Source organism: Danio aesculapii, chromosome 15, assembly GCF_903798145.1.
Source record: "Danio aesculapii chromosome 15, fDanAes4.1, whole genome shotgun sequence".
Taxonomy (NCBI): Eukaryota; Metazoa; Chordata; class Actinopteri; order Cypriniformes; family Danionidae; genus Danio; species Danio aesculapii.
The window spans coordinates 21256737-21328825 of NC_079449.1; the positions used below are offsets into that span (position 1 = coordinate 21256737).

At 35.2% G+C, this 72089-nt stretch overlaps 3 protein-coding genes across 6 annotated transcripts in view; all 3 read right to left on the bottom strand.

Annotated features, from left to right (window-relative positions):
• Positions 1 to 7331: 7331 nt before the first annotated feature.
• On the bottom strand, positions 7332 to 30724 carry tbx4 (T-box transcription factor 4). The gene is made up of 9 exons (XM_056473783.1): positions 30383 to 30724; positions 25840 to 25985; positions 25605 to 25699; positions 18183 to 18302; positions 16719 to 16866; positions 10948 to 11100; positions 10754 to 10842; positions 10443 to 10678; positions 7332 to 8269 (listed from the first exon to the last, which is right to left on the bottom strand). Exons 2-9 carry the CDS (start codon positions 25981 to 25983, stop codon positions 7623 to 7625), a joined length of 1632 nt encoding a protein of 543 aa, XP_056329758.1. The 5' UTR covers positions 25984 to 25985; positions 30383 to 30724; the 3' UTR covers positions 7332 to 7622.
• Positions 30725 to 45097: 14373 nt separating this feature from the next.
• On the bottom strand, positions 45098 to 53052 carry tbx2b (T-box transcription factor 2b). The gene is made up of 7 exons (XM_056473280.1): positions 52126 to 53052; positions 51002 to 51269; positions 49741 to 49887; positions 48630 to 48706; positions 48260 to 48426; positions 46938 to 47545; positions 45098 to 46529 (listed from the first exon to the last, which is right to left on the bottom strand). The coding sequence occupies exons 1-7, from the start codon at positions 52485 to 52487 to the stop codon at positions 46095 to 46097; spliced, it is 2064 nt and encodes a 687-aa protein (XP_056329255.1). The 5' UTR covers positions 52488 to 53052; the 3' UTR covers positions 45098 to 46094.
• A 9487-nt stretch (positions 53053 to 62539) lies between these two features.
• Positions 62540 to 72089, bottom strand: part of bcas3 (BCAS3 microtubule associated cell migration factor) — a 386382-nt gene continuing 376832 nt past the window's right edge. The window contains exon 25 of one of the 4 annotated variants that reach the window (XM_056473462.1): positions 62540 to 65041. In XM_056473462.1, coding sequence (XP_056329437.1) covers positions 64893 to 65041 — 149 coding nt within the window. In that variant the 3' untranslated portion in view covers positions 62540 to 64892. Of the gene's footprint in view, positions 65045 to 72089 lie in introns of all 4 variants that reach the window. The other 3 variants (XM_056473465.1, XM_056473461.1, XM_056473463.1) reach the window with 3 other exon arrangements.

A 72089-nucleotide genomic window follows, 5' to 3' on the forward strand; every position in this document is an offset into this window, starting at 1 on the left:
TCCTATTACGCTATTGGTACTTTATGGGATTTATTCTTGGACTGTGCATCGCCTATGTAAATCAAAATGTGTTTGTAGTATTTCAAAGAGCAAGAATCTGATGTTCTCTTTTCCTCCCTCTTAGGTCTGCTTGGTTTCATCAGCAGCCCAGTTATTCTCTAATCAACACCCTGGGACCCATTCAGAGGAATCAACTTGAATTCCCATTTGTCTTTTAATGTCACTTTATATTTGATCATAAGAAGGTAATGTTTTTTTTTTTTTGTATTTACTTTGTTTCCCTGGATCCTGAGAAACTTTCATACAACTGATTTTTTTACTTGTTTGTAGTTAAATAAACTGACAAAAATCACATCACCTAGCACTTCTGCTTATCAATGAATTATAAATGTACATGAAAGTAGTTTAGCAGTTATTAGCTTATCCAAAGTGGCTTTAGCACTAGATACCCAGCAAACAATTTTGTGTTTTATAGACGTCTAAAAGACATCTGAACGTAGACAGCTTGGTTAAAACAAGGCTAAACTTGGGCTGTCAGTGAAAATCTAATAGAATAACCCAAAACTAGACTAGTCGTCAGCAAAACTAAACAGACTTCATATGTGTAGTCATTCATTTCTGTTTATTTGATGACTAGTCTAGTTTGGGCCTGTTCTATTAGATTTTCACTGACAGCCCAAGTTTAGCCTTGTTTTAGCCAAGAAGACTATGTTTAGATGTCTATTAGACATCTTTTAGATATCTTTTAAAAACAAAAAATGCTTGCTGGGTAGTTATAGGAACTAGCCACCAGGGGCTATTTTAACACTGAAATGAGAGAAACGCTGGGTTTTCCGTTTCAAAATGGCAGGTTTGTCAAACCCGAGAAAGCAGGGTAAGTCAAACCTGTTTCTGAAAGAGAGATAACTTTAACTCAGAGTCAGTTACCATGGTAACTTACTCTGTGAACCTAACCTGGTCAGGAGCAGGTTTTATTCTCTAAACTCTGAGTTTCTGTCATTCTCCTCCCCTTTTTTAAAGACGAAGTGGCATTTCTCGCCTTAGCCTTACATTTCCACCCACCTATTTTAATGCTCATTTTTCATATGCACATAAAAAAATTGATGGAAACGTCATGATGCACATAACTTTTGAAAATACGCATAAAAAACATATGCGCATAACTGAGTTGGCTAAACTTTTATTCGTTAAGAAAAGTTGCGCATAAACTGCGATGGAAACACTTTTGCTGAAGAAATTCCAGTATGCGCATTGAAAATAGTTTGTTACAAGAGATCATATGATGATGAAAATGTGTCTGAATGGACAATCCAGCAGGCTGAGCGCACTGTAAAACATCTCAAATGTTGTTTTGGTCATTCTAAAATGCCTTAACCGTTTCAGTAATAATGTATATTATTAATTACCTCCAGAGCGTCTGGAGCATGTCAAGAGCATCTGTTCTCCACATCTCATGGCTTCAAACGCCCCCACAATTTCATTATGTGTCAACATTTTCTTCTGAGGCACAAGTACGTTTATTAAATAAAGATACGATTGACGCAGCTTCTTCTACTGCAGTAAATTCTGATTTTACTGTTGATATTTGGCGGCAGTTAATCAGGAAGTGAGGATTTTGTTCTCTTTGTTTCATTGGATGGAAACACTGCTTTCTCCTTGCATCTTTTATGCGATATTCCAGTTTTGCACATAAATTTTATTAATATTTTTGGATGGAAACGAAACTATTGCCTACATTTCAGTCACACAAAGAACAAAGTCACGTATGAAAATGATTTGTCCTTTTTTTAATGAATAATTATCTTCAATTCACAGACCTTCAACATGTACTGTAACTAGATTAATGGGATTATTACTCGTTCTAAAAACTATTTTTTAGTTCTGCTTACATTCTAAATGTCATATCAACCTCCACAACTTGGCAGTGGTGGATGCAGACACACAAGTGCACTTTTAAATCTATTAAAACTGATCAACGTGTGTAAAAGTGGGAACCTTAAATTAACATTTCCACTGAACATTAAGTTAAGGTTATATGCATTCTTGTTTTTTCAGATTTGTAGTAGAAACTATGCAGTACCCAATTTTATGTAATTTAATGCAATTACATCTAAAATAGCTTCAAAGCTACAGCCAATTCCCCACTTTTTCCAAGTAAAAATTTAATGAAGTCACACAGTACATTACCTATTTTTTTGTTATACTTGAATATTTAAATACTTTAAATGTAAAATTCCGCATTAACTTGAGCAGCTATGTTTTCCCACGCTGTCTCTGTTTCACTAATGCAGTGGTGTTGCTTTTATAAATATATGCTTAAATTTACTATAACTTTGCATGAGCACATCAAGCTCAGCTGGAGAAAGAAATGCTGATCTCTTTTTTATGGTGACTTTTAATATCTGCGCTCCATTGAGAATGCCTTTTTATAGTTGTGGTGTGCGTGCTTAACTCTGAGTTGGTCTTCTCGAAGTTGATTGACCTAACTCAGATCAGCTATTCTGAAAAATTTGATTTTTTAATCTCTCAGTAAATCAACTCAGAGTTCAAGTTAGACTCCGAGTTGGTTGAACCTCCTTACTGAAACAGGCCCCAGGACTGGTTCACCCTAAACTATTTTCCCTTTTTCTGGTTTAGTCTGGATTTGGCCTTCACACCATCATTACTAGGAACTCTGAAGTAACATAAACCAGCCAACAGCTAAAATTAAGTGCTGCATTCAACTAGATCAACATCTTGAGGGTGGAGGAGACTGTGTTGTCATTGTGTATTGTACGTTTCATGATAATAGAGGTGAAACATAAACTGATTGAAATGGCCGAAAGGGAGGATTATATACTTACTTGTAGTGCTACACAGTATCATAGTGGCTGAGAAAAAAACAACAGCAGAGAAAGGTAACTGTTAATGGTGCTAGCATTAGCTTTAGTTTGTCTTGTAGTATTTTTTTATATTGTAATGCGGTTTTATATGTCATGGATTCACAAATTCGGTGAACACTTACACTCACTGGCCACTTTAATAATTACACCTGTTTAACTGCTCGTTAAAGAACAATTCTAATCAGTCAATCACATGGTAGCAACTCAATGTATTTAAGCATGAAGACATGGTCAAGATGATCTGCTGCAGTTCAAACAGAGCATCAGAATGGGGAAGAAAGGTGATCTAAATGACTTTGAACGTTGCATGGTTGTTGGTGCCAGACGGGCTTATCTGAGTATTTCAGAAACTGCTGATCTATAGGGATTTTCACACACAACCATCTCTAGGGTTTACAGAGAATGGTAAATATGAAAAAAATGAAAATATTCAGTGAGCAGCAGTTCTGTGCGCAAAAATGCCTGGTTGACGTGAGAGGTCAGAGGAGAATTGCCAATCTGGTTCCAGCTGATAGAAAAGCAATAGTAACTCAAATAACCACTCATTACAACTGAGGTATGCAGAAGAGCATCTCTGAAAGCACAACAATTCGAACCTTGAGGCAAATGGGCTACAGCAGCAGAAGACCACAATGGGTGCCACTCCTGTCAGCAAAGAACAGAAAACTGAGGCTACAGTTTGCACAGACTCACCAAAATTGGGCAATAGAAGATAGCATGGATCCATCCTGCCTTGTATCAACAGTTCAGGCTGGTGGTGGTGTAATGGTGTAGTGGATATTTTCTTGGCCTACTTTGGGCCCATTAGCACCAATTGAGCATCATGTCAACGCCACAGTCTAACTGAGTATTGTTTCTGACCATGTTCATCCCTTTATGACCACAGTGTACTCATCTTCTGATGGCTACTTCCAGCAAGATAACTCGCCATGTCATAAAGTGCAAATTATATAAGTTTTTTTACTGGTTTCTTGAGCGTGACAATGAGTTCACTGTACTGAAATGGCCTCCACAGTCACCAGAACTCAATCCAATAAAGCATCTTTGGGGATGGATGTGGTGGAATGGGAGATTTGCATCATGGATGTGCAGCCGACAAATCTGAAGCAACTGCATGATGCTATCATGTCAATATGGACCAAAATCTCTGAGGAACATTTCCCGTACCTTGTTGAATCTATGATCCACAAAGGATTAAGGCAGTTCTGAAGACAAAAGGGGGTCCAACCCGGTACTAGTAAGGTGTACCTAATAAAGTGGCCGGTGAGTGGATGTCTCTATTGTTTTTATTGTGCTGGGTTAGACCCTGTTCTGATGTAGAGACTAATTTAGTTACCGCCAAATGGTGTTCCTGGAACTAAAATTATTTATTTTGTGGGTAATCTTTTATTTAAGAAAAAAATCTTAAACAATAGATAATGTTTGTGAGATGTTTATACTGTAAGTAACGGCATGGCAACGAAGCAAACTCCACGATCAAAAATCCCAACACATCTGGAATTTTACAACACCCTCAGGTGGGTCAAAATTTTGATTGTTGCTTTTAGAGCATTATTTTAATTTGTTTGTTTGTTGTAATTAAACATTTTGTTTTTTGTTCTCTACCAAATCAGTGTGACTGAATTCATCAAGAAACAACAAAAAATGTACAGTTCATTTAATTTGTGCAAACAACTTGAAACTCATATGGAAGCTATTAGTTATGTTGTATCGTCGCTCTTTTTTTGTGTGAGATTTTTCAGCTTAAGTCATATAGTGTGAGTAAATTCACGTCTCTCGTTTTTCCTTCATTAGGACCACTGGGGTTAGCAGTGATATCCCCATCCACTTTGAATTTGACTTGTGGCTGCCTGCCCGCAGAAGCTGTTTCACATTCAGTCGACCTCTTAAGGATTTTTCAACTCAGCCAGTTTACTTTTGGTTCTCTGTTCTCTTAATGATCATTCTTAAAGCTCCATCTGGTTGACAGGAAACGTTTCTGATGTCGCGCTATACTAATTGAACAGATTTGGACAGTGATTTGTGCCAGACCCACATCTCAAACTTATCTTCCAGCTCATACATTTTGTTGACCCGACATTTCAAAAATGGACGAAAAGGAAAGCGTTCAGGTATTTGATCATTTGAGTAGTAAATCCGGTCCATTATTATTTGATTTATTGTTTTAGTATTCATTAGCTTCATAGTTTTTATGCAAATTGGAAATTGCACAGCATCAGTACATTGGAATTTCTAGACAGATTTAATTTTCTAAAAAAGAAAAAAGAACAGGAGAACATTGTTTGTTTTAAACTTTATTGCATTGATAGGAAATTATAAGGATCTCTTAATAACATCCAGCAAATGACTCCAACCAATCTTTGGGCTTGGCACAAGTTTTGCACATACTAACATTTCAAGAGGAAAAAGGCAGCCTCTATAACTAGTCACTAGTGTTTAGGTTAACTAATAACACTATTTTTTTAATTCATTAAACACTCAATGTCTCCCAAGTGTAGCATACATTTATTTGGCACACATATTTTGTGCCGCTTACAAATTTGGCACTGAATAAAACATCTTAAAGGGACAGTTCACCCAAAAATTAAAAATCTGTCATTATTTATTCACCAACAAAAAGTGTCAGAATTGGGTGGCTTGTTGTTCTCTACACAAGACAATGGGTCTCATTAAATCATAAATCAAAATCTGCCAGGATCATTTACTACACACATTTGCGTTATTTACACATTTTTTTTCCAAATTCATAAGTGCATTTTTTTTAAGCTTATTTTAATGTTAATAAATTTTAAGGTTTCTAAATTAACAATCTTGAAGTCATTTGCTAATATAAAAATATAAAATTTATTTGTAACTATATATTATTTATATATAATAAATTATATATTACTAAAATCACATTAAATTTAGACATTGTTTGTAAAACAAAACCACTGATTACATGTGTGAAGTTTCATATACTGTCGTTGTAGTAGTTGTATCACTGTTTGTGTAGTTTTTCACAAATTTAAAATACTTTTTGAAGTTACTGAATAATTTGCATTTGTTTTTCAAAACATTTTAAATGCAGATTGAATATACAAATATGCATGAACATGCTAAGTGTATGAGACCCAATTTTTGTAAAATGTTTTTTTAAAATGTTATTTTTATTTACTTGTGTACAGTGAAAGTCAGTGGGGTCCAGTACTGTAAGAATGAAGATAACCCTGGCTCATTGGGGGGAAAAAGTCTCTTTCAACAAAAAGCTGTGAAAAAGCTTCAGATTTTAAACTTCAAAACACAAAAGGCAAAATGAAAATTGTCCAGGGTTTCCGCAGGGTCTTATAAAGTCTTAAAATGTCTTAAATCCCAAAATCAAAATTTTAGGGTTAAAAAATCTTAAATTTACTGAAATATTGTGTTGTAGGTTTTAAATCTTTTTTTAAACAAGTCTTAATTTTCCTTTGTTCTTGTATTGCTACTCAGTCTGGTCAAACCCCATTCAATCACCAACACTCCCAATCTTAATAAAACTATACACTTTTTATTTAAAATGGTCATTTTTAACTCAATTTATCATAATGGTTTACTTACTTTCCTTACAATAATATTTGTTTAAACGTGCTCCGTGTATTTACTGCTGAGGACAACAGATTGTTGTGCTTAGATTTAATTTATTATAGTTTTTAAAAATGTTAAAACATTTATTTTAAAGAAAGTTTATGTTGAAAAAAGTGTATGGATACAAGTAGAGCTTGCTTGTTTTTGCACAATATTTAAAATATTTTGCTAAGAATATCTAAAGTATTTGTAAAAAAAATATTATTTTCTTATTGTATTATTAAATGTTTTAAATTTATATATATATAGTTTTATTTTTATTTTTTTTTCTTAGTTTTTTTTTTCTTTATTTTTTTCTTTTTTCTTTATTTTTTTTTATTTATTTATTTATTTATTTATTTTTTGAAAGGGCAAATAAAAATCTTTTCCATCTTTAGCCCATTATGAGTCTAAAATTTAATTCATAATGGTGTTAAAAATATCTTAAAAAGTCTTAAATTTAACTTGGTAAAACCTGCAGAAACCCTGGTATCAGTTATAACACTTTTACCGTTATTTGAAAACATACATTTTAATTTTACAATACATATCTTTTAGTCATACGTATAGCATACAGCAAATGTATTTTTATTACATATTTTTCTTCAATACTGTCTGTTGAGTTTTTGTGCCGCTCATCTGCCTTTTGATTTCCAAACTGCTGTGCCATACAACCAACATAATACAATGTTAAAACAGTCATGTTTCTCTGTTTATGAGGAAACTGGATACTTTTTAATGCTACTCATTAGACATCTCACTTTGAAATCGCAAAAAGCAAATAAATGTCTACAAAAAATGTTGCAATAGACTTTCTTTTTTTTTTTTTTTTTTTTTTTTTTTTTATTAGAGCCATAGTTAAGCCTGGTTTAAGAAAAACACAAAAGTGAGACTTTTATTTTTGAATGAACTATCCCTTTTCTGCTAACAACAGTGCATTATGTATGCTGTTTGTGCTTTGCTTGACCACCTGCGCATGAACTGCAGCTCAAATTCAAATAAATACACAGTGCCACACATTCCTATACTAGGCTAAATAGAATTATGGCTTTTCTTTACAATTTAACTTCATGGCTGTAAAGGTTAAAGATAATCTCATTGCAGTTGTTGCTCTGAGAGAGTTAGTTGAAGAGGATTATAGTTGTGGATGAACTGTTTTTAACTGTCAGTCCAGTGTGGCCCAACACTGCTCAGACCTGTTTGGTACTGATAGGCTGGTTCTCGTGTTGATGTAGGACTGTGGGTTGAATAGCCAGCGAAATCCCTTTGTGAACGTAATGGAGACCCGGGTTTTCTATGAAACAGTGAGGAATGTGCTCTGTCGTGGTGAGCAGAACCCGACGGGGAGGTGGAAGCTGAAGATGGTGTAGGTGGTAGTACCCGCTGTGTGGTAAATGTGACCAGGTCAGGTGGTGTTGGATGTGGACGCTGCATGGACGGTGAGTGATGGGAAACCATCGATGCTGCAGAGGCTGTGCTGTTGAAGTGGGCTGTGAAAGGCTGGTATTGCATGGCCTCTACTGTTTGCATGCCGTAGCGAGGGTACGACTGCACTGATGCCCACATATTGCAGTTCAGGGATGGAGCCGGGAGGTCATCCGTACCCCCTGCACCCCCTCCTTCTCCCTCTAAGCCTCCGTACATGCATGCCTCTCTAGACCCTAAAGCCTCGTTGCAGTATGGATGGGACAGCAGAGGGGAATCATAGGAAGGAGGAGAGCGGAAGTAGTGCTCCTCTGGAACCGCAGATGATGTTGTGTCAAGATAGGGTCGTTTGCATCCCAGCTCCAAATGTCTTGGGTTATCTAATGAAAGAGTATTTAAATATTGGAAATACATCAGATTTTGTTACTTGAACTTGAATTAAAAAAGCTACATAATATATTAACAAATACTGAAAACTGTAGTGTAATGGTATTTATCATATATACACACACACACATATATATATACACATACATGCACACATATTTATATATATATATATATAAATGTGTGTGTGTGTGTTCACGCATACATACATACAGTTAGGTCCATATATATTTGGAAATTGACACAATTCTAACATTTATGGCTCTATACACCAACACACTAAATTTGAAATTAAATGAACTTGATGTGTTTTAACTGCAGACGGTCAGCTTTAATTTGAGGGTATTTACATCCAAATCAGGTGAATAGTGTAGGAATTACAACAGTTTGCATATGTGCCTCCCACTTGTTAAGGGTCCAAAAGTAGTTGAACAAATGGCTTCTAAGCTGTTCCATGGCCAGATGTGTGTTACTCCCTCATTATCCCAATTACAATGAGCAGATAAAAGGTCCAGAGTTCATTTCAAGTGTGCTATTTGCATTTGGAATCTGTTACTGTCAACTCTCAAGATGAGATCCAAAGAGCTGTCACTATCAGTCAAGCAAGCCATCATTAGGATGAAAACCAAAACAAACCCATCAGAGAGATAGCTAAAACATTAGCATGGCCAAAACAACTGTTTGGAACACTTTAAAAAAGAAAGAACACAACAGTGAGCTCAAAAACACCAAAAGACCCGGAAGACCACAGAAATAACTGTGGCGGATGACCAAAGAATTCTTTCCCTGGTGAAGAAAACATCATTCACAACAGTTGGCCATATCATGAACACTCTCCAGGAGGTAGGTGTTTGTGCATCAAGAGAAGACTACACCAGAGTAAATACAGAGGGTTCACCACAAGATGTAAACCATTGGGGAGCCTCAAAATCAGGAAGGCCACATTAGAGTTCTAAAAAGCCTTCACAGTGCTGGAACAACATCCTATGAACAGACGAGATCAAGATCAACTTGTACCAGAGTAACGGGAAGAGAAGAGCATGGAGAAGGAAAGGAACTGCTCTTGATCCCAAGCAGTGGTAGTAGTGACATGGCATGGGCATGTATGGCTGTCAACAGAATTGGTTCTTTTGTATTTATTGATGATGTGACTGCTGACAAAAGCAGCAGGATGAATACTGAAGTGTTTCAGGCAATATTGTCTGCTCATATTAAGCCAAATACTTTAGCACTCATTGGACGGCGCTTCACAGTGCAGCTGGAGAATAACACAAAGCATACTGCAAGAGCAACCAAAGAGTTTTTGAAGGAAAAGAAGTGGAATGTTATGCAATGGCCAAGTCAATCAACTGAGCCGAATCTGGTTGAGCTTGCATTTCATTTGCTGAAGGGAAAATGCCCCAAGAACAAACAAGAACTGAAGACAGTTCCTATAGAGGCCTGGCAGAGCACCACCAGGAATGAAACCCAGCATCTGGTGATGTCTATGCATTCCAGACTTCAGGCTGTAATTGACTGCAAAGCATTTGCAATCAAGTTTTAAAATGTGAAAGTTTGATTTATAATCATTATTCTGTCCAACTACTTTTGGACCCTTAACAAGTGGGAGGCACATATGCAAACTGTTGTAATTCCTACAGCGTCCACCTGATTTGGATGTAAATAACCTCAAATTAAAGCTGACAGACTGTAGTTAAAGCACATCTTGTTCATTTAATTTCCAATCGATTGTTTTGGTATATATATATATATATATATATATATATATATATATATATATATATATATATATATATATATATATATATATATATATATATATGATATAATAATTCCTAAAGTAAATTCATTGTATTTTTTTGATCATTTTACATCCTACAGAGAAAATGTATCAAATGTTACTTTCTAGTATTTGTATTATATTATCAAAAAAAAAAAAGTACTAAAAAAAAAGTACAAAAAAAAAAGTACTAAAGGCAAAAAAGTACATTGGTCATTCCGAAGATAATCAAAATGTTAAAAAAATATCGGAAATGAGTACAGCTGACATCAAATATAAAACTGTCTAATACTGATACAAATAACCAATAATCTCCATGGTACCAATGTTGGGCATGCATATTCAGAAGTGTTTGGCAAAAAAATGTATTTGCCGCAGCCCTGTACCTCTGTGCTTGAAGCAATGGTAAAGAAGGCTGGGTTCCCGGCTAGATGTGAAGGAGTTGGAAAGGGCTTCCTGGGAATCTGAGTTTGGCAGGGGGATACCACTGTCATACTGATAATGAGAAAGCACCTGCGGGTGGCTACTCAGCACACCTGCACTCAGTTTTCCTGACAGATGGCCATGTGAGGAGATAAGCCGCTGCCGGACCATGTTCTTAGAAATCACTGGGTAATCTTTCCTAGGAAAGGGGGCACTTGATGAGTAAGATGTATATTTGGTACTTTATGCTGAATATTTTTAATGATAATCTTACCCTTGAAGTCTAGACACACGCAAATCACCCTCATCACTGCCACGAAAACCTTTGGCAAAAGGATTGTTCTCAATTTTTAATTGTGTGATCTATAAAGAAACAAAACAAGTTAGCAATTACAGTGTATTTGGAAACTTCGCAAACGGATCGTGAATGTTATACAATATTGTGTTATGAGGATGTTTTGTTGGTACCTTATGGTTCTGATAGGATGTAACCGAGATGAAAGCGGTCTCGTGAAAAACATGAGTGCAGTAGGCCGTGTTCTTGGAACCAAAAGCATTGTTCTCATCAGCTTTCACAATGTGTAACCTGGGCTGATATTTGTGCATCGAGTTCAAGATAATCTGTGAACAAAAACCCAAGCCTGCATTAGAATATCGAAATCAAACTGTAATCAGGCTCAGAAAAAAAATGTCAAGATTTGTATTTATCTATTTATTAGTATTGGACAACATTTCCATTTTGGCGCATAGCTGGTAATAATATCTGTTTATTCCTAAAGTAACATATGAACATTTTAATACAATTTATATTGACAGTACACCGATTGACAGCATTTTACCTAACCGTTCAGAAGATCTGTAAAATGTTTTAGTTTAATTTGCAGATACCATCCTTTCAGAGTTATTTATTACTTATTATTTTACTATTTATAACATTTACTGAATTTAATATATATATTTTTAGATATTCCTTCGTGCTATGATCAATGACGATGAGAACAGCTAGATTCAAAAATATTTGCGCAGCTCTCCATAAATAAATAAATACATGTATGCGTGATCTTGCCAGCACAGGCATTTTTCAACAAATATTTAATCATAAAAACTGTACGTCAAACACTAATGAGGTTTTTGACGTACAAAATATATTAATGTGACAGGATTAATAAGTATGTCAAGAGGTTATATTCTGCCTTGCATGCAACTAATCCAATTGGATGCTTTGTGTATGTGTGTTTGATCATAGTGTTCCAGCACCAGTCTGCTCGGTGTGTCCATGTGTTCTCTGTTCAGTGAAGCGTTTGGCTAGGGTCATCCCCAACACAGTTCTGTCAGGGCCGATGAGCATCAAGGCCTTCCGCTTTGTTGTGTGGACTCGCAGACAGAAAATGAAGCAGCTCTGTACTTTTTTTTAACACTAGAACCACCAGGGGTTTTTGTAGAACTAAAACCGTCAGCGGGTAAAATTTACCCATGCAAATAACTACTGTTTTGACGGGACATATTATGGTTCTGAATTATGCTACTATCTTAATAATGTAATGTCTGGAGTTATAAAATTATTATTTTTTTGCCATCAGCTATGATGCTGAGCCGACCTATGTCTAGGCATGGGATGATAACCGTTTTCAAGGTATACCTTGGTTTGGAAAACATTTTCTGCTATACCGTTCCTAAGATATGTGTACGATTTTTTTTTTTGTTTGTTTTTAGGACAATAGTATCTCCAGCAGAAAAGATATCCTAAGATGCTGTTTTAAATTGTAAAAAAAAAAAATCTGTGTTTTTGAAACTAATGAAGTCAATGACTCATTTGAATTATTTAGCCTGACATGTTTACAGTTCCAAAATATTATAAATGTTTCTCAAAATAACATATATTGAGCTCTATTTTGACGATCCATGCACAAAGTGCAAAGCGCAGGGCTCCAGACGCATTAAGGGCGTGTCAGAATCCACTTTTGCTAATATAAAAACAGAAAAATCCGCTTTGCGCCATGGCGCATGATCTAAAAGGGTTATTAAGAGCTTATTCTCTTGATGAGTTATAGGTGTGTTTTAAGTATAAACCAATCAGAGTCTCACCTCCCATTCCCTTTAGGAGTCAGTTGCATCGCGCCATAGCGCATTTGCTATTTGCATGACAGACTTTGTAAGTGTAAAAACTGAACCCTTCACTAGAGAGAAAACAGTTAAATAGAGCATCTACAGCGCGAGAGAGAGATGAGCCTCCTGATTGTTTACTTTCACTTTCACTCTCATGGATATGGAAACTTCTTATACGAACAGACATCCATTAGCCTATAAATAATTAATTTTGTTTGTTAAGCGAAAAGATTTGTTTCAAAACTATTTCTAAATTCAGTTCTAATTTCCAGCAAACAAATAAATGAACAATAATAACGAAGTGTGTTAAAAAACTGAGTTATATCCTTATTTACATGCTGCGCCCCATATGGTCTAAAACCTGACAGCTGGGCAAATCTAAGCTTGTTTTTAATAAAACAAATATAAATATGCATATAATAAATAATGCTGCTAATAATGACATTATACAAAAGCAAATTGTTATGAATGAACTGAAAAAGCCCCCCGAGATGAAGAAGGCATGAAAGTATGTTTTTTTTATTTATGTAGGCTAGAAAATAATATGTTTTGTAATATTTTAATCCTTTATATTTATGTCCTATATATATCCTTAATATTTTAATTCTTTTTTATATGTAAAGATATTTGCATTTTGCTGTACATCCTGTTGTATTAAGCAATGTGTAAGCGAGGCGCATAACTAATGCGCTCTGCGCTGGACAATAGACCGGCTTTGTTCTGGTCTATAGAACAGTCTATTAAAGTTTCTCAAAATAGCAATGCACCTTAACATGCCTTCTTTTTTAGATCAGAACGTATATGGGCACACATATAAGTGCAAATGCATTTGCTATTTAAACAGCGTTGCGCAAAATGTCAAAACGACTCTTGCACCAAGCTGAAACTAGCAAACAACAATTGCGTTGCGCCTTGCGCCACATTGCACCGGGTGTATGATAGGGCCCATTGTGTTTAAAGGGGAAAAAGGTTTTGTTTTTTACCCAGACATTTTAAAAAGAATATATTTTAGAGCAGTAATTACAATACCATGATTTATTTATTCAAGGTTATCATATCTTCAGAATCTTATACCAGCCCATGCCTACCCAGGACCCAACACTCATCCATGATATCAACCCACTATCCCACTTACTGTGACTTATGATATTCAGTGGTTTTGTGGTTGAAACTGATTTCCAGTATCTCAATGGGTGAAAGGAGTTGCTTAAACATAATTGGTGAAAAACTGAAAGCATGGAAATAAAGACATGGGCTGTGTCTGAAAGTTGGAAAATGCTGCCTAGGATGCACAAGTTACATACGAATCTTAATTGAGCTTCGATTCTAGTGTGCATTCCATTTCTAAAACAATAAAGATGACAAGCGCACTTCCACATTGAAGAGTAAGGTCAATACTGTGAAGTAATTTAAAATTACTGAAATTGTTTGGCGTAGTGATATGGAACTGTAATGCAGTCAAGACCTTACTAGAACTGCTTTGGCCGTGCGTTTATCTGAAAATGTGACCCCGTAGTAGTTCTAGTGTCAGGAGAAATAAGCAACACTAGTGCACAGAGGCAACCCCAGGTCAATCCCCCGTCCCAGACACAGACAGAAGACCCAGCCAAATGAATGGTTTGAGCGCTTCATTGGGTGAGTGCAGACACATGTGACCTTTGGCTGGTTGGCTGGCTGTTGTCTTGAGGTAATACCATGTGATACGAGCTGGACTGATGCTTCAGATACAGGGATGTGTGCTGTCTGACTATATTAATCAAGCAACTTTGTCAGATCAATGCTGACTCTCAGGTTGGCCCTCTCCTTTCATCTCCCTGTTTTCTTTTAATCTAAGATCTGTTTGGGGGGTTAGAAGTTGTGTCATGTGAATTTAAATCTATAGATGGCCCTGCATTAAGAGAGAAAACTCTTGTGCGTTTAGTTTACGAAGAACCTACAAATAATATCTGGGTGTTTAGTGTCTTCATGGACAGTCGCCTAAAAGAAATCAAAGTTTGTCTGTGTCATTGATGGATCAATAAATAAATCAGAGTTTTTAAACTAAAATAATTTGATTTTTAAAAAAAAAAAACATTTATTAAAACATTAATTGAAATAATAATACTAAAAATTACTAAACATCTTAATTTGCCATTAAATAATTTAAGGCCATAAAAAGGTGCACTGTAAAAGTTAGTTCCAAATTTAAAGGGATAGTTTGACAAAAAAAAGAAACTCTATTTACTCACCCTTAAATGCTTACAAATCATTAAGCATTTCATTCTTCTGTTGAACAGAAAAGAAGAACCTGAAACCTGAATCCATTGACTTAAATATAAATAAATAAATAAATAAATAAATAAATACTATGGAAGTCAATGGTTACATTTTTCTTATTTTCTGTTTAACAGAAGAATGAAACTCATAAAGTGAGTAAATGATGACATAATTTCCAACTTCACATATAGTTTACCCTGTCTCTTTTATCCTTTTTTTTTTGCCAAAATGAGTAAAAATAAATTAAAAAGTCATTGAAATCAATGCAAATAAGTGTTCTGAGGCTTTATAGTGTTGCTAATACGTACATCTCTCATTCAAATTTATATTCAGAAAACATGTTGATGAATAGTATATCTTTCAGTTTATTCATAAAATTGCCTTTATTTGCTGCCTAGCTGTGGTGTGTGTTTTGACTGACTTGTGTGGTTTACTCTTGCATGGCTACAGTAGGTCTGTGTCGGGCTCCCGTCCAGCCATGGTGTCCCTGCTGTTGTGGGCGTCAGTAGAGCTTAGCAGCCTCTTTCTGGGCTCATTACTCGCCCTTATCACTTCATAGGCATTCAACTAGTCCTGACAGGCCAACTTTGTGTCGTTCTGACAGGTTATGAACCTAATGAGCTTGGTTCTGATGTTATTGCAACAGACAAGTCTCCTTTGGGAAGCACTGCCACGGTCAGACTCCTCACCTCTGCTCCACTCTGTTCTCTTACTTTCTCAAGATGACCCTCAACACTGCTCTCACATGAGGTGTGTTCATTCTCAACCAAAGGGGATGCAGATTGCTATTCAAACTGAATTAAATGCAATATAACTAAATTTTGTCAAGATGAATTTGCATTTGTTACCCTGCCAACTTTGCTCGAAGATTCAAAGTGGATGTACACTGGAAAAAGTGTTGCATGCAAAGCTGTTGCATACAATTTATTTGTGTTGAATTTAAACAAACAAATTAAATTTAATAATGTTCAACTTAATTTGTTTGTTTAAATTCAGCCCAAATAAATTGTTTACAACCATTTAACGTAAAAAAATTGAGTAAATCCAAGGAATCATCTTTGAATATTTTCAGTGTAGGGTGAAAAACAACTTAATTTCCCAGAATTTATGAATTGTTGAATTTCAGTTTAGTGTAAACACTCTTCTTTTCGCTTTAATTTCAAGCTATTCCGCATTTTCCTAACACGGCTTCAGAACAAAAAGGCATTTTATTTTCTTAATAGCACATTATTTATTTCTAGTGAGGATCATTCAGTCTAATGTCTTTAAATAAAATTGCCATGATTTGGAAATTAATTTATTTTCTGAATATATTCCATATTCTAATCAAAATAATATTGTTATTGACGTAACACTTTAGTTTAGTTTGTTTTTATTCTACATTGTGACATCTTGTTTTGATTTTGTTTAGATGCCTTTGGTGCGTGTTAAATTCATAGTTCTGTTAAACCCAAAAAATGTTCAAAAATTGATTGAAACCCCCTTTTTCTGCGGTGTCTGTCTATGTTTTTGGTGTGCACCAATTTTTGGACAGCAATGTTCACAATTTTTCAAATGGACAGCACTAACAGAGCAATCACCAAACCAAACCACAAATTTTCTCATCACAATTTTATGGTGCACCACATTTATTTTTTTCCCCTAGTGATTTCCAATAGGAATCTATGTGATTGGGATATCCGTAAGAACCAGGACATTTCCCAAGATTTGCTTATTGTTCTGAATGAATTCATTGTGCTAAATAACAGAAAATCTGTTGTTTGAACGTTTTTGCACACAATTTTTTGCACACCTTTAATGTCAAAGCTCAAATTTTGAACATGATTTAGACATGCTGAATTTTCCATTTGAAGAAAATTATGACTTTGTCTACTTACATGTCCAAAAGGATCAAGGTGGTTGTTTGTGAGCTTGAGCTTCTGAAATGAGACCAATTGTCTCATCCAATGGGCGCCTGTTGCAGGAGAGTCTGGGTGGACATAGAGTCTTCCAGGCATGGCAGGTTCTGCTTTTCCTGCCACCATCCTATGGAAAAGAAAAACATTTTTTAGTTCTTTAATGATGCAAAAGATCAACAGCAACACTTGCAATTCTTGGTTGTTGGTTTCTTGCAGTGATTTAGTCTCAATCCCTCAAAGTTTATCCTCTGGTATTAAAGCTTTCCAGCAGCTCTGACATCATCCTGCAGTAAAACCGTTTTTCAGTATCGTGCAAATTCTATAGGATAAAGCAGAAAAAGCTTTATGCAGAACATCTGTACATTAATGACAGGTTCGGAGCATGTTTGGTTATGTCCATCATATTTTGGGAGTAATTCCCGAAGGTCTGGGGTGGCTGCTTTGACCATAACATCACTGCTAATTGTGCGCCTCAAAGGTGTCGCTGAAGATCTCCAGAACCGAGGCTGGCAAATGCTGAAATTCCAGTCTATCCCGCAGATTTTGAAAAATGGTCATAAAATACTCATTCTCATGACAAAATGTGCAATTGATTGAGATTTGCGTGCCATCGTTATTTTGTTTTCTCCAAGCTGGATACAAGCTGATTTGACTTATTAGTGCAGCCAGTTGTTGCATGGGTGGATAGTGCCCATATCTAGTGGCGTTGCCAGAACCACAGGGTCACAAAGAGGACAGCATGCACAATCCAGCTGTTTTAAGCCCATTGGTTTTGACAGACTGCCTGCTGTTGGCCTGCAGTAATTAACTGTGTGCTAATGACAATCCACAGCCAGAACTAGCATTGCATAGATAAACTGATGTAGACTGCATGTTGTTTGCTCTAAAACATGCCTGTGATTTCAGTTTCCTTTAGTGATGTCCTTTTAGAAAAGCATTCTATTGGATGAATTTTCTCAAGACCAAAGATGTAGGTATTGACAACATTATATTTACTATTGCAGAGTATCAAGGTAAAGATATTAACAATTATTCAGTAATAAAAAGATATTAGCTTTCTTCAAGCCTTCTTCGGAATATCTTATTTTGCGTTAAACAGAAGAAACGCACAAAGGTTTAGAGCCACTTGCTTGTCTGTAAATGATGACAGAATTTTTAGTTTTTAATAACTGTCCCTTTAAAAACTACTACGAAGATTGTATGAATTTGTCCTCTCAAATTAAAAACTTAGAAATACAGACTGGAGTAGACAGCCAAATATAAAACATGCAAATTTTTGTAATCTGTATGAGTGTTTGTCCAGATGCTTCAAGGCACTACTCATGTCTAATCCAGTCACATTTGTAAATGCGCATTCAAGCTGAATTTTTCCGAGAGCTTTCGAGAATGTCTTCCCGTGGAGAAACCTTAAAGATAGACTGAGGGATATTAAACTTAACTTACCACTTGTTGTCACAGAACTTGTACCGATGGTCATCAGCTGGAACAATGTCCGTTAATAGGATGTATTTGGTCTTGGGGTTCATTCCTGTAACTTTAACTTTGTAGCTTGGAAACATCCGCCTAAAGAGAGTGTAAAAATTATAATTAGGGTTAAAAATGGCGTAAATAAAGTCAGAACTACTGTTTCATGATGAGAATTAATTAATCAATGTACAAAAATACTTAAACTCTCAGTTTCTGGAATCTTATGATTATGTGTAAAATATAATTTTCATTCATTCAATCATTTTTTTTGGCTTAGTCCCTTTATTAATCTGGGGTTGCCACAGCGGAATGAACCACCAACTTATCCAGCATATGTTTTACGCAGTAGATGCCCAATTCACCTGTGCCGCATGTCTTTGGACTGGTGGGGGAAACACACACATACACTACGCACAATTTAGCTTACCCATTTCACCTATAGAACATGTCTTTGGATGTGTGGGCCAAACCCACACAAACACGGGGAGAACATGCAAACTCCACACAAAAATGCCAACTGACCCAGCCGAGGCTCGAACTAGTGAACTTCTTGCTGTGAGGCGATCATGCTACTCACTTTGCCACTATGATGCCCCTTAAATGTAATTTTATGAACTCTTTTTATTTTAGAAACTACTAATGACAGGCATATCTGAAACAAACTTGGATGAAAATGGAATTGAAAATACCAAACTTAGAAAAGTTTTTGTATTTGGTCGAATAATCCTGACTTTTTTATTCTTAAAAATTCTCAGATCTAAATGACAGATTTCACATTAAATGGGAAGGAATATAGAATACGAAAAATATTACAATAAAACTACTATTATAAAATAAAACAAATATTAACATACTCAAACTCGTATGCAATCAGTCCAGTAAACTTTTTTTGTTTTTCAGATTTGGCGGTTTTGAATTAGATTGTGCCATAGGCGGGTTGACAAAATTTGGGCGGTTTTGAAATGTAACTTTTATATGCAACTTATTTAACAAAGTGTGCTCCTACTCCATTCAGTAGTAGTGACCAGTGCACTACCACACGGGCCAACCTGCAATGGAGGTGAAGGAAAGTTGTATTAATTTGATTCCCCAAACAAATCTGACTCCCCTTCGCGTGAACACGCAGCGCCTGCAGTTAAACTCACAGCGGTTTATCATGACACTATTATCGATCATTTTTTGTCCACAATTGACAGCAAGAACAAACATAGAATCAATGTCTGATTGACAAGCAGTATCTAATTATGTTCAAAAGAATTTTAAACTCCAAATGGGATGAATTTATACCCAATTTCAAAACTAAAACATACTCTAACATTAAGTGCAGTGTGTGGGTGGGACGGGGGGCAGTGTTTCGATGAGACCTGCTTATGTTGTGATTTTGTCACTGCTGTTGTTGGTTGCTGTATGGTTAAAAATTATGACAGTTACAGTGACTAGGTTAATTTAGATTTAAATAAATTTAAATAAAATATTAATCTAATATTTTGGGGATTTTTGGTGGGTTTTAAACAGCTTTTGGACCGGAAAAAGTCAGCAATATCTGGCAACACTGCTAGTAAATCTGGAACAAAAATTTAATTTACATAAATTTACACACCAACCCCCCACTAATCTACAATAATAATGATTATTATAATTTTTTTAATTAGATTAGACAAGTTCTCACAGCCATTGATCAGAAGATATATGGGTTAAATTAGTTTAATTTAATTTTTTATTGTGATTATTAACTCAATTTTATTTACATACTACTTTGGTTTTGTCCTTAAATGTCATTTAGATCTAACTAAAACTTGGTGTTAATGCGCTTTTGGGCTCACAAAGGTCATTCTCCTTCAATCGCATCTACGCAGTCTTATCCCATTTGTGTCATTCAGGTATCTCAGTGCAGTCTTTATTTCTCATTACAGGAACAGCTTTTTCCTTCAAGAGACTTAGATCCGGGGTGCGTGTGCAACAGCTGAGCACTGACAGTAAGCATGGATGAGACTGTCTTATCAGCTCTTTTGAGGGTTTTAACGGGCCTTAAGTGCAAGAGAATCACGGCAAGTGTTGGTTTTGGATGGATGAGTACACGATTAGTGATCAGATAACAGCTTAACCTGTTTTTAGGACAGATTAGTTGTTTAAGAAGCACAAAAGGTCACTGGAGTCTCAAAGAAGGCTGCATGCTCTAGCATCTGAGAAAATCCTCTACAAAACATCTCACACAAATGGCTCTACTATAAAAGGATATGCTTCAAAAAAAATCATAAAACCAAAAGCATAAAATGTTATCCTCGACAACCCCATATAAGGAGGAACGATCTGTACCTGGTACTGATTTGCTTTCACGAAGATAAATTTTCAGGGATTGACTCTGATTTGAAAGAGCCGCTCTATAAAATGTGGGATCTTCATTTTGTTCAGATACAGGAGAAGCCGAGATGACAGACAGAATATGCTAATATAGCAGACTCAGTCGTAAAACATATCAATAGAGCTGCCTTCGGTGACCTTTTCATGTGAATGATACCAAAACTGTCTTTCTTTTATCTCATCTGCAAAGCTGCAAAAAGATCGAGATCCCTTATAAACTCTGAGTGCTTTTTTAATGGCAGGTCTTTTAAACAGGGGGCAGCTAAACAGCCCCCTTCCACCCCACTTCTCCAAAAAAAAGTTCCACTGGAGTTTTTTTAGGCTTTCTAAAGGGTTCCACCAGGAGTCATACATTTATTATGCGTTAAAAAAAAGTGCCGTGAGCTGAATCGTTTCATTGCATTTGCTAATGCGGAGCTGCTCGGGCCTGCACTATGTAAAAAGTGGCCCTGAAAGCACTAGCTCTAATACCCAGAGGAAGAGCTCAGAGAAAGGTAAAGCTCCATGTCTGGCCCAGTCTTGCAATCCAATCAATGTAAATCACTCTGGGCAAAAGACTCCTGTAGAGGTGCTTTAAACCATCAGGAACATCTTAAACAAACCTGTCCTCCAGACTATGTTCTGGTGAGGTGCAGTTTTGCTGTCTTTCTGTTAATAACTACAAAAACTGACCGCCTTTTGGAACCATAAATTTTAGAGAATTGTATGCTGTTGGTTTGTTGTGTTATTATACAGTAACAACATCCGTTTTAGTCTTATATTATATTTCATTACATTACATTACATTACATTACATTACGTAAAACACATTTATTAGTGTAAAGATAATTCCAGTATCTCCTTATCTATTACTAAAAATAAACTTAGCTTACATGACATTCAGGTATTTTTATTAACTATTTTACAGTGTCTTTGTAACACATACTGTACATATTGTTGTAATAATGGTAGCAACTCAGTCCTGATTCACGTTTATATATCATAGTAATTACATAAACTGGGTATTAATATGGTACTATTCTTCAACCTACTCCTGAACCTAACCTTAACCAATTTAGTTACCTCATATAACCCAGTACTTTCTAGTACACTGTAAGAACACATTAGGTACATGTATAGTACTGAAAAATATACTGTAAAACAAAATGCAGAGTTATGAGTAATTACAATCAAATAACCTATAGGCCAAATCTTTTTACCTAACTCCAACTCTATAGTTTGGTAAATTGGTTAATTAATATGCTCTGTACTTAAATGTATAATACAGTATTCATTTACTTTTTTCTTACTGTGGATGTCAGTGTCCACTGGTTTACCACATTCTTCAAAATATATTCTTTTGTGTCTAACAGAAAAAAGAAACTCATAAAGAGTCATAATGATCTTTCCTATCACCTTTATGATACCTACAGTTGAAGTCAGAATTATTAGCCCCCCGTTGATTTTTGTTTTTCTTTTTTAAATATTTCCCAAGTTATGTTTAAGAGAGCAGGGAAATTTTCACAGTATGTCTGATAATATGTTTACTTCTGGAGAAAGTCCTATTTGTTTTATTTCGGCTTGAATAAAATCAGTTGTTAATTTAAAAAAAAACATTTTTACGGTCAAAATTATTAGCCTCTTTAAGCCATATATTTGTTTGCTAGTCTACAGAACAAACCATCAACTCACAATAACTTGCCTAATTACCTAGTATCTAGTAAAATATTATTTACTGTCATCATGGCAAAAATAAAAATTAACCAGTTATTAGAAATGAGTTATTAAACTATTATGTTTAGAAATGTGTTAAAAAGGAAAAAATAAATAAACAGGGGGGCTGTAAAAATTCAAGCAGGCTAATAATTCTGTCTTCAACTGTATTTCATGAACTAAATAGAAACCTAAATACAACCTAACTGTTACCTTAGTATTATATTAAGCATTACAAGTATGTGTACTTTTATGTGAACATTCATTTTCAAAATATTCAAATCTATCTAAAATGAATTATTCATGTTAAGAAAATAAAGTTAGGAAAAAATGACTTCAGCATGTACAGTACTAACAGTGAGGATGTAATAACTCTTGAGTAAAACTCATTTACTCAAGACTCAGATGTAAACACTTGAGGGATATGTAATGCTCTTTCCATTTATGCAACACTTTTGACATACGTAATGGCTGCCACAGTAGATCACATGGCATGTCTGAAGGGGCTGTACAGTAGCTCTGCTACAGTACTCTGGTGCTGTAGGCAGTTATAATGGAATGTCATCCTAGTGAAAATTAGTCAATTGGAACAACAGGAGGGTGTGGACAAATGACATATTTTGGTATATAATACATATCAGGTTTGTTGATAGCATACAGTGCTCAGCATATATATGTACACCCCTCACAAATTGTTCTTTTAAATTCATATTTTTAATAGGAAGCTATACAATCATTATATGTGTGCATATACATTAGATTAGTCAGTATTGAAGCCAAATCTAGAGCTTATCTAACAAAAAAACTTACGTTAACGATCCAAAAACTACACCCACATTAATACAAAAATATTAAATACAAATTTAAAAAGAGGAAATATTTTGCAATATTTTGTTTAAATTTAATTGTTTTATCTTTCAATTTCTAAATATGTTTGGTGACTAAAGTATTATTTTAATAAATATATCTGTTTAATAATTTTGCTTTGTTTAAATGCACCAAAATACATTGATTATATTCACTGAGAAATGGATACAAATATTCATTTTCAAAATGGCGTGTGCTCATATATGCTGAGCACTGTCTGACAGTGAGGTCCAGTGATATCTGGACATTGGCTTTCTGTTATTATTCTACAGAAGAATAATTTATACATGTTTGGAATGACATGAAGCTACAGTTTAGGTGTTTTTTGTATTTTTCATATGATGTCAATATTGTAAATTAAAACAAGTCAATTGGGTGCAATATTACTTGGACTTTCCTCTAGCAATCTCCTGTGTTTTTTTGCAGTGGAAAGTCATACATGTTTACAGTATGACATTATTTTGTTATTTATAACATGTCAAGTTTCTTTAGATACCATGACAATATGTATGGGAGTGAAATTTCTTTCATGAAGACGTGATTAATTTTCTCAGTTATCTCCGTAAAAGCACCGTTTATATGTGTGTATATATGTGAGGGTGACAGTGAGAAACTATTAAAGGATGATAAGGGTGTCAGCATTTGCGTTATTCCAGCTGTTCCTTTTAGAGCTCTCGCACGTCTGCTCTTTCCGTGATTCATGCTAACTAAGAGAGCCGACAGAGCGCTTGGATCAAAAGAAGCTCGATGATGAAGCAAAAGGGGTCCTTTAGGGCCTGGAAGACGCGATCGAACGGGCCTCTGTGTTTTTCTCATGAGCCTCACTGATGCTTGCTTTTTGACGGGCTGTGTACAAGTAACACCAGCCGGCAGCTTTCAATAGTCATGCTTAGTGCTTAGAACTGAGTTCAGTTTTTTTTTCTAGTTCAGTTTGATCACTTTTTGTTTAAAGGAATATTTTCGAAAATCCTTTACATTGGTAAAATGTAAAGGATTTAACAGCAGAAATATAAAGTAAATTTAATTAATCTACTCCATTTTTCTGTTAACTTGAGCTGTAAAGCTGTTTAAATGATCACTTTTATATTAAGGTTATTTTGTCCTGACAACAAAGTTCTTAAATTGAATGTAATTTTACATGGAAAAGGGGAATGAGCTTTCTTTTTCAAACACATTGCAGAGTATATATTTTGTTGTAAAACCATTAAAACAAAGTATTTTAATCTTCATGAAATGGACATGCATTCTATAACCATTGTTTTCTTAATTTGTGTGTTAGTCAGTGTTATGCCACAAATGCTGCTGAGCTTAACTTGTACTGAAGTCAGAATAATTCTTTAGCACTGTGTATGACCCACTTTCTCTGCATGGAAAGTAGAGCTTGTTGCAAAACTAGGGGATTGTTTTGCATTTTATGCTAATCTGAACTGATTTAAATTTAGTGTTCAGTTCTTATACATTTAAAATGTCAATTTATGTTCTTTCATGTAGTTTTTTTATGGATTCACAGAAGCAAACTGCAGTCATAAACAATATAGCACGCAATTAACTTCATCTAAATGCTGTGTTCCTCTTTTATGAGTGTATTCTTCTTCAGCGAAAACCTACACTGTCAAACGGCATATACCGTGCAGACTTGGCTCAATCCCGCTGCGTAACACAAAACCACGATGAGAATCATTGCATGAAATTGGCCTCAATTTTATGTAATGGGAGCCATGGTGAAGAAACCTGGCAAGTTTTCTCAAGATTTACAGTTCAGTGAATGGCTGTCTAATGCCCTACAAGTCAAATCCCTCCCCAAAAAGAAAATGAAACGGTGAAAAGCTCTTCCTGCTTCATGGCTCGATTGACATATTGAGCATCTTTAACAGAGCCCGGTGTCCATTATACACTAAAGTATGTAAAATGAAATGAGCCCATCTGTTGTTGGGACTGTGTGGAAGTACAGTCTCCTGGTCTGCGCGCAGCTGTCTGACTGAACAGTGCTTGGCTCTTCAAAGGGTTTTAGGATTCTTGGAGCACTTTATCAGTTGGACAGGGGGAAGCCCATCCCTCACAATGTTACAGCATTAAAGAAAAATTGTGGTGACCTTTTGCATTTTCCGCAGAGAAACGCTGAGAAACTGCTGCCTAAGACTGGCAGAGAGCATTGACTCATTCTCTGCTTAATATCCAGGGTCCTGCTCTTAATCCACAGGGCACATTAAATCTAACACACCGGGCAGCCGTTTGTGTTTTCAATTAGATATTTTGTAGGCACAGGAATTCAGCTTTGCTTTACCCCAGTCGCATAATATTTTATAAACATTCCATGAGAAGCGATTTAGCATTTCATGCGACTGAGGCTTTTGGTAAAACAAGGTTTCACATTTGCATTTCTTACTGGAAGCGAGATGGCCTAGTTATGTTTGCACTACCATTTTCTTTGTGTGTGTCTCTAAGCGAATAAGTGGATGAAAATGGCGCTCTTCTTGCCTGCCTGCTTTGGTGATGATCATCTCAGTTCCAGCCTCGTGAAACTTCTTCCATAACTCCCTGTCATGAAGAACCACTTTGATATTTTCAATGCTCTGAAGGTGCACACAGACAAAAAAGAAAAGTCATAAGGAATTATTGTCAGAGAAAATAATCAAACTTAATGTAATTTAACATCTATTCACAGATTCCCTACAAGGCAGGAGCCATTAAAAGCATGCTACTGATTGCCTACCTGGTCAGGCTCATTGTTCTGGGGATTGCTGGGAGTTGTAGGCAGGCCCAGATGTGAGGAATCGCTGGCCAGCTCAGAACGGCCACCCGACTGGGCCACGGTCATTCCTTCATCAGCCACAACTGAGGCCTTCTCCTGAAGCATTTCTGTAAGTTTATACTAATATTAGTTCAAAAAGGCATTCACAGTTTTATTTTTTAAAGATTGGGATTTCCATTTTCCTTAGGGTGTCTATGCATCATCTCAATTAAATTTTTCATGGAAATACAATTCATTTAAATAATTACTTCAAGATTATGATTTTAAGGAAAATAAAACAGATTGAATAATAAATGCATTCAAAAAGTCAAATTAATTTGAATATACAGTGCTCAGCATAATTGAGTACACCCCATTTTGAAAATGAATATTTTTTTTTATACTCAATATTTTTTTTCTCCGTGAATAATGTATTTTAGTGTTTTCAAACAAAACAGATTTATTAACAGATATATTTATTAAAATAATATTTAGGTCACCAAACATTTAGAAACTGAAAGATAATACTATTAAATTCAAGCAAAATATTGCAAAAAAATAAAATTACAACTAACAAAATTTCAACTAAATTTTTCAATCATTTTTCTTCTCTTGATAAATTTGTATTTAATATTTTTCTATGACATATAAAGTTTTTGGACAGTTATTGTAATTTATTTTGTTAGATAAGCTCTAGATTTGGCTTCAGTACTGACTAATCTAATGTGTATGCACAAATATAATATTGTATAGCTTCCTATTCAAAATATTAATTTAAACGATAGATTTGTGAGGGGTGTACTTATATATATATATATATATACTAAGCACATATGTCCAGAAACTTGCAGATTTTTTTAAATAACAAATATCTTATACTAATTTGACACTCTATATAAAGGACATTTCACAAAATCATTTTCCCCATGGTTTTATTTACTTTACGTCTACATGTATTAATTTAGCAGATGCTTTTATCGAAAACAACTGTTACCAAATAAGTAACAATAGTTTATAGACGAAAAATGATAATAATTGATGGCATATTAAAATATTTCGCGATATTCATGGTGCAATATTATTTGTCATAATAAATGACATTTGCCAATTTCTGGTAACAATTTTAATAATTTAAAATAAAATATTTTTATATAACTTATGGTTTTATATATATTAATATATATAATATATATTTATATATATTAATATGGTTTATATATATTAATAATTGTTGAATGACAATGGAGCACTATTTCACCCATTATTTATATTTTAACATTAACATAAGGTTATAACATTAAAGTAGACATTTTACTTGCATATTGAATACTTTCTATGTATATAAAATTAAATTTAATCAAATTTAACTGGATGTGGATTCCAAAATGGGACAACTCGACTTTGACCCAAATAATTTTGCTTTGATTTAAACTCATTCAGGTACATTACCATGAAATTAAAGTTCAAAAGTGAAAGAAACCAATGGTGAAGTTCTATCACAAGCTTAAAAAGTGCCTAATGATATACATGTATAATGAAAATACCGCACATGCCACAGTTCCTCTTTGTTCTCCCATAGTCCGCTGTAATTGATTATACACAGCCAGACAAGACATTGGCTACAAAATTTGAGAAATAGCATGCATTAACATTTACATTTTGTGAGGGGAAAGTCTGTCCTCATAACACAGCCCGGCCTATTCATTTCAAGGAAAAGGGGTCGAGATCCGTTTGTTCTGAAGTATCGCAAGATTAAATATTTACACTTCTAGCATTCGGGCACCTCGGTTTTATGGAAGCATGCTAAACACTGCTGATTCCATTAAGGGAGGTCACAAACTTAGCCCCGCTCTCACGCCCCTTCTCAGACATCACACCAAAGGTATGTCTCATTACTGTACTCCAACACGAAGCTGCCTATCTGCACAGCGGACACCAAAAAACGCTCTCATGGTGAAAGCCACCTCCTCCCACCCTCTCCTAATCTCACGCATGTAAACAATGTGAGTGTGCGCCCTTCAGATAAAAGGAGAAGAGCGGGATTCCGTGTAAACTCGGCCAGGCATTCGCCAAAGCTAATAAAGATAAAGTCTGACAGGCACCGTGAGGCTACAGCAAGTCAACCCTGGACTTTTCCAGTCCAAAATGTGCCTTTCACTTACACTGTTTAACTAAGCCCAGTGAGCGAGAGCTCTGTTTACATCTCTGTCACCCCAGACATATAATCCGCTAAACTATTCCTGGCAGATACTGCTCTGTGCACACTGGGGTTGGCTGGCTATTTACAGAGCATGTTGTCCAAAATGTTCAACAACCAAAACTTCTTATGGAATGAAATATTACATATACAGTTGTTTGAGGATGAACTGCACTGTGTTGGCCATGGTTTCGTGGTCAGAATGAATTTAAATAACTTTTGGAAAACTTGAAAACACTTTCAGGTAGTTTTCAGAGGGGATCCATCATAGATCTGGTTTTGTTATACAGTTATGATGCTTGTTGTAGCAGCGGCCTAATATCTTTTGGTCTTCCATTTTGTTTAAGAACAGAGTGGATGCTGTGTGAGATAGAGACAGGCCCGTTCACTGCAAAGACAGTCGGACTCGGTTTTCCTCTCTATGTGATTACATTAAGTTTGGTAAAGTAAACTCTTCTTATCAAAAACTTTGTGTAGGTCTTGTTGTATATAGGCCTTATTTGGAGCATATTATGTTTGGTAAAGTAAACTCTTATCAAAAACTGTGTGTAGGTCCTCTTGTATATAGGCCTTATTTACAGCACATTATGTTTTGTAAAGTAAACTCGTCCCTTAAAAAACTGTATTTTAGGCTAATTTCTTTCCTCTGATTAAAATACCCTTAATATTTTATTAGGTTACTTAGATTAATGAATTGTTTTGGGGCTCTTTACTGCACCAGTACTTAAATAGTTTTCTAAACCCAACATCGTCATGCAATTTGTTATGAGCCACTAGACCATTTTGTACTCTAATCATAATGTATTATAATTTTTTCTCGCACAATCTGAACAAGAAAGAACATATATATAATTGGGGCAATTTGTAATTAAATGGACTCATTTGATTGAATGTTATGTTTAAGAAATTATTTGGTGCAAAAAAAATGTATGTATACTCTTAAAAACCGGTCACATAAGGGTGTTTTGGTGCAATGCCAGAGAAGAGTCAATTTGCGTTCCAAAAAACCCATTTCAGTTCTTTATAAGCTTGGAATGAAAAACAATTTAAAATGAAAATATCAAGAACAAATTTTCTGCAACAAAAACCTTGAATTGAATGTTTCATGAATATTAAAGGTTATTGTGGAACCACATGCCAACAATGAATGTTGTTTATTAAGCGATTTGACTGACAAAATAATTATTGCTGTACACTAAAAATGGTTCATTGCAAATTGTTGCAACAATAAGCTAATAAAAAACTAATTAAGTTGAACATTATATCTAATTTCTTTGTTTTAAATTCAACCCATATAAATTGTTTACAACCACTTACCTTAAAACAAATGAGTAATGTATTTGTCAATGTCTTTATTTATTTTTTATGTAGCTACATCGAATTTTCGTTGTGATATTGAAAAGTGCAACAAATAGAAAATTAATTATTAATTGTAGATGTTGTTGTTTATTGAATTATTCAATTTGTGTAGTGATGTGTACTTTAAAATGATTTATTCATGGGGAAAATAAATTAATGTTTTCCTCCGGCCTAAAAATAAGGAACTAAAAAACGTTTATTTAAACAAACTAATGTTTAAAATGCAAAGTTGTGCCTATTACTTTTGCACGCCACTCTTTTGTTTGATTATCAATATGTACTTCGTTTGCACATTAGCGTCTAAAACATTAAGTTGTTTGTTCGCTTATTGTTTACCAAACATTGTGCTGTTGCCATCCGAACGAATCAAGCTCATGCTTTGAGGCCTTAGACGTACTGTACCTCATCCCTCCATACATAGCGGCAAAAGGGATGACACGAACATGATCAGAAGTAACTATATTCTGCTAAAATTAAATATAGTCTTCTAACAACTCATTAAAAAATAAATTAGCAAAAAACTCATATACAGGCCGCAGTGCTTTCTGTTGGTACAGCCTGGTCCAGATTTACACACAGCAGCGATAAATTTTTGGCTTAAACAGCAAATCTTACACAAGATCATATTTACAAGGAATTTTGACAATGCAAAATCATTACAACTGTAATCATTACAACTGCTCTTATAAATAGTGAACTTAAAGAAATTAGACTGCCTAGTCTACTATTTTTCCGCTCTGTTTACTTTACTACGATCTTAAGACAATGTTAAAGAAAAGTATAGCCAAGGTTTTATTTATGAAGGACTGACGCCTTCTCGTTAATCACTTAATTTGATAAAGAAGGATAGATCAACTGCGTCTAATCGCATTACCGCCCTCCAAGCACACATATAAGTGTGGGTTCAGTCCGGTACAAGGATTTCAAGGCAGCATGATATGACCTACTGAGAACAAATTGTAATGTTACCTCATAAAATATTATGCACTGAAATCCTCCATATCATTCCAAAACGCAGTAATCAGTCCACTTCGGCATTACAGCAGGAAGTTACGTCCCGGTGTGGCGTTGAGTCCAGTGCACTGGTAGCTGCTCAGCATCCCCTGTATCTGATCATGAGCAAACAGAGCTGTCTCTTCCCAAGAGTCTTGCTTCTGTTCAAATAGCGCCGCGAGCCCCGTGCTTACAACGGTGAGTGTTCGTCTCAGAGGCAAATGGCCACTACGTGATGTTTTCTTGGAAACGGGGTATCCGTTGAACAGCTTGAATTGTTAAAACACTGGGGTGAATATCTTGGCTCATTCACTCAATTCCCTCCTTCCCCCCAGCGCCTCATCGCTGACGTTGCTTCAATAACACCAAACCCGAAACAACCCGATGCTCAGAGTTCACTCACACGCCTCCAAACGAGCGCTCCTCTCACGAGAAAAGCAAGTCTGTTCATCGTAAAACATGAGTTGTAGCCTTTTTCTCGACCCCACATTGATAGTTTAAAATGTAGGTAAATTCCTCGATTGTTAGGTTAAAAAAAAGATGAATTAAGTACATTTGAACTTGTGATTTTATTTAGTACGGCGAGAAATTAAGTTTCCTGCACCTTAGAGCTTTAAAATTATTATCTTTTAATATATTTAGCTATTTTTTAAATCGGATTCTACATTTTATGATATTCCTCATCCAGGTTTAGTCTAACTTTTAGGTTATTAGCCTGTTAAGTATTTGCATTTCCCCCCAAAAAAGCATTTATTGGTGCAGTTTGGATTTTTTTTTTTTTTTTATTATCTGTCTTTCATATATCTGTCATTACCATCACGTCAAACATTTTAGACAACCGTTTCGTTTTTCCAAATAAATGAAAAGGCAAATTTCCATTTTAATTAGCTCTTAATGAAAATTAATGAAAATAACACCAGCTCTATGAGAGTTTGATGATGTAAAATATTTACTCCTAAGATTTTTACGTCATGATCTGCAGAAGTTTAATTTGTCATCACTTTGCTTTACCATTTATTAAGAATTGGAATCATGTAATGATATTTTTCTCTCTTTCTCTACTGATTGTAGGAAGTGCAATATATATATATATATATATATATATATATATATATATATATATATATATATATATATATATATATATATATATATATATATATATATATATATATATATATATACAAATAGTATAATTGTTTTCAAACAAACATAATTATCATCACACAAGATATAGAATCACTATACCAAAATCCCCCTGAGGGTTGGATCAAGGCCATCATTAGATCTCTTTTTATGTGACAAATATTTTAAGACATTAATCGTAGTTTCAAATTAGACAATTAGATTAGACAATTAGATTGAAAATCACGTTTTAGACACAAACCGGTTGAACGTCAGTGGTGCAGTTGTTTTGCCTTTATTTCACGATATGTCTATCAATTTCACTGTTTAAAGAGGTTAAATTTTTTCTCTTATTTGTCCCCCTTGTATAGGCCAATGTTCGCATGTTTAAATTTTGAAATCTGCTGAGGATTTCGTTCAAACGTCTTTGTATTTCCAGTGAAATATGGTCGCGGTTTTAGAGTAAATGGGTCGAAGCACGAGGCTGAAAGATCAATAAATCACCTGGAGGAGTTCGAGGGCCGTGGGAGCCTTGACTTATATCTACTGATGACATGACCAAATGAATGGCAGCAGCCAGAATAGCCTATGTCCTTTTCAGACCCGTTTGTCATTCCCGCCAATGTAGTTCTCCAAACAGGTCATGTTATCATATAAGAATAAACAGGAATATGGAAAGACGGTTTTCTGTTTTATTTTATCATAATTGAAAATTTAATAATATACATTTTTTTGTACATATGCCTTAGTCATAGGTGTAATGACGTACATTCGGTTTGTTTGTTTTACCATTTTATTGACTAAATTGAAAGCAATTAGGGAAGAACGCAGTAGCCTAGCCTGTGTTCTTTGTCTATAGCCTAAATATATATGCTATATTTTAAAATATATTAAATGTATTGTAGACGTGTTTGCTTAGATTTAAGTTAACAAAACATTTAAAGCAGAACACTATTAAATCACATTATTAGTTAAGCATTTCAACCAGACGCTTTTTTTTCTTTCTGTGGCGAGTAAACTAATATTGTGGGCTAGCTAATCATTCAGATGTGTGAAATATATTATCTAGCAATAATAGCATCAAATAATAATAGCATCAAAATAATAATAATAATAATAATAATAATAATAATAACGGACATTTCCACCCTTGAATCTATTTTCGGTATATTTAGCCTAGATGTTGCTGTGTTCTCTTTAATGTTTTCTGTCAAATACAGGCAATGGGTCGTCTTTCTATAAAATACGTTTAAAAAGACAAAAGACACACACAAAAAAATAAGAAAGAAAACAGAAAATGCAAAAAGTTTAAGCCACAAAAAATAATTATGTGATGCTAACCAAGTCTCAAAATGTCGGCTAATATTTACGTGAAGGCCAACCTGATTTATTTATATCTGACTAAAATAAGTCAAACAACACTTTTTTTGATGTTGTTGTTGTTAATGGACTATACCGAAATTAGCTATATAATTAGCATATAACATTTATATAAAAAAAGCATCTCGACTACAACCAGACCACATTAATTGTTCAGTACAATCTAATAAAATGTAGCCTATTTCTTGAACTTTTCTTAACGGCTCTGTAATTATTCGACTTATCCCGACAACCTGTCATAGAGTAGGCTAGAAACAAAATAAAGTGCTTAATGTTTGTCATTTTCCACAGATAATGCCGACTAAGGCCTAATTCTGGAAACACCATTCTCAGGAGTAATACTAATTTTAGGCAAGAATAATTTGTTGAAACCCTCGTGTATCCACCGTTATCACACGTGATTGAAAATAATTGGTCTTACCTCCACCTCACTGATCTCGGTACACCTTCTGTGTGTGAACCTCAGGATGAGACTCGCTTTCTTGGGGATCCTCAAGCAGGCACGTTATACCTTAGCGTGCTATATAAGATGTCGCTATAAAAGGGATGATTTTTTATAGGGGATGAATTGAGCTGCCTTTCTGAAAGGGAATTTAAACTTCACTCACTCCCACCGTCACGTGGTCTTGAAATTAGGAACAGCAGTAGGGTTAGTTTATGTACTGAGGGCAGGGTGTTACCGAATGGACACTGAGCGATGCTCTCAAAACTTACACGCCGTACAGTTGACGACTCTCCGCCAGACCTCTTGCTTTTAGTTTTCTCTGCCTCACTGTAAATGTTGCCCGTCTAATTAGGACGAAAGCGTGTTGTAAATGCTATTAGAAAATCAGTCATGTCGTTGAATAATTAATACAAATGAGATGCTTATTCAAGGAATCATTGAGTATGAAATGAAAAATATTTGAGCGTCGTTTAATGTTTTTGTTTTGTCTCGCGGGTTTACATCTTAAAACAGCCTTTTAAAATGGGACGTTTTCATGTTTAATCGAATTTAGAATTGGATATTCAACATCAAAACTAAAGCTATGCAATTATCCATCTTGTACTAATTAATCTAGACTTTAAACGGACACAATTGCCAATATTTATCTCTGTATAAAAGAGCAGTTTCACTATGCTTTCATATGGAAAGAGAGAAAAGTAGTGCTATCACGAAGTTATTATCCCGAATTAACCCTCTACGGTTCTAATAAACATCTCTAGAATTTAATATATACACTTATAATTTAGTATAATATACACACAGCCATGGAAAAACTAAAGAGACCTTTTGAAAATTCTCACTTTCACTGGATATATTATGTATGGGTTTTAATGAAAGGTTACTATTTCTTTTATTGTATTCTATATTCAGTAAAAGTTAGATTTATTTCTAATATAATAAAATAATAAAAATAATATTATTAATACAAATAATATAATTTAGACACCCCTTCTCAAGAAAATGACATTTGAAAACCAAGGATATTCCACCAAAGAGTTGATTTTTTAGCTCTTTACAACTTAAAACATTTGTATTGTGTTGTCAAAAAATGAATCTAAATGTTTTTCTGAATTTATGCTAACATGCTTTAAATGGAAACATTTTTAATGCAAATAAATCTCTTCAGCAGTTTACAGAATCAAGCAAATATTCTATTTTACTCAAATGTCTATTTTTATTATTAGTCAGAACTATGCTTCTTAATACTTTCTAATTATTATTTATTTTTGCATGCAACCTAACATTAAAATGGCTTGGCTAAATATTTTGCATCTGATTTTGAGAATACTGTATTTCTGTCAGCTGAATGAGTATCCCCGTGAAAGCATCAGTGAGTGATTAATGTGTATGGGAGTACAGGCTCTTTTTCCTTAGAAAAACATTTGCTTGTATAATTGGTCATGGGCAAGAGGGGTGTCTGCTAATAAACAACAAAGACTAGAGGAGGTTGATGGGGAGCCAAAACTCCCCCCTCGTCCTACATTTCTCTCTTGCTTTCCCTCTCATACCTGAAATTGTCTCAAATATTTCCACAATCCTCCTAATATCTGCTTATCCTCCACAGAGCCTATCTTTTCACACTGGTTATACTGTGGTAATACAGCGCCTTGTATAGTAAATTTGGCATGAAATTATCGGGTGAGGATGCTCTCATCTCCTGTTGGCTTGCTGTATTTCTCAGAAGAGCATTATGTGCAGTTGGTTCTACACTAGGGCATTGTCTGCACCCGGCGGCAGATAGTCAGTGACATCACAATGGCTTCATAGTAAAACCTCCGACCGACCCGCCACCCTGGAACCAGCATAACCCCATACTGCCACAGTCATTAGCTCAGATGTCTGTGTGCAGTCAGAGTGTTTAGCATGCATGCTGTGTCTTTTCTTCCAGCATTAGCCCTCTTTTCATAAGCGTTGAGTAGAGGAATGAATGCTTGGGAAGATTTTCACAGCTGGCCAGAGTGCAAAATTGGTTTTGCTGTTTTTAGGGCTTTTAAACAGTGATATGAAAAACAGAATTAATGCTTGCTTTAATGTACAGTGCTCAGCATATATGACTACACCCCTCCACAAATCTCGCATTTAAATTCATATTTTATATAGGATGCTTTACAATATTATATTTGTGCATATACATTAGTTTAGTCTGTACTGAAGCCAAATCTAGAGCTTATCTAACAAAATAAATTACAATAACTGTCCAAAAACTTTATATGTCATAGAAAAATAGTTCTACAGTTCTCTAATAGTTCAAAAATTAGCAGCTCAAATTTATATGTTAGGGAAAAATATAAAATAAAAATGTAAAAAATAGCAAAAATCTACAGAAACAAAAAATATATACAATTTTGTTGAAATGTTGTAGTTTGTGTTTTTTTGCAATATTTTGTATGAATTTAAATGTATTACCTTTCCATTTCTAAAGATGTTATGTGACTAAAATATCATTTTAATAAATATAGCTGTTTAATAAATCTGTTTTGTTCAAATGGACCAATATATGCCCATATTCACTGAGAAATTGATAAAAAAATATTCATTTTCAAAATGGGGTGTACTCAGTTATGCTGAGCACTGTATGTTTAAATTTAAAAAGCCATGTGTTTTGAATTAGACGCCAATGTATTCAATCTCATCACAATTTAATAAGCTTATGTATTTAAATATGGTGTTCAAATGTGTTTGTTTAACTGCTGTATTAATCTTACCATTATTTAATGTAAGCCGATGAGTTGTGCCATGAATTATCAAATATTTATTAACTCTGCACTGTGATGTGAACCATCTTGATAAATCTTTTTATTAATGACTTGCAGAATTAGTGTTGTAAAGCCTGAAAAATATACAATTCACTATAGTTTTGGAGGCTTGAAACTTTAACTTCAGATTTTAACAAACATTAGAATAATGCAATTAGGATAATTATATTCAGTGTATGTTTTATTAATATGGCTCGTTAGTTTTTTATGACATCATGACCACCATCATGAAATATTAATATGGCAATCACAAGCATCCCATGTTCCGTTAAAATCTAGATAAATTGCCTCCCCGCCATTAGCCTAATGCAGCACTGATCAGTGGGATAAACCATCTAACCGCAGATGGTTTGGTTTTGCCTTTGACAAAAAGTATGGTCTACAAATATATTTATACAGTCCTGAAAATTTTTTTAAACAGCTCTTTTATTTAACATGCAAAAAAAAACTGAAAGTCCAATTAAGGAAATGAGATTGTGTCTGATTAAGTTAGAGAGACTTGGGTTTAATTCTTTTGCATTTGTGATAGCACATTGTGGTATTTAATATAACTGGAAACAGCTGAAAAATGGTCAGGTTGCACTTCTTTTATCAGGTTATTCCATGTATATACTGTTATAAGTCAATGGTGAAAAGGTCAGTATCCATTTATCTCAATGATGTTCTTCGATTGAAATATTTAACCCGTATTTTACCTAAATTTGGGTTAAAGTAACCCAGATTGTACAGTCACACAATGGCATTTCATCATGCATCAAAAAAGGTTCGTTTAGACACAGGATTTGGTGTAGTTGATAGCTAACAAAACATTGACCCAAAGCTGTCATCGAGTAAAAGTGCTGTAGTACAAATCTTCGCAAAAACCGAATGGTTTATTTAGCCTCACACTCACGTCAAACTCAGTGGTCACAGGCGCTACCTATCTGTACATTGATAGATCTTACAACTCGATGATCTCATGTATGCAATATGATGTAGCACAGGTGGTTACATGGCAACTTTGCGATTTAGGAAAACTAAACACTGAACTTTTGAAGTTTGTTGCCACATAAACACAGTTTTGTGTAGGTGTGTTTGTGTTAGCATGTCGATTACAGCACTTTAAACAATTAAAAACATTAAATCTCTTCTATTTTTACATGTAGCTGCATGCTTTTTGATGCAAAATATTGGCACTCACATTAAAAATAAAGGTTCCAAATGATGTTCTTTACACAAATGTCATAAAGGAACCATTTCTTTGCACAAACAGTTCTTAAAATAATAATTGTGTGTGTGTGTGTGTGTGTGTGTGTGCGTGTACGTGTGTGTGACTTAATAATCTAAAAACCTTTTAACTTTAAAAAAGGATGTTAAAAGTTATTTTGGAAACCACAAATACCAATAAAAATCCTTCATTTTCATTCATTCATTAATTTTCTTTTCGGCTTAGTCCTTTTATCCTTCATTTTAAAGAGTATAAATGTATAAAATAATTTCCCTTCTGCTCTCCTCTTACTGTATTTCTACTTCTCCATTCCTTATGTGGCCTGCACAGGTGTCGTTCTCAAATGTTTCAGCACCTGTCAGCTTCAGACAGAGTAATTTATCTTCTGCTTGTGTATTTGAATACAGCCTTAAGGAAAAGCCTGCACATGGCCCATAAGCACCGTTGCTTTCAAACAACAAACATTTGTATATTGCTGCAGTATTGATTTGCAAAGTGGAAATGATGAATAGGGAAAGTTGGGAAGGGCGTCACTCTAAAGGCTCAACACGTGTGGTGTCATGGGTCATCAGGTTCCTGTAGTTTGACATATTTGAATTGTCTGTTAGTGTCGCAATGTGACTTAAACCTTCAACAGTAAAAACAAATGAGTTCTGTCTAATGTTTTTGTCCAATTGCAGAAATTGCATAATTGAGTACACCCCATTTTGAAAATATTTTGATCCATTTCTCAGTGAATATAGGCAATGTATTTTGGTGCATTTAAACAAAACAGATTTATTAAACAGAAATATTTATTCCAATAATATTTTAGTCACCAAACATACTTAGAAATTGAAAGATAATACAATTAAATTCAAGCAAAATTTTGCAAAAAAAATTACAACCTACAAAATTTTTCAATTATTTTGCTTCTCTTGATTTTTCCTGTTTTTAAATTTGCATTTAATATTTTTATATAACATATATTTTGTTAGATAAGCTCCAGATTTGACTTCAGTACTGACTAATCTAATGTATATACACAAATATAATATTGTATAGCTATTAAAAATATGAATTTAAAAGATATATATGTGAGGGGTGTACTAATATATGCTGAGCACTCTATCTATTTGTATGTGTGTGTTGAAATAACGTAATAAAGTTCAAAAGTGTAGCCATTATCATTATGTGTTTAAATGAACTCATTTCAGCTGTTTATTATGCCTGTCATTGCGAATCAGTTGTTTAGTCATTTAGTGTCTTTATCATTTAAGCTATTAGACATCACATGGCTCATTGGCGGTCATGCTTCATGCTAATCACAGACATCACTGCTGCTCCCTGACCTCAGATCACGTGACACGGTGCACGGGACTATGCTTAACAGCACCTCAACTGCAGTAATAAATGTGGTCTTAGTCCTAGTGATTGTCATTTCAGTGATGTAGGTTACAAGGGTGTGTTTGGTTACAATGGTGTGTATGAATAAATCCTCAATATCAGATACTGATTATTCAGTTTAATACTGAGGATTTACCAAAAGTAACTAGTTTATATTTTTAGGTGCCTATTTATATCGCCTTGTTATGTATTTTTTATTTAACTTTTCTATGTAAATCTATCTTAAATCTAAAATGAAAACTAGTTATCAAAATATTCATATAATATTACATATTATTACACTGTACAATAAGTTATAACTGCCTGTAAATCACTATTAAAATACGCTCTTAGTCCAGTGGCCCTGTTGTTTTTTAATCAGGTTATGTGTAAATGTTTACCAGAGATACCTTAAATGTAAGCATTTTATAATAAGTGATATATTTAAGTCGAATGGTTATTTTTATTGTCATTCTGGTGTAGGTCTAACCATTAGGGTTCATAATATCACTTGCAAACAGTCATATTAGAGGGTTTAATCTTAAATACCCAGAGACCCTTAAAATGACCCTTGACATTGACCTCTGAGATTTTGTTCCAGCACCATTAAACCTGATTCTCTCAAACGTGTTCTTTGCACAAGTCTTTAATTATATTTTTGAAAAGTGTTTAAATTAATAAATGAATTAAATGGGGGTAACAGACAAAAAAACTATGATGTAAACTAGGTTGCACTACTTCCGGTTCAGATGTTTTGTATGTGCGTAGGAACGGTTGGATTCAAGCTGCCTTCAACTAAGCAAAGAAACGTGAGCTAACAGATTTTTATCATATAGAGAGACTGATAGCAAAACAGTTTCTTTTCACTAATAGTTGAATTTTAAGACCGAATACAATGGGAACAATAAAAATAATTGGCTAGGTTTTCTCAAAAGGCCTAACGTTACCATTAAACGCCCCAGATATATCGTTGTCATTTAGTTTTACTACATATTCAACCAAAACAAACATAATTCGAGTAGCTATGGTAACCACAAACTCACTATGGTTTCCTGCAGTACAGTTGTTTAACTATGGTATCTGAAGTAAAAATGTGGTTATACAGTATTACAAATGTTAATCAATCTGTTAAAAAGAGGGGAAAACATGGTTACTACACTTTTAAAATAATACAACTATGGCTAATATTCATAGAACTTTTTTCTCCAACAATAAAACAACGAGTTCTATTTAATCGACGAATTTACAAAATTAGTAATAGCTTAATAGACTAAAACAACTGAGAATCTTGGGCGCTTGATAGTATGTAACTTAGTATATAGTGAGAGAACTGTATGTTTTGAGAAAGTCTGGCTAGTTTAGTCTCGAAGCCCCCTTGCCTTGACGCTTCATTCATCATGATCAACTGTTAGTCTTCAGTAATCTCTTGTGTTCATCTCTGTGGCAGGATCTGAGCTGGTGTAGACGAGTCTAGGTCAGACACACCAATCCCTCTTTAACTTCATCTATTGTGGTGGGATTCTGGAGACGCCTGTTGCCTGAGCCGCTCTGGTGACTTGGAGGTGATATTCATTTGTCTTTTTTGTTACCTGCAACATTGAATTAAAGTAGGCCTGTATTTGCAGTGCAGTTCGACAACAGTGAGCTTTAAAACTAATCTGTTGCTCCGATGTCTGTCTTGTAACGAAAAGTATTTACTATAGTTTACCTAAGAAGTTACATTTGGTGCTGTTCTGCTTCCACTATCCTAATTTTGTTGGCTGAATGACTTTGTTTATTCTTATGGCCAGTCAAAAAAAGAAAATCACAAATCGCCAGTATATAAAATATGTGCGGTTGTGGGTAATAACTTGTTTTTAGAAATTTATTTTGAGACAGAATCGTTTGATTTGCACAAAAAATTAACGTAAATATTAGAAGGTTGTTGCGACACCCAGTGGTTATTTTCTGTAGTGCAGAAATGTGAGCTTTTTTTTGGTTACATGGTTAAAGCCAACTGGATACACATGTAAAGCATTCTGTTTGTGTTCATTGAATATGTAACTTCACATATATTTAATGTTTGCAAGAATAGAAAAAAGTTTAATATGAAAGCTAGTTTGACAATATAAAGAGTCACCATTAGGTTATTATACATTTACTTTTAACAGGCACTAATTAGCACCCGACTGCTTTCCTTGACCAGTATAAAATATACATATAGAAAAGTAGCGAGAGAGGTTTTTACATGGAAATATGTTATCAAGTATACGTTGTACTGTCATCCTGTTGGTTATTTTGACTTTTGACAGACTCAAAAATATTATTTGAATTATTTTATACTTTGCTTATTTGCTCATTTCTTACTCATTTATCCCGTTTTTGACAGTATGCCATCATAAGTTGTGAAAATTATAGATAGAACAAGGCTTTAAGACAAATTAAATGTTTTATTATAATTTTAATTAAGTGGCCAAATTCTGACTGAGGAAAGTTTATTGAGCTGGCCATTTTTTTTGCCCATAGGCTACAGTTTTTATTTTTAAACAAGTGTTATCAGATTACATTTTTTTAAAATGATGGATGATAATAAATTTGTATTTTAAAAAATAAGTATTTCATATTTCTTCATTCATTTTTTAAAAACTAATCTCATAACAATATTTATAAAATGGATTAATTTACAGTTTATATCCAAGTTTGTAAATAAATACTTCCTAGTAAAACAGTATGGTGGTGTCACGGTAGCACAATCACCTCACAGCAAGAAGGTCGCTGGTTCGAGCCCCAGCTGGGGTCAGTTGGCTTTTCTGTGTGAAGATTGCATGGAGTTCTACCCGTGTTCTCGTGGGTTTCTTCCGGGTGCTTCAGTTTCCCCCACAGTCCAAAGACATGCTCTATAGGTGAATTGAATAAGCTATCTTGGCTGTAGTGTATGTGGTGTATGTGTGTGTATGTAAGAGTGTATGGGTGTTTCCTAGGGTTGGGTTGTGGCTGGAAGGGCATCCGCTGCGTAAAACATATGCTGGATAAGTTGGCGGTTCATTCCACTGTGGCGACCACTGATTAATAAAGGGACTAAGCCGAAAAGATAATGAATGAATGAAAATAGTAAGCACTTTAACAAAATTGTAAGAAATATTTTTGGTGCAATAAAAAAGTGTGGTTATGATCACCATTCGACAATCCAGCAAAGATTAGTGTCACTAAAATGGCACTAAAAATACAGAGTTTAATAGAAAATGAGGCATCCCTTTCAATAGGCTGGCTATGGGTCTGAATTACTATATAAGAAAGTATTCACCAATAACATTAAGACATTGATGATGATTTTTCATTAATATGTCCAGAAGGTGGCGATGGATCACTGGATTCAGATATTTATTTTTTTCAGATTGACCAAAAAGTGTGTGTGTGTGTGTGTGTGTGTGTGTGTGTGTGTGTGTGTGTGTGTGTGTGTGTGTGTGTGTGTGTGTGTGTGTGTGTGTGTGTGTGTGTGTGTGTGTTAAGAGAATCCCTTTGACATATGCTGAAAAAAAATACTTGAAACTCGCCATCAAATGCACAACCTGTGAGCGAATGAGGCTCCTCTCTAGGATCTATACAGATTCTGACAGCTTCACTCAAGCTTGAAAGCTTCAACAAGGAGGTGTGAGCAAAATTACATTTGTCCTGTGCACTGTAATATTTTACAATTCCCTTCAAATCATTTTGTCTTACTAAGCACATTAAATAAGAGCAACTACCTCACATTGAGAAAAACAAATAACTTTACAGGTTGTCAGGATTGGGCTAGTAGTCATACTCCCTGTGTTAATATTTATAGGTTTATTGTTAGTCATCTTGCCTATAGAAATGCATAGTGCTGTCACACTTTACGTGATGTCACAGTTACCAGGCCATAACAGCCTAATACAGGCTTTTCAGTAACTCAGATGGTGAAGATGCACAAAACAATTTAGCAATACACGTGATTATATTAGATAATATTAGACCACTGTTTTGAGGGGCGTTGTAAACACTGAAAAGTGAAACATTTCAAATTTGCTGTCTTGGCCTGACATGTAAGAAAACGGTTCCACCTAATTCTAAAGAACAATTTTAATGTATGTAAAATAAGTATTAGTTGGTGTTGGATCGATTTTAAATATAATTTGTATTTAAGACAAGTTAAATTTTGTGTTTAACCTACCAACTAGTAGTATATAAGTAAACAAAAATGCCCCCGTGGACAAGAGTAAAAGACCAGTATATTAATCAAGTGTAAGCCAGTTGTATTTTTGATGTGGCACTGCTATTCTTTTAAACTGTAGAGGCTCGCTCTCCTTTACGTGGTATTTCTGGTCTTCGTAGAAATGAATGATATCAGCAACAAGTCATCTCAACCTCTCAGTGCCTTCATAGATTTTCAAGCTTCTCAGTGTTCAGTTTCAGCTTCTGCAGATCAGATAAAAACTCACCCAGACGACTGTGAGAAACCACACTTTGTCAATGATGCTTTTGTCTGTATTTTACATTAATATAAAAGAAACAACTTGTAATTGACTTTGCCTTTTACGCGTAAATGTCATTTACGGTCCCTGTGGGCTTCAAATGTGCTCCTTCTCGCTTTCCGATGTGCCTGACTTAAAGCTAAATATGCAAACACTTCGTTATTTTTTGTCGTGTAGCAGAACCGTAATTGCTTGTCATCGCAGCCTATTGATTGGTCATTGACTGATTAGTTTGGACAAAGAGTTAGGTTGCGTTGTTCGGTCCCTTAATTGAATATAACAGCGTTTAACAATGGCCCCTTAATGAAAACGAGGGCTTGTAGTTATTGCACGAGAAAGAAAGGAACAGAAACAAGGGGGGATCTCTAATTAGGAGCTGTAACTCGCGGGATCTGTCCCTTTGTACGCGGGTGTGGGGAAGCTGCATGGCCGGCAGGCAGGCGACAGGCGCCGGTTGCTGGACAAAGGGCTGTCTGCTGCCAAAGTGGCTGGGCGTCCAAACTCTCATCCTCCCTAACCTCCTATCCGCAGCTCTTAACCCTTTCACTATAACATGAGAGTATTTCCCCCCAATATTTATTCCTTGCTGTGCAGCTTATCAACTCATTATACGTTGAGCGCGCTCCAACCATTAATGGTCGGTGCCAAAATAAAACACAAAACATATCTGGGTCGTTGAAAGAAAATGAAGGAAATGAGATAGGGAGAGTCGAGGGTAGTTCTGCTTCCGAGTCAAGCTTTGTCTATTAATACTCGTACATTGCAGTTCTGTGACTATAAATAGGCTACAATAGGTTGCATTGTACTCCACAGGAAACACTGGAAACGATAAAGGATTCCAATTTAGACTCTTGGTTTTTGTACCATAATGCGGTTCATTTATTATTATAGATATTAATTATATACATATTATTATTTTAATAATAATAATTGGTATTAGTATTGTACAAGTTAAATTAATCTGCCATAATACATTTGTGCACCTGACGGAAAGCAGACCCGTGAACATGTGTCGTGTTCGCACACCAAAGCCATAATGCTACATTCTGCACGTTTTGTTGAAGGTTATCGCCGGACAAAATATAGATGTTAGCTCTGTAATTATTATTATTATTATTAGTAGTAGTAGTAGTAGTAGTATTTACGTTTCACAATAAATGTTTGAATTTTTTCAGCAAAAAATTGTTTGGATAATTGAGCAAATGTGCACGTTAGACTTTAATTTCCTGAGTATATGACATTTGTGTTGTTGCAATTGACATATTTAGGTTTTTATGTACTTCTTGTTTTCTACTCTGTTTCATACAAAATAAATAGAAAAAAATAGCAATAATAAGATACACAAAACCCTAAACCAGAATTGTTTGAACATGTCTTAAAACTACCGGTGTAGCGGTCAGTATCTTAAAATCACGTTGATGTTGATGAGGGGTTAAATAAACAGTAACATGAGTCTACGACAGAGGGCGCAGTCGCTATTGTTATTCTACATTTTAGAAAAACCCTTTTGAAATTGGAAATGTTTCTGTTATTTTCAACACATTATTTCGTCCAAAACATGGTTGTTATTATTATTATTATTATTATTATTATTATTAGTAGTAGTAGTAGTAGTAGTAGTTGTAGTAGTAATATTAGTAGTAGTATTACAACCACTACTACATGTGACTAGGCTAGTCTAATCATAAATAGTGAAGGTGTGGTTAAACTATTTTGCCGCAATTTAAAACAAACTGGCCAACACTCGTCTTCAGCTATACAAAACCATTTGTTAATTGTCCTTTTTTCAGTGATACCTCAGAAGATAGGTTACCTACTTCATTTGCTATCATTTTTGTCTGTCATTAGTAAGAATGCATTTTAATTAAGCCAGCGTATTATTAACATAAATGTGAAATATTTAAACACGTAGATTTTTTTTATTGAAATTGTGAAAGAATCCTACAACAACAACAATAACAACAACAACAACAGAAAAATCCGGACAGCCAGCACAACGGGACACGTTCATATATTTCTTTATAGAAACTCAGCTCAAGAAGAAGAATGTCGCTTTCTTCTATTGGAGTACATTAACCTGAGGCTTCCCAAACCTTGCGAGTCCCGCAGCGTGATAAGTGTTTTTACAGCGACTGCTACAATGCAATGATGGCACACGCTTTCATTACGTGTCACAGGCAGATTAAACAGCAACGCATCACAGATAGGAACATCTTCTGTCTCCAAACATCAAACGCTATAGCTTTCATTTACAACCATAGTGAAAAATGAAAAAAATGCAATGAGTTAAACTCTAAATATTATGTACACGCAAATGTACAGCTTTGAATAAATTAATACCAATTTGCATATTCTTAGGTCCTTGTAGCTTATTTACAGAATTAGGTTTCTTTTATTAATAATTACATTAAATAGTTCAGGTATAACTGTCTGTCGGATTTAACTAACGGTCCAACTGTTATTTCAATCCCTTTTTGAAATATTCACTCTATTTATTTTTCTTCTTTTTGGGTGTAGCTTGGATGTTTTTCGTTTACAGATTTTACGTGAATCACCATTTAGATATTGCAACCAGCAGTGATCATATAGCCTACTGACGTTACGCAACAAATGTTTTATTTGTATATTCCTTTTTTTTCAATAGATTGGTGTGGTCTTGTAGGCATGTTCTACAAACAGTCAATTAGGCTACAATGTAGATTGTCTTCGCAGCACTTCCACCACCAACAGCACTGAGTCCAACGGTTTCTTTTCTTTTCTTTTTTCCTGTTGACATCTTGTTTTTCTAATCATCCATGCGCAAAAACAGTAATTAATGAAATTTCTCGCAGAGAACCACTGAATAAAATCCTCTGGCAATTCAAGTCATGCCCTGGATAGGTTTGGGGACGCTTGATCACTTGGGTGAATCCCTAGGTGAGGAAGTCTCCCGCTGGCTCTCTAGGCCGCTTACTAGTCTCTGAATATTCTGAAGTTCATTGATGGATTCCTTCATTGTCGTTTTAGGTGAGCCGTTTCTTTGACTGGCTCCCGATTTATGATCAGGCACAGGACTCGCTTCCCTGCTACCACATTTAGACGATTCAGATGAGGGGTTTAGGCCGCTTGGCAATCCGGTAGTGAGCAGGTTTGTGCTTTGAGGGATAGACACTGGGAGCTGATAAGGGTTGAATCGCAGTCGAGGGCGAGCGCTGCTGCTCAAGAACGGGTTTCTGGAGAGAGAGGAGGCCGTGCTGCTGCTGGCGGGCAGGGCCGACGCCGCTGCAGCTGCCGCGGCCATGTAGGTGTAGGGGTACGGGAAAAGTCCACCGAAGGTTGGCATTGGAATGCCCTGTAATAAGAGACGATCGTTAGAATATTTTAGTACACTGTACATGCGACAATTTGGAAAGTATGAATCTGCTGTATGGCGATTGTTTGTGTAAGAAATGTAAAATCAATTAGAAGTTTATTTTATCACAGAAATAACAGCATCAATTAAGCAGATATTCTGACTTATTTTAAAAACGGTAATAGTAATAATGTTTTGTAATGCATTTTCATGCGTTTCTACCTGAAAATGTTCAAACACCCATTATTACGCTTGACAAACAGGGCTAGTCTATGCAACCAAATAGAATCTCACCAAAAAATATCACTAGATCTAACTAGTGTAGCCTGTTTTCATTCACGTGCTTCCATAACCAGACAAGGCGTATCATGACATAGATTTAAATTTTAATGACGAGAGTTTCCTTACCTGAGAGGCAAGCATGTGTTGAGACAGATGAAAGGGAAAAGGACTCGGTGTGCTCCCAGTACCCTGAGCCGACAGACTTCCATTCTCCAGGCCACCAGCGCCTGATACTGAAGCCAATAGATGTCCCATGCCCATGGCAGAAAACGCTCCAGGTGCCATTGCAAATTGTCCAGGGTGGAATAATAGAGGTTGTCCGGTGTTTAGTGGGTTAAAGAACTGTTGACTGTGTAGGCCGGAGAGCGCCAGACTCTGAAGGTGCCCTGCCCCAAAATGTGAAGGACTTTCAGTCTGTACCATTAGAGGAGAGAAGCTGTCTTTACTAGCGCTTATACCGCTGTTTTCCGTGTCTTTCTTTGACGAGTCTGTATCTTTCCTTGACCTGCTCTCTAGTTTGTCTTTCTCCAAGTTTCTTATGCTAAATATAGAATCACTTGTTTTTCGTGAGTCTGGATAGTCGTCTTTCTTCTCCGCAACAGGCTTCTCTCGCCCCCAGTCCTCACTCCTCGACCTGAATGGAGATGAAGGCTCTGGTCCAGGACTGCTGGAGCCACCACAACGGTCATTTTGGTGGTCCATTTCGTGCTCGCTATCAGTGCATGTTTTGTCGTCTGTGATGGGCAAAAAATGATTTATCAATATTAATTTGATATATATTGATATAAGTCTATCTATCTATCTATCTATCTGTCTGTCTGTCTGTCTGTCTGTCTGTCTGTCTGTCTGTCTGTCTGTCTGTCTATCTATCTATCTATCTATCTATCTATCTATCTATCTATCTATCTATCTATCTATCTATCTATCTATCTATCAGTATAATGGATGTAGCTGTATACTGTTATATATTGCAGATGTATTTTAAATTTCCCTAAGTCCAGGTGTAATTGGACTTAAACACTAGACATTTTTAAATTTTCTTTACGGTTTATGTAACTAAATTAATGATTAATACTCATATAATACGCCACAGTAAGAGACCAGCTGCATAGTGAAATAAATTAATTAAATGAAATAAAAATATTTTTCCAATTATTATTTTTTCACATTTTTCTTTGTTAAATCCAATCAGACATTATGTGAATCCAACGAAATATGATGGAGAGCTTTAACTCTTACGTGTTTCTCACTGATTAATAAAACTTGTTTTGGAAATTGTAAATCAACTCATGCTGAATGAGATATGCTTTATTAAAATGATAGTGTCAATTATTGAAATTGTTAAATTGTATAATACAGCGTTTTGTAAAATATTTGACATTTAGGTCAGCTTCTTTTGGGTATTCATAAAGCATATCGATATAATTTATTCATAATTTCAAACTTACCTCTGCTGCTACGGTTAAACCTAAGAGGGCTGGAAACCGGTCCAGGTGAATGACTAGCATCTCTGCCAGTTGTTGGTTCGCTTGATGAAGCATCAGAGTCGGCGCCATCACGGTCCACTTTACATTGATCCTCATACATGCGTAATGATGGAAGGGTCAGCTGTTTCCTTTAGCATAAAAAATATATTTGTTTATAAAATTAATACAAATTTAACAAATCAATGAACTATAAATTAACACACAATGCTAAATAATAATAATAATAATAATAATAATAATAATAATAATAATAATAATAATAATAATAATAAAACCTGTTGGTAGCTCCTGGGCTATTTCGTTAACGGATAACACTATAACTGTTTTTTACCTTTTTTCTCTCCTTCCATTCCCCGTGTCTCTGAAGCCTTTGGCAAAGGGGTTATTATCAATTTTCAGTTGTGTTATCTGAATGTAGAGAAGGAAAAAAAAGATTTGCATAACATTATATTCATCGTTGATTAATGCATGATAGTAAAAATTTACAGCTGCCTATTGGTATATAATCGTAGTGGTACTGTTGGTGTTGATGTTACGTTGCACTAATTTATATAAATCCTAATTCATACCGAATTTCAATGCATACAAACCAAAGCTGTGGTGTGATCACCACTTATTTTCCCAACAGTGTTAAACACGCTGCACAGAAATACTTTTAATTATTAAAAATGTTTAATGAAAAAGATCAAATCACGACCCCCCTGAGAAACTCCACGAGTAAACATTTTCCATTTGTCAAATTGTTATTCTCTGCAGCACAACAGAGAGAAGAGAGGCGAACTAGATGAGTGACGCCGACCTGCTATTAATAATTAATACTGTGGTTTGAATCATTGCCAGTTTTTACAAGTTCCATGAAAATACAAAGCGATGTAACAGAACGATTTTCGTTGTACTCAAGTGATTTGGACGCTGTAGGCTATAAATTCATGAGAAACCAGGGCCTTAAAGTTCAGAGATTGCTAAGCTAGATGGCCTCTGCTTTTTGCGTTTAGAAACTGACACGCTTTGATTGCTGTGCCTCAGCGTGTGTAGCTCCCGGACAAACCGACGAGCTTAAGTGCCTGCTAATCGATTGTGACTCTATGTCATAAACTTTACGATACCGACAAGCTCACCAGGCCCCTCGGACACAGACGACAATTAACATGAGCAGTAGCTGAAAGTAGCACTGGACACGTGAGGAATTTGAACAATCTTCAAGATAAAATTTTGCTTTCAAATATTCAAAACACTGTCACTAGTGCTACTTATCTATACCAAGAAACAAACAGTAAATCCCACCAATTGTATAGGTTCGTAGATCGCATGCAAAAAGCATCGCAGAACAAAAGTAGCTATGCACAAATTACGGATAGTCCAGTTGTGCTTTATTTAGACATGCAAGCACATGTCTGTAATGTCTAATGAATCGCATTAATTAATCAAAATATGGTACATACCTTGTCGTTTTGATAAGCAGTGACAGCAATAAAATCGGTCTCAGGGAAAACATATGTCCTGAAAGTGCTGTACGGAAGCTTCAGAATATCGTTGGCTCTCACAATATGGAACCTGGGCTGATATTTATGCATTGAATTCAGGATGGTCTGTTAAGAAAGAGAGGAAGACATTAGTGCTCGTCACAATAATTATACATTTTAAGTCATTACTCTGCAAAATCGTTTTAGACGATAAAACCCGCATTGTATATTTATTAATAGTGGAAATATTATTCTTGGGTTAAATCAGAACTGCAGGCCTATGCCAGTGGCAAGAAACAAACCAGTCATGCGGACATGCAACACGAGTAATTTTGTGGTGCTTTCATTATAAAACTGAATTAAATCTCAAGAAAAATCAAGTGAGAGTTGCTTAATTGTACAGATTAAGCAAAAAAGTTTAACCACAAAAAGGCGATGAGCAGATAATATACATTTATTACATTTCTATTTGACTGTACAAATATCAAATGGTTGTGCCATGCATGTAAATGTTCCATTTGTTTCCAGTCGATTTGTTTGCTAGTCGCGTAAGGGAGCAGGTCACACACTATATTTGACTGCATGCTCTCATATATAGTATCGGTTTGCATCGTTGCATCCAGAATTGTTCACTGAAACTAAGGTCTCAGGAACTCAGGTCGCTCTACCTATGCAATTTGTTGCTGCGCTAACTCAAACAATCCAAATGATACGTTCACTGTTGCTATTTGTGAACTCATCTACTGTAGCGTGATTCAAGGTCTCTCGTGTTCCTTTGACCTATTTTTTTTTGTCACTTCCACCCCCTCATAAAAGTTATAGCTCTCTGCGATTATCATAAACAATAGAAGTAACAGTGGCCAAGAAAAAACTCAGGATGAAGTATTTACATTACATAACTGAACTGACAATGTCGTCATTATTCATAACGAATAAAATCATGACGGAAAAGCCCTTATCTGTGTTTGTGCCGAAACAAACAAAAAAGTTAATCTCACCACAGCAAGGAATTGTATGGGCCGAATTCATTTAATAAGCTAAATTAGATATTATAAAGCTACCATTCTCATCGCCCAGAAATAAACTGCGATATTGCAAGTGTCATTGTGAGCATAAGCATTACAGCCCACAGATGGCAGTAAATTTATATATTATATGCTACAACACACAACCATAATAGGCCTCTACATGCGACACACACACACTCACAAATAGCTATTGAAGAAAAGGGGTTACTTACAAATCCGTGTTTGTCCGAAATATTATTAGTTAACTTCAGTTTATGAAAAGCAACAGGCTTAGCCATCCATTGTTCCCCAGTAGCTGGGCTATCCGGATGTATATACATTCGCTTTGGCATCTCCGGGTCGGCCTTCCCCGCTACCATCCAGCGAGAGTTGTGGAACTTGTAGCGGCAGTCGTCGGCAGCCACAATATCCATTAAAAGAATATACTTGGCTTTTTTATCGAGTCCATTAATGCGGACCTTAAAAGGTGGAAACATTCTCCTGTATAAAAAAAAAAACAAAGTTTGTCCATAAATGTTTTTCTGTGTTATGTTTTATCTTAACTAAAACAAGGACATTGTGTGTGTATGCATGTTTGTTTATATATATATATATATATATATATATATATATATATATATATATATATATATATATATATATATATATATATATATATATGTGTGTGTGTGTGTGTGTGTAACAAATCAAACATTACCATTTGACTTGGCTCCAGATTATTTAGTAGCTCGCCACTTAAATATTTCATTTTTTGACAGGATATTTACATATTGTAATTTATTGTCACCTCAGAACATAGACAGACCAACAGGGAAATTTTTCTTCAAAGAAATAAATTAAAACACAATTTAACTGTACCACGCCGTTCAGTTTAAGTCAATGTTTGTTGATTGTGATACAAGCAACAAAAAGCCTCAACTATTTTCCTTTCGCTTAGCCACAGAATACGCATCGCTTGTACTTTCCCCATTTCGTTTCCCTAAGTCAAATGAGCAGATGAATCTTGGAGGTCCCCATTGTTCTGACAGTAAGACATTCATTTCCACAGTCTTTTTGACATAATAATTGGGTCAGCCAGTTCATAGCTCAATACATTAATAAGGAAATTATGGAGAAATGTTGTACAAGAGCGAATGCATAAATCTGAGGATCAGCAATGAATATACTGGGCCTGCTTAATTAAACATCGCCCGAAACAGTATTGTTTTATGTTTTTAATACGTGCAATTTACGGCGAATTTTCTGTAGAATAAATACGAAACGTTGACTGGATCACAACATTCGCTCGCGTAAACACTGAAACAAAATACTATTAATAGATTAAGTGTGAACTCACCTGCCAGATTTCGTAATAACCATTTCTGTTCCTAATTTGTGGAACTGGTCCCATAGATCCTTCGCTTCCAGTGTGACTTTTGGATCGTCTTCAACCTCTTCCTCTGGCTCCAAGCTCTTGAGACTGCGAAGATGTGCTGCCTGATGGTGGTGACTCAAAGCCGGATGGAGCCCAGCCTCCGCGGCTCCGGCCAGGGTATGGTCCGGGATCGGCTTTGTGAGTGCCCCGGGAGGCAATGTCAGCGCCGGGAAAAAGGAGGGTTGCGCGGCCGCGAGAAAAGCTGACATGGGAAAGTCGGTCGGCCGGTGAGCGTGGAAAGGGTGGTAAGCCATCGCAGTCCCTGTAAAAACTGGATCTCTCATCGGTGCATCCAACAAACGTAGTGAAAAATATATTTAGAGGTGTTCTCTGGCAAAAAAGGAGCGCGTATCCAGAAGACAGAGCTTCTCACTACGAGAAGAAAAAAACGCAGCGACGCAATTTTGGCAAAAATTTTCGCGAAAAGGCGAGCGCAGACAGCGGTAGGATCTTCCACTTTAACTCCCGTAGCTGCTAGTTTCCACGAAGTCCCCGTAATAATATCAGTCAAAGTGAGCGCAACGACGCTTTGAAGGCAGATTTGGGGATTCCTGTTCGCCAACAGTTGCTCTCATAAAAAGCAGATTATTCTTTCGATGCGGATGTCCATTCAAGCGCAGTCATTCTACCCAGACACGGAGTTGAAATGGTTAGATCTTGCCCTGTCCACTGTACAACTGTAACTATCTCACATGTCCTTCCTGCTCTGATCTCAGCACTAATGAACCAAGCCCCCTTGATTGCTGATTTTACGCTTTCTGGACCAATTGTGGGCCTCCATAGGCGTGGTTTTGACAGCTCCGGCCAGGCTCAAGGAGAGGGGGTGGACAAGAAGGTGTCGGAAGCATTAGCAGTAAGAAAACATGTCAACAGAATAAAATATTAACCAATGACAGAAAAGATCGGGAAATCCCACCCCCGTCTCCAAGCCAAGGACCGGGTCAGCCCTCAGTGCTTAGCCGGTGGTGACTGCACCTCGGTCGGCTTACGCTTTATAATTACGATGCCTCCTTGTTCGTGGAACAAAACACACTTTCCGATACACAGACATCTTAGACTTACGATTATTGACGTGTAAATGAGAACGTTGCAAACTCTTATGAGAAAATCAACGCAAAATACTATAGACTTTCCATTGAAAGCACATTTTATAGCATCAGGAATTGAAGATAACTTTTCGCAGTAGTCAATAAAATAGAATACACAAAACAAAGTTCATGTTCGCAGCGCATGTCAAAGTGGCGCGTACGTATTTTGTTAATGATACAGAACTGCACATTGATAGCCAAAGGACCTTGTATGAATTGAATTCAGCGTTACGCTGTGTGAATAACAATTTCCGTACTTCGTTCGTGTGTCGCGACTGACTTCATGTGGGGAACATCAGCCAATAACCGGACATTGGTACTTTCAATTCTGCCCCGGGTCATTCAAAGCGCACAGCCACGCGCTATGAAGAAAAAGGAAGAGAGCTGGTGGAATCTAAAGACCAATGTAAAGATAATTTTGGTGAGTGCTGCATTACTCTTGACTGTTAACAAGCATCTGCGGTTAACTTTTAATTTACTCCATATGCGGTAATATACGTAGACGTGTTTATGGAATGTGTGTTATATTAAGGCATTTATTTATTTTATTTTTATTTTTGCACAGACGATCTTTTCACGCAGTGTTTAGGTGTGCGAAAACAACACGCTCCTCTCTGTCCTCGAAATATAGTAGCCTATACCTCTCTACATCTCAGAGCATTTAAGCGCAAGACCCATATTGCCATCTACTTTCGCCCTGTACTTTCAGCAGTGAGGCGAGCCGTGAGCGTAGTCTATACCTTTAAGAAATCCACTCGTGGACTCTAGATTTACTTGGATTGGGTTTGTTAGATAGCCGCTTGGCGCCAGTCGGCTGACGTACCGCAGTAAGAACCGTCCCTTGTCAGTTCATATTTACTCCAAAATCCTCTAACAGTGCACTCCAATCCCTTTAGCCTTTACGCCAAAGTTTTGGCTTGCGTTTGCTTTTTTTTTTCTTTCAAGTGACTAAGTTAGCATATCAATGTATAGTTTTCGGTCATGTGAATACTTCCAGCATTTCCAAAACGCATCTTTGTTTTTGTGCGGACGGATTCAACCGGTTGCGGAATGTTGTCACTTTTACACTTCGAAACAAATCAGCAGAACATGCTGATGCTGACATGCTGTATGTTTAACCCTTCCTGTGCCAGACAGGATCCGAAAGAGAGATATTGCTTATATAATATATCGCTGAAATGTTATAAAGTTAAAATCAGCGTGAATTGAATATGATCAGCTGGTCAAAAACTGTATAGGCTATTTGCAGTGTCGATTTAACGAAGACGACGACGTATAACAAAGTCTTTTTGTATTTAGTTTTACAATTTGTGATATTTAGTCTACTGGATTTGACGTAAAGTTGTTTAGAGATAATAGTTTTTTATTATTATGCTTTAATACAGAGCATTGCGAAATGCCAATCATTATTTCAGTAATACAGCTAAACGGAGCATTGCTACATTATTTAATTGTGCGGTTTTTCATTTTTTTGTCTCCTGTTCATTAAAAATGACAAGAATATTTAGACAATGTCTGTTGTAAAATGAAATTACTCACTCCTCAGCAGTGAAAAAGAATGGCTAAATCTGCACAGGAAGCAGAGGAGAAAAAAAGAGACAAAGTAGGCAGACACTTGTTGCCGATGCCACGAGTGAACAGACACAGAACTAAAGCGGGATTTATTAAAACTGACACTAAAATATTGGATATGCAGGCATTTACCATGCAGGTATGGCCATTATTATTAAATATAACGCTTTCATTTAAAAGTCGCAAAATGCTACATAAATTTGTAAGAAAAAAACAGCTATATATTCAAATAAACAATAATCATTGAGCTTTTATACCACAATTTAACTATATTTAAAGGTAGAATCTTAATATTTTGTTGCGGTTTTAATTAATCATATTGAAATAGCCAAACAAAATAATAAACAAGGGGAAAAAAAAAGTGTTTTCCACTTTTTTTCTCAAAAGGCCTACGCAGGTGTTTTTGCTGTAAATATAAATATTGTTTTTGAAAGTTTACACATTCTTTGTTTTACCTGCAAAAACTGTAGAGATAGAACTAATCAATAGTGTTTGTTTGATCTCTGGGCTTAAACTTCGACAGAAAGTGATTTAGATTGGGAAGAGATTAACCACACATGGAAATGGTAATGGTTTTCTATGTATATACTTTAGGAAGTGATCACATCAACAAAGACTTTGCAATTACGCCAGATTTATTTTTCCTGCTGTACACATCTAAACCGACAAGAATGCATTCGTGCGCTGAGCTTTTATCACACATAATTTAAAAAGCGTTCATGCTGGAAAACTTTTCACGGCACTGCCACTGTTTTCTGCCAAAACAACGAGGCGTCAAAAACCAATGACGTTTATTCCGGATGATTGTAATGATGAGTTAAAAAAATGGAGATGCTGAGAGGTGTCTCTGTGCAAAAGCTTCAAGCAGAGGACATTTCATTAGTTAAAAATAAGCTGGTGCCAAACTTTTATGCAGGATCTGCTTCTGTCAGCTTTTGTGTCCTTGAGACGGTGTCCGCTGTAAGACAATGTGTCTAATTGTGTTTCCAGGGTTCCAAGGAAATTAATATGTTCCTGCAAAAAGATAACGCAAACCTTTGCAATACCTTTCACATTTATGAAACCAGATGATCCTCTAGGGCTGATCATTAAATGACCGTCGCTCTTTTTTCTGCTTTTACATTGTTGCTCCTTCTTTTCATCTTTTCATCATCTCTCTGCATCATCTCTCCTGCTATATTTAGCCAGTAGACTGAGGCCTTGGCGCCAGACCGTTTAAGACCTGTCAAAGTCCCTCATATTTCCCCTTGTCACATGTATACCCAGCGCCTCCACCAGCTAGCAGCCCCCTCTCTCCTCCTCCTTCCTTCCGTCCAGATCTCTCTCCTCCATTCTTACTACCCATCCACACACAGCCTGGATAAATTTCCCCGTGTCTCCTCTTTTTCATTAGGACAGTGTATTTGATCTGCTCGGGCTTATTTTGCCAAATCGTACAATTTGCTTTTCGCGTCGTATCACCCAACCGAGTCAGCAGAACCTGCTCGGTCTGGACATACCTTATACCTGATAGATGCGAAACAACTATTTTATAGACAGCTCTGGTGATCTGCTTCTTCTCTCCCACTCTTTCCATCTGCCCAGAAGTGAATTGGCAACAGTATACTTCACAAAAGCTCATTCTTTCAAACTATAAAACACATCGTTTTCCCCCCTCTGTGTAGTGAGGACATCTCATAGACACAATAGTCTTTATTCAGAGGTGATGTTGTTGCAAAACCGTAACCCTACCTTAATCTTCTCACAAACCTGTTGATATCAGTAGACTTGCATTATTTATATCAATGAGAATGTTTGAATTTTGTAAGCGGTAGCCTACAAAAAGATACAATCCCATAGCCTACTAGAATTTTTAGTTGATTTGCTTTTATTTTTTAAGAGGCAGATTTACAAATATTAGGTAGAATAGTGTAAAATCGTAAATCCTAAATATTTAAACGGTAAAGTTTTAATCATAGGACAATAACTATACAAAAAGTTTTAAGTTACGCGTAAGGTTTGTACACTTAAATAATATATGATCAATTAGTCCTGACAACATATGTTTTTAGGTCATTATAACGTATTAAACTAAGTTAATCATGTTCTAACCTAATTTTATAAGTTACGCAAGCTGTCAGTTTAACATAAAATGAGTTCAGTGGACTGATAAGGTTAATTTGATTCAGCTTAAAAATGTAAGGCAATCAGGATTTGTTTACAGTGTAGAAATATGATAATAGTGATTAATAAAATTTCGCTAAACTTTACAAACCCCAGGCATTAAGTGATAAAAAATTATGATTCTAAATCATGAATATGCACTGGCCTCTGTGATCAGCAGACAACAATAAATGCAAAACACGATGGATGTTTTACATACATGTCGGTAGAAACATTAAACCATCCATGCGGTGTTTAGTAAATATTGAGTAAAATCAGGTGATCGTTTAGCAACTTCTCCATAATGCTTTAATATATCACTCAAATGACCAAATCTGATTGTAAAAGACGGTAAAACTGATTTGAGCGAAGCGCTCATGCTGCTGATTTATTAGAAGCTACACCTTTTTCAGGTAACAGGTGGGGGCGCTCTAATGACCTCAGGGATTTAATGTACCTGCTTCTGCTGCCCGTTTGCAAACACCAAAGCTTACATTAGTGTGCAGAAACTAGTCTTTACTCTTAATATAACAATATATACTTTTTTTTTTCCAAGCCACGAGTTTCACAAACTGAATGCGTGTCTGTGTTATTTTATAGCATACTGAATGATTACACATATTTAATTGTGTTTTGCAAACATCTCATCTATAGCGACTAAAGTAAAAGCAGGTTCTTGTAATAGTAATCACCACACAGCTATAGTAAAATCCGTGATTTATGTTTTTCCTTTTTTATCACACACAGACATACATACATACATACATACATACGCACACTGGAGTTTTTCGGTCCCCTGAGCTTTTGTGTTGTGTGATGCTGACCCCATCATTTCCCCTTCAGCGATTAAGCCTCGTGCTCCGTCAACAAGTCTTTTACCTATTGTAAATTCAGATTGTTTACAATTTGTGGTTGGTTTTTTACCTCTAAATATAATTTTTATACACGATTAACCAGTAAACCGTTTTCATCAGGTGAAAACATATTTGTTTACATACATTTAATTTGCAACAACCAATTCGGCTCTTTACTCGATTAGCCGTAGTCAGTTTTTATCTTTTTAAAGTAATCTTCTTCAGTAATGTATTTTCTAATAGTCAAAAAAGTGAAATGCATATTAGAAGTTTGGTTCCTCACATTTTCAAAACAAAGAGGTAAACTTACGGTTTCTTTTAATCTTATTCATTTCTAACAAAGAGCAGTATACCGCATACAAACGCGAATGAAATAAAAATGCACACAAATCGGTTCCATTACTTTTTAAATAATCTTCTGTTATCCATATTTCAGTTATTCTAAAACAGCAATAGAAATGGTCTTCTTCGTTTCTTTTTTATGACATTGTGCAACAAACATTTAATTATTTAGGTTTATATAAAGTCCCTATAAACCTCTCAGCATCTGAACACCTGTAGAATTTTTTTTATTAGCTACATTTCTAAACGTAAACGTATACTTTTAATATAATATATGATTTGCATGCACTCAATCTGTACCTCCGACTTAATGATTAATGCTGTAAAAATGTAGGCTACTGTACACTTTATAGTGACTTAGCCTCCTGTTTTCCCACAGATTGAAGGTTTTGAACGGGAACGGTAATTTGTCATTGTAATAGGATATGAAGAGATGAGGGGGAGAAACTCCAACATCAATAATTTAAAACAAGCACCCTTTCACAATCAATCCGACGCTATTCAAAGAGAATGAGTTGAAGATAAAGGCAGATTGTTCTTACTGGAGGCTATCTGTTAGCGGTGAGTCTGCGAGCAGCCGTCGTTTCGATGAGGACACTGATGAGATGCGCGTCCAGGTGTGGGGATCTTGAAGATAAGTTGATCTAATCGAGGCTATTCAGCAGCTAATTGAAAAAAAGTGTGTGTCGCACATTAATGTCAACACTGACCCTTTTAATCCCCCGGGAGCTGTCAGATATTATTCAGTGTACTGTCTCTCAAACAGCTGTGGAGATGAGTGATTTACACGTCCCGTTTGATTGACAAATAGCCTAACGAATTACATCACGAAGTGTTTCGGCGTTTAAGGCAGCTAACGATCAACACGAATCTGTAAACAGTATCTTTTAATATTTCACTTCATTTATAGACAAATAAATTATGAGGTGTTGGTTAGCAGTTATGAGGAGTCTAGTTAGTATCATAAACCGCGCAAAAAGTTTGTCTCGTCACGTTAAATTTACCTTACGCGCTTTTTAATTAAGTTTCATTAGAGGAACGTCTGTAAATAAATCAGTTGGATACTACAAGACCTATGCTTTAGCTCATGACACACAAACGTGTTAGTTTGAGATAAATAATTCCCATATTTCAATATAGGCTACAATGTAGTTGACTTTTAAATAATGTTGCGCTCTATTGATAAACTTTAACGAATAAAGTGATAACATGAGACACCTGTTTAAATAATAATACTGTTTTTATTATTATATCAGTAATATCCACTGAATTGAGTTAATTTACATTTAAAGTATATTTAATAATGTAGATAGAAAACCTTTAATTTTTCCACTGAACACATTTTGATCTCGAAATGTCTCATTTTTAAGCTTTTCTCTATTTCAAGGTATTTGCAATCGCATTTATTAATACATGTTAAGAATGAAATCAAGCAAAGCTAGTAAAATATCTGGAAAAGCTAAGATGAGGAAGGAAAAACAAGTTACTTGGGTTAATGGTTTTAAAAAAAGCAGCCAATGTTTACGTCTTTCTAAGGTGATAATAGTTTTCTCTGTTTTTTCCCCTCTATTAAGACATCTTTTATTTTCTGTGATATCTCATTCATTCATTCATTTAGTAGTTGCATGACCTCTGAAGAGGGGAGAGATCCACAGATGTGCCAGAAAACAGCCTTTTACTGAATGGGGACTGTTCCCATTGGGATACATGGACTGCAGAGGATTCAAGGAGTGTTTTGGAACAAACAGCTTCAAAATCTTACATGGTTTGCCAACAAGCCTTGACAGATTGACTCATGGTAGATTGTGTATCAGAGACTGTTTATAGATGAATGCTTCTTCAGCTAAATGTACAAATTTGCAGATCAGCCTTCTGACCCCCGAGAGAGGAGGAAAGCTGACTGAATGCTTGCTATCTTCTGTTGGTATTTATAGGCTGTGGTGCAGTGATAAGGTGGCACTGGCAGTCTGGAGTGAGACAGAGAGAAACGAGGCCTGACCTGCACAGATGGAGAGAGTGTGAGCTCTGCCACTGTCCTCATTACTTCTTCATGTCCAGTTCCACACGCTGCACTGTGAAACATCATTATGTGTGTGTTTAAGTTAAGGTGGGAGTGTTGAGAAGATGGCTGAGGAAGGATGCTGGTGAGGATTACAAATGTTCATGATAATAATGGGGAAAAAGTTTCTTGACTCTACACAAATAAAGGTTATTTTGATGACACAACAGTGGCTTTGGTAATGTTTTTTTCTCACTATACATCAGCTCAAATTGCATAATAAGAAATGTTTTTTTTTTTTTTTTTATAAGAAAATTACACTTTGTATCCCAAAGATTTGTCTTTGTGTGAAACATTCTAATAATTTATTTATTGTACAATTACTCAATGCCTTTTAAAAATTTTGCAAGGTTCAGAAATATTTATTGAGTTGATAAATTCATGATAAAAATTCAAGGAATATCCAGTAGCTTTAGCCATTAAATTATATTCTGTTTGCAGGGTCTTAACCCCTTTAACTGCCCCACCAGGAAAAACATTTTTGGATTGCATTTCTAATGTCGCTAGTTAACACACTCAATGCATTTTTCACATCCCATAATTTCTAAAACATCAACCTCTACCAAATGGTTGATATGTCGGTTTGTGGTAAAAGTACCAGAATTAATACCTATTCAATGAAAAATCTGAAAATATGAAGTGTAAGACCAATTTATTTAAAAACATATAAAAAATAAAACATGTTTGACTACTAAATCATCTTTATTTTTTTGAAGTATGCCATCAAATATTTCAGATTCTCATTTAACACGTTTGCTGGGTTTTTTACAATAAAACCAAAATCAAGTGCTGTGACTAACAGTCATTATTTAAAACTGTCAAAGTATGGTCAACCGTTTGGTAGAGCAGGCAGTTAATAGGTTAAAAAGTCCTAGATTTCAAAAACAAAATTGTAGGCCTTAAATTAAGTTTTAAATTAAGTCTTAAATTCGCTGAAGAATTGACTTGTAGGTCTAAAATAATTTAAACGTGTCTTAATTTTCCTATGTCCATGGAAAGCTACTCTATCAGGCCAACACCTGTATACAGTCACCAACAATACATCTCTACAACACTTTTAACAAAACTCAATTTACAACATGGTTCCTCACAATAACATTTGTAAGTTCTCCCTGATTTTATGTGGTGAGGACACTGACCTGGATAGACTGTCGTACATTTACTTTATTCAAGTTTATAAAGCTTGCCAAACAAAAGCATGTATGGTTTGCTTGTTTTGACACATTATTTAAGTATTATTCAAGTAATTAATTTTTTTAATGGGGCAAGTAAAATGCTAACAGTTTAACCCTTCATAATTTCTTTCATTATGGTCTTAAAAGCGCTTAAAATGTCTTAAATTTGAACCCTGGTTTGACACAACACCAAAATGAGTTAAGAAATACTGTTTCGCAGTATATACAAGTGGCAATTTAGGGTCAGATAATACACTACTATTCAAAAGGACCAAATAAGAAAAGTGCATAATATATCAATAAAATAATACAAACAAATGACACCAAATATGTATAAAATGGAGCTTGAATGAATTTGTGTTTTGTTAACTATGAAGGTAACTGTATTATACATAGTTAAAACTTGTCTACAAACAGAATCAGGTGTGCTTTTGTCTGTTATAAAATAAAAGGCTATTGTTTAATTAATTTTGGTGTGTGTGTGTGTGCGTGTGTGTGTTTAATGTGTGTGTTTTATATCAGGTTTTAATCACTGTATGATGGTATTTATGATATTTTTACGCAACTATGAAGTATTTAATTGAAGAAATGCCCACTGTACTGAAGGTGTAAATGTTATTATGTATGTTTCATCAGTTTTCTTCTGCAATTTTAATGGGACTCAAATCCATAAGATCAATGTCGCAAGTGTTGTGCTTTATTGCTTTAGCTTCATTAATTTTTGATAAAGAAAATTTAAATACAATTTATTTCAAATGTAAAAACTAAATCATAAAACAATATGGTTACAATAATATTTCATACCTTCAACAAGGTTTAGAAAATTGTTCAAAATATTATTAATTTTTTTAAAGATGTACTGTTATACCCAGTTTTAGTTGTCAAGTTGTGATTTGTATTGATTTGTTGATTCAGTCAAATAAAAGTCACCCAGAATTTGCCCAATCACTAATAAACCTTTTGGTTCTAACACAATTTAAACAGAAAGCTTACGCACACAAGCACCTCCAGTAAAGCAGAGATGGAGATGGAGGAAACCTCATCCTGTGTCCTGAAGCCTGTGGGAGATTCATGATGATAAAAAAAAAAACAGTTCCCCAAACAAAAACAGTGATTGAGATTCACAGCCGCAGGCCCAGATTTGTATCTCATCATTTGAATGCATTTATTTATTATTTTGTATAAGAAATATATTCAGGAGAGAGCAAGGTAAGTTAATAACCAGGGAAAAGAAAGACAAAGTCAGAATGCATCTATTAAGCAACACACAAATGACTCGTTAAACTCACTTGCATAAATTCCTATTTAAATATCACATTGTGAAAGTGTTATTACAAAAACGCCGTCAAATTCATACAAGCATGTGCCAACTTTAATGCTGAACAACCCTGTTAGGTTTGCTTTTTCTTTTCTGCGACTCAGACTTCGGCCATGCTCTGATCTGTCAGCATTCAGACAAGCTGATGATGAGCAGCATGATTCATGCTTCTTATATCAGATCCACTGCTATTTATGCTAGAAAATGTTACATCCAGTCAAGCAAGTTGTTCAGCACTATACAAGAGTTATACAAGCGCGAATTTAATATGATATATTGATGATTATGGTGATTTTTCAAATTTTGGAGTAGTGTGTAAATCATAGGTCTCAAACTGGATTCCTGGTGGGCCACAGCTATGCACAGTTTTTCTCCAACTCTAATCAAACACAGCTGATCCAACTGATCAAGGTGTTCAAGACTAATAAGCAAGCGTGAGTTGTTGGTGGGTGGAGTTAAGCTATGTAGAGCTGCGGCCCTCCAGGAATTGAGTTTGAGACCGTTGGTGTAAATCATCTAAATAATGCAATTCTCCATTAGATTATCATGAGGATGAGCCTCACACACATCCAATAATGTAAATCAAATAGAGAAAAATGAATAAACAAAAATCCCTTGTGAAAGAATTAACACATTTAACTATAATATAAATAAGAAAAAATTAGTGGAATCCAGGGAATTTAGAAAAGAAAATAGGAATTTTTTTTTTTTTTTTAGAAACCAACATACTATTTATCGATTTGATGAGTTTGTGATTCGTTTGTATGAATATGTATTGTGTTTTAGGTCTGTGTTAAAAACAATACATACATTTTCATACAAATTAGCTACTAATTAGCTAAAATGTAAGACACAGCTATGGAAAAAGTAAAAAGAAATACTTGAAAAGTCAGTTTAAGTCAAATATTCATATTTGTTTTATTATATAAAGGTATGAGAACTCATTTCAAACATAAATATTGTGATTTAGAGCATTTGATATTTTCAGAAAATGTCTGAGCAGAATAACAAATGAAAATCAGGGTTTTTACAACAAACATTGCTTTCTTAAAGGGACAGTTCACCCAAAAATGAACATTTTCTCACCATTTACTCTCACTCAAGTGTTTCTAAACCGCTTTCTTCTGTTGACAAGATATTCTGAAGAATGTTGGAAGGCAGCAGCCATTGACAATTGCTACAAAAAAGTACAACCTGTGCTACAAAAAGTAGTAGGAAATAAAATGACGGCAGAAGTTAATGGTTGCTGCTTTCAAGCCTTCTTCACTTTATCTCCATTAAGAAAGAGACTCAAATTTCATTTTTGAGTGAACTATCCTTTTAACTGTTCAAATCTTGCTATTGTGTTTACTGAAAAAAACAGGCCAACTATTGTTATTATATGCAAAAATGGTCTAAATGCCAACATTTGTATTTGAAAAAGTTACACCAGACATTTAACATCACTAAATTTTGTTATTTTACATAATAATAAAACACTTCCATTTGACTCAAAAGCATAACTAAACTGTGACTTCGAGGACTGAGAATTTTCAAGTACTCTCCTAATTCTTCCGCCATAGCTGTAGTCATTTTCCCACACCACTGGGTTGACGAAACAGACGATGTTTCAAAACTCTTAATAAAAAATCTAATCAAATATACAGAAAATAATGTGCAGATTAATAAACACTATAGCGTAATGCAAGACTTAAATGGTAAACAATCAATTTTGACTACTTAAAAAAGACAATTCAAACTACAGTACATCGACTAAAACATAATCAAACACTATTTTTAGAATAATAATAATCAGCGTTACGCTTAGAACTCAATAGCAGAGGTAATCAAGACTCATATTTAAAGAACTCACTCACTCTCTCTCTCTCTCCATCACACATACTCACTGGAAGTTCAATTGATATTATTGATATTAATAATATGACATGTCTTTAAGAAAAGTGTGGATATCTCTTGTACAGTACGTCCTGTCAAGCTTAACACACACGCACGCACGCACACACACACTCAGGTGGAGGATACTTCAACGACTGATAAAGGATATTCAGGTTGAGCTGCTCTTCCTGCATGCCCAGGCTCATTAAAGCAATATACCGGATGGTGGGAAATTGTGGAGATTGTCTGCAGGCTTGGGTTGGCTCAGGGGAATGCTGTGGGGTACAGGCTGAGGGGCTGGCTCTCGTTGGTGGGCAGAGGCGACCGGTAGCCCTCAAAGTTTCTAGGAATACTGCCGCTAGTGGAGCCCGAGCTGTTGCTGAGAGTCTCAATGCTTCCCTCACGCTGGAGCTCTGCTGCACACAGAGAAAGAGAGATTAGTTTAGTTTTACATTATTGCCCGCTCTGCTTGGCAAAGAAAGGAAATTTGTCTTTAACCCTCGATTTATACATTAAAAAGGGTCATATTTTGGTTTTGGTGGTCTCCAACAACAGGCTGATATTCATGCATGATCAAAAAACCCTTTCATTGTCTTATAATAAGCATTTATTTTGACCTAATTATCCCAACGACTCCCATATGATTTGTTCAGCGATTCATTTGTTTCCAAACCCCTCCTTAGCTCAATGCTAATCTGCGCTCATTGGTCCAATGACCCAGTCTGTTGGTCGACTGCGTTCAGCGTGAGACATCGAGAAATTCCCACCATGCCTTATCAACAATTTTATATGTGTGAGCCCACTGCAGGAGTGCAATTAAGCAAGGCAGTTAAACACCAGCATATTGCTCTATTCACACATACAGTTGCAAAAGCTGAACTATTTTGAAACCTGACCACCACACAAATAAGAATAGCTGATGGTGGCCATAGCAACAACAAACGGCAGTGGATCGCGAGCTCACAAATGCATTTAAATCCACAAACAAAGCAGTATGTGCCACGTTTTCAACATGGCTTTAGATGCAATATGAAAATATAAAGAGTTAACCAGATACAGTACAAGCCACGTGGAGTGCTTACAGGTAAAAAAACATAATTAAATACACATTTTGCAAGCTAGAGAAAACAAGGCGGCAACCATTTTAATAGCACTTAAGTTCCTTACACTTATGAAATGGAGGAAGAAACTGATCCATGAACTGTGTACTGTAAAGTTCCTGTCAAGCTCTGACAAAGTCCCATACATTAATAGTCTTTTCTGATTTTTCCTTTAACAAATGGCCGATGAATCCCCCGTTGTAAGCATGTAGATTGCTGAAGTACTCTTCAGAAAAATGACGGTAACACAGCACAGGTCTGGGGCTATAATGCTGAGGTATTTTGCAAAATTAAACTTCAACCACTGATTCTTCACAGCATCATCTTTGAGTAGGGAAAATAACACTAACTTTCCCTCACACTTCAGAGCACAGCGTCTTCACAACATGATTCAACTGGGATCTGCTGCAGTGTTTGTCTTCCTCTTTTTCTTTCTACAGTGTTTGTGGGCGGGGCCAGGGGTTTCAATTTTCCCGGGCCTGCGCTCGCAACAAATGAGCGGGGCTTGAGCTCTGTATCGACGTCACGTTGATGAAAGGTCATTTTCAAAAAACCAATTATAGGGGCATAATAGCAACACTCATCAAGACAACAACACAAGTTAAAAACTTAAAAAAAACATATTAGCCCCGTACATATTACTGCAGATCATTCTTCACAACAACCCCATTCACTTCAAACAGTGATCCAATTTAAGACAACAACTGCAACAGGGATAAATGACTTTTTATAAGCATTTCTTCAGGCTTTAGGAATTCTGTGTCCTGATGGTAACACTTCAAAAGCTAAGCTAGTGAAGGAGATGTGTATTATCTTTAAAAATAACAATTGCTGTTTTTCCATTAAGGAGTCAAACAGAATCTGCAGTGAATGTTGTTTGTGACCAGTTATCTTATTTGCCTGATTGAAAATTTGCGATAATTTCTTCTTCTGTTTAAATGTTGTGGTACCAAACTATGAAACAATATTATATGTGAGAACACACACATAATGTGAGTGTAATTTTGTTCAGAGATGAACAAATCAACATACACCAAGACTCTCAGTGTTCTACGTGAACATTCCTGTCAGGGAAGGGATTTTCTGTTCCTGTAAAAGAAGTTTTAATCTTAAGAGCTGTTTAGAAGTGTTTAGTTAAATATGCAGATGTCAAGTTAACTCTTTCTTCACCATTGACAAGATAATTCAATCAAGAGACAATGCTTCCCTGCCATTGGCAAGTTCTCATGGTAATCTGTGTTTTAGGTAAATTACAGTAAGGGAAGGTTTAACTGAGGGGTGACCAAACTTGGTCCTGGAGGGTCAGTGTCCTGCACAATTAAGTTTCAACCCCAATTAGACACACCTGAACCAGGTAATCCAGCTCTTTCTAGGTATACTTGAAACTTCCAGGGAGGTGTGTTGAAGGAAGTTGGAGCTAAACTATGGAGGATATCGGCCCTCCAGGACTGAGTTTGGGCATCCCTGATCTAACTCATCAGAATAAGAATCGGTTTTATTGCCAAGTGTGCTTACACAAACAAGGAATTTGTTTTGGCTACAGAAACTTCCAGTGTACATAAAGTGACAACACGAAAATAAATATATAAACAAATGAAAAGAGATGACAAACATTAAACAGAGATGCAAAATAAAAGGTCCTCATGCGTGATGTATAGGAAATCTGGGTCTCCTGGAATAAAAAAAAGACAATCAGAGAAAGAAAGAGACAGCAAAAGTAAAAATGAAGAGTTCTAAAGCTTTTCTTTGGGCCAATGCCTTCATTATAACGGATGACCACAGTTAAATGATCCACCCTTGTCGATCTGGACAAAGTTATAAGTAGTTTACACACACACACACACACACTCACAAAAACACATACATATATGTGTGCAAGTGTGTATTACTTTGTTTAATATTGCTGTGTATGTTACTATTGAATAATGTGTGCTGTATTTCTGTTGCTCTAAAAATGAAACGCATCTTTAATGAGCACATCTCAGCAGTCAATAAATCCTTACAATCAGAAACTCTCTTCACCATAGCAACGGGTCGCTCAAGTATCTCAGCACTTTTAGTCAGAATCATCTTCAGATGGAACATTTGCAACACATTAACACTGTCATTATGACCCGAACACAGACAAAATAGATCACAGAATGCTTGGGTATTGTCAGCAGAAGTTTACATTTAGCGTATCTCTGCAGCTAACGGATTACAGCCTAAAAATTTCCTGTTGACATATCAACCGCCATAAACGTCACCGTTCAATTTTGGGTAAAATAACAGTGTATATTAAAGGTATAGTTCACCCAAAAATGAAAATCATATCATTATTTATCTCCCTCATGGAGTTTTAAACCTTTAGGGGTTTCTTTGTTCTGTTGAAGACAAAAGAAGATATTTTGAAGAATGCTGTTTGTTGGCACCCATCAACAAATAACACGAAAGTTAATGGCATTTTTACTTTAAAAACTATTTTTAAGAGAGAATCTCAAATAGGATTTGAACAAGTGAAGGGTAAGTAAATGATGGCAAAATTCAAAACCTATTTTAAACAATCCCATGAAGGATTCTCTTCAAAGCGATTTCTTTTGCAAATATAAGTGTAAAAGTACTAGTTACTGTAGTTAAATTTACTTTTCCCCTGAAAAAGGTAAAGCAAGGCATTACTTTTAATTGTAGGTACTTTTTGAAGTTACATAAAATACACCTGCCGAAAATACTGTGCACAAATTCAACAGTTCTGTATAAATCAGTTCAGTTCACCCCCCCCCCCCCCACACACACATACACATATTGTATTATTATTATTTTTTAAAGAGAAATCAAAGAATTGAGTAGGAAATTTATGTCAATATATAATATATGTATGAAATATGTTGTCGTTACAACTACGAAACATTTTGGGGTTTCATACATGTTTAAGAGTTATTAAGTGTTACTGTTTTAAATAAAGCTAATATGCCCTGTCAAATTGAAATAATTATTTGTATTCTGTATGCTTTTAGATTTTAAGTTGTATTGAGTTAAATAATTCAATTACTCGTTGAGATATAAGGTTACATTTCAGACAAATTAATTAGCAAATAATTTAATTATGTAATTAGTACACTGTAAAAATGACATGATCAATTAGTCCTGACAACATATGTTTTAAATTCATTGTAACTTATTAAACTGAGTTAATCATGTTCTAACTTAAAACAGCTTGTGTAACTTATATAATTAAGTCTGTTTAACATAAGTTCAACGGACTCATAAGGTTAACTTGATTCAGCTTAAAAATTTAAGGCAACCAGTATTTTTTTTTTACAGTGTAGATAATTCATTAATTTTTTGAAGCAACTTATCCGACACTAAACACTAATAAAGATGCCAAAGAACCAAAGAGTGCCTACAAAATAAATCAGGCAATCCGCAGGGTCTTAAAAAGTCTTTGGATAAAAGCGTCTGCTAAATGACTAAATGTAAATGTCTTAAATCTCAAAAGCTAAATTTCAGCTCTTAAAAAGTCATAAATCTACTGAAATGTTGTGTTGTAAGACTTAATTTTTTAACAGGTCTTAATTTTCCTTTCATCATGTATAGCTACCCAATCTGGCCATCAACACCCATACAATCACCAACAATCCATCTCAATAAAACTTTTAACTTTTTATTTAAAAATAGCATTTGCTTAAAACTTCTACATTTATTTACTGCGGAGGATACCGACCTGACCAATACATTTTTAATTATTAAATTATTATTATTGTACAGTAATTGAGAGCTATCCTTTATTTAATTCTTGGTAAGGGTTATATGGTTTTTAGAATGGATGCATTTGAAAATTAATTTTAGAAAATTATGAAACTAAATTATTATGATTGTATTATTAAGTATATTCAATTTTAATCTTTCTTGACAGGGCTAGTGAAAATATTTTCTAACTGGGATATTTGAAAAAAAGAATCCTCAGTATTTAGCCCTGTACAAGTCTAAAATTTCATTCATAATGGTCTTATAAATGTCTCAAAAAGTCTTACATTTATCTTGGAGAAACCTGCAGAAACCCTGCAAATGCTTTTGGTTTTAGTTTTAGTTATTTATAGCAACATTTAATAATCAAAGCTGTGTTTTCCACTATAAAGAACCTGTTGAAGAATGACAATCTGGATAGATCTTATAAAAATGTATATTAATAGTTCTTGATTAAACCAGCAATCCCAATGAAGAACTTTTATTTCTTAAAAGTACAAAATGGTGCAAAACCCACCCAAACACAGGGAGGGCAGATTTGTAGATATAATGCACAAAGGTTGTGTTATGTCACCTTGTAGCGAGTGTTATTCTCAGCATGATTTGTACTGTATATGCTGTGGATGTTACATGTTGTTAAAAGGACTCTACTGTATACACAGCAGAGACTCATAAGGGCTGAGATATATGCAGTGTTTAAAACAGACATCGCATGCAGAACGCTGCTATCCTTCATTTGTGGGTTATGATCTGGTGTGTATACAGTATTGAAGTGACGGGTGACCACATTCCCCTGATGATTAGCGGTGGTGTTTGTTTGCTGTGCTGTTCATAGCCCTGTGACAGGTGCTTGTGTGCTCTTCCCCGTGTGCCCAGCAGAGGCACAGACACACAGCAGCTAATGTGCTGATTAGAGGCAGACGCAGATGGTCAGGACCGCACCTGGAGCCGCCAGTGTTTGTTTGTGAATCTGCATGTAAGGAAGAGAGCCAGCGGTCATACACTTCCGCTGAAACTGAGCTCTCGGCTTTAGAGAAGAGTAAATAATGACGTTACACATTCGGGGTGGGCGGGATGAGCAGAATAACGTGATACGATTACAGCATTATGCTAGGTTTTTGATGCCACAGTTGTGTTCACTTGAAACTATATCCTGTAACTGTTATACAATTCATTTTGGGTCACAGAAAATACATTCAAGTGAACTTTATTTATATATCACCCATCAAGACAACTAAAATATAGTTAAGATCACTGTCACTTTTATGCAATTAGTAACATTTAGCTTGTTTATTGTTTTATTATTGAGGTGTGACTTCTGGCTTGTTAATGGGATTTTATGCAAGCTTGTAAATCTCTGTATTTTATTTGTTATTGTATAACTTATGTCTAAAGTCAGGCAGAATCTGCAGACATTTTTTTGCTATTTCTGCAGAGAATTTTGTAAAACATCTGGGGATTTATGCAGAGTGATTTTAGGAGTATTGCAGCTAAAAACAAAATTTATAAAATAAAAAAGAATATATTTGTAACTTTTATTTAATGTTTACAATGCAAATCTAGTTCGATCCACTTATTTGATAAACAAAGCAAGTCTCTCATATAATATATAGAGCTCAGCATAACTGAGTACACTCCATTTTGAAAATGAATATTTGTATCCATTTCTCAGTGAATATAGGCAATGTATTTTGGTGAATTTACACAAAAACTGATTTATTAAACGGACATATTTATTAAAATAATATTTTAGTCACCAAACATATTTAGAAATTGAACGATAATACAATTAAATTCGAGCAAAATATTGCAAAAAAAAAAATTACAACCTACAAAATTTCAACTAAATTTTTCTATTTATTTATTTTTTTGCGTCTCTTGACTTTTCCTCTTTTTAAAATTGGTATGTAATATTTTTCTATAACATATAATATTGGCTGAACTAGTTTGTTAGATAAGCTCCAGATTTGGCTTCAGTACTGACTAATCTAATGTATATGCACAAATAAAATACTGCGCAGCTTCCTATAAAAATTGGAATTAAAGATAGATTTGTGAGGGGTGTACTTATACTGTATATGCTGAGCACTGTATCTACTAAAAGACAGAAAATATTACTTTGTAAATAAATCATATGGATATTTTAATATTAATTTTATTATATCACAATAATATTAGTTAACCTAATTTAAAAACTGAATAACTATACATTTATAAATATATAAAAAGTAAACACACAGACTCAGTGATGAACTAAAAATCTGCGGTCATCAGCATCTTAAATCTTTGAATTTTTTTAATATTGTGATTTTTTTTTTACGTATGAACATTTATATGTATTTATGTATGTATAATATCATCTTAGCTTCAAATTACAAGAAACGAATTACCGATTTGATGAGGCGTTTCTAATGCAGTGTGGGGACAGGACAGTCAATTTGACGTTATTTTCCCTTCTGGCTGCCGTTAATCAGTCTCACACCAGTTTTTCTGAAAGTCTTGATAACACCCTTGTGGTGTTTTTCTTTTATTATTTGAACAAAAATAAAATATATAAATATGTTTATTATAAAAATATGTCTGTTGTTTTCTCCCATACTGAGCTTTAAGTTTTCCCAACTATGACGACTTTTGCTGC

Coding starts and splice junctions, on each gene's coding strand:
- tbx4 (XM_056473783.1), bottom strand. CDS start 25,983: ATGCTTCAGGAGAAGGCCTCAGTTGTGGCTGATGAAGGAATGACCGTG. Junction 25,700..25,839: donor AGAACAATGAGCCTGACCAG/GTAGGCAATCAG, acceptor GTGCACCTTCAG/AGCATTGAAAATATCAAAGT. Junction 16,867..18,182: donor AAGTTCTGTGACAACAAGTG/GTAAGTTAAGTT, acceptor TCTTTTCCATAG/GATGGTGGCAGGAAAAGCAG.
- tbx2b (XM_056473280.1), bottom strand. CDS start 52,487: ATGAGAGATCCAGTTTTTACAGGGACTGCGATGGCTTACCACCCTTTC. Junction 51,270..52,125: donor GTTATTACGAAATCTGGCAG/GTGAGTTCACAC, acceptor TTTTTTATACAG/GAGAATGTTTCCACCTTTTA. Junction 49,888..51,001: donor TTTCGGACAAACACGGATTT/GTAAGTAACCCC, acceptor CTTTCTTAACAG/ACCATCCTGAATTCAATGCA.